This window comes from Bombina bombina, chromosome 5, assembly GCF_027579735.1.
Source record: "Bombina bombina isolate aBomBom1 chromosome 5, aBomBom1.pri, whole genome shotgun sequence".
Lineage (NCBI taxonomy): Eukaryota > Metazoa > Chordata > Amphibia > Anura > Bombinatoridae > Bombina > Bombina bombina.
In genome coordinates this window covers 1024740292-1024812380 of record NC_069503.1, presented here as the reverse complement: position 1 = coordinate 1024812380, position 72089 = coordinate 1024740292, and positions in this window count along the sequence as shown.

The following is a 72089-nucleotide window of genomic DNA, read 5'->3' as shown; positions in this document are numbered from 1 at the left end:
ATATCTATATTTGTGATTTACTGCCGCACCTTCAGCTTTTGTAGCGCTTCTCCATATATTTTGTTCTCTGACACTATCTTTTTTTCCCTATATGTTAGGGATTGTAGGGTTGGAGTAGTTTGGTGCTCTCTGGCACACACTTTTTTAATTAACATGTTTATATTAGGGTGTTAGGTTTAAACTTGGGGTTGCGTTACAGAGATTTTTCATTTCGCACTTCAGGTGTTAGGTTTTTTTTCTAACACTCTCTCCCCATTGATGTCTATGGGGGAAAGCATGCACGAGCACGTCAAATCAGCCCTCGGCTTTTGTGCAGTATGGAGCTTAACGCACCATATCGCACAGCACAAGGAGGCTTTTCAGTAACTCATAATGGCAGCGCTATGGAGAGTGAAATAAAGCAACTTTTGTGGCGTTATTTTCGCACCCTGTTTAGCGCAAAACTCTTAATCTAGGCGATAGTCTCCACATTTATTTAAAATGTACATTTATTGAGGCCATATTTCTTTAATTTGTTACATTTAAAAGAGGGCATTTTATAATTTTTTGTTTGGCAATGGGAGTTCTGCATATTAGACAATCAGCTGTACTTCCTGCTAGATTCAAATTTAAATAAATAGCTCTATGTAAAATCATAAAAGTCAAAATGAATCTTGCTTCCATTGTCAAATTTAATTCTAGTTCTCATAGTATCCTTTGTTGAAGAGAAAAAGTTCACAGCTTATATTTGTATATGAGGTTGTCATGTGATTCAGGGGATAGGGAAATTATAGTATATTTTTAAATTTTACAGACATTAAATGTTATTGCATTCTCTTTTCATTGTGCATTTGTTGAAGTACATTTGTTATGAAGTTCCACTGAATTTATGATCCTTAAACTTCTTCCCAAAGCAAAATTATTTTAACATGCTTAAAGGGATATGAAACCCAAACATTTTTATTTCATGATTCAGATAAAGCATGAGATTTCAAGCCACTTTCTAATTTACTTCTATTATTATTCATTCTCTTGGTATCTTTTGTTCAAAAGCAAGGACATATGGTTAAGAGCCAGCCCCTTTCTGGGGCGCTATATGGCAGCAGTTTTGCAAGAATCTTATCCATTTGCAAGAGCACTAGATGGCAGCATTCCCTGCCAAGTAGGGCTCCAGATGCCTACCTGATCATAGAAGTAAATTTGAAACTTTTTTTTAAAATAATGTGCGCTGTCTGAATCACAAAATATTTTTTTTTAAGTTTCATATCCCTTTAAATAGAACTGCTTCATCTGCATGACAGAAATGTTTATGTCCCTTTAATGGAAAAACATAATAACACAGTGTATGACCTGTTTAATCATTCTTTAGAACTTTTCAGTGACAGATGCCAATGCTAATCCAGGAGAATAAATCCCCCTCTTAACTTCCCATGTGAGTTCAAAACAAGCCTACAAAGAGCAGATAACCTGTTTAAGGACCCTAAAGTCTGGAAATATCTAAACTGATTGTAGCCATATACCATTTGCTAACCCTGAGTGTGTAAAGAATATTTATCTAGCAATCCCTGGTATAAAGCTACTGTCACATTGAAAGTGCATTTGATTATTTAAGCTACTGCTACCAGATTTTTAAAATATTTTAAATACATTTATGATACTATACCTTTATGTAACCTTATTAAGTTTTAAATATGTCCTAAATTAAGTAACTCTTCAAACAAACTCTAGGATAAATTATGAATGGTTATCTTTAGTAACTCAGGATCTCAAAAAGCTACCAAAAAAATATATAACACAAACCCATATAAAACACAGATACCTTCTCCTATAGAAAAACTGTTCTCAAAAATATAACCAACTTCCTGCTCATACATTCACAATATACATTACTTTACAGAGACTAAACTTTACACTTATTAGTTCAAACTAATGTAAAGAAAAATCGCCTGCATATTATTCTCATTATATCTATAATTTATTTAGTACTTAAAGTTATTGTAAACTTTAAGTATTTGCTGGCTAGTATATAAAACTACTATAAAAAACAGGTGCATTTTTATTGATTAATATTTTAAGATGCTTAATTTCTAAAATATTTACCATTTAAAGATGGTAAACATTGCACCGTTCCTCCACCCGCATCTCCAACTTTACTTAGTTGAGTGATGACTATTCCTGCTTCATCTAATCTAATAAACCTGGATTCCTCATTGCTCAGCTAATACCATCGCCTCCGCTCCCTAGTTCTGCTACCTCCACTCCTCTGGCCGTTGCCATGGCTGCGTAAGGTTGTTATGCGATGGTGATGTCATCACCGCACATCGCCAATGTCACTCTGGTTCTCTCTGTCTTCACCTGTGCGCCCTCCTTGGTGCGAGCCTGTGCCTGTTTGAGGCACCTCCTACTATTCTTAGTTGCCCTTCTGGGTTCCAATACACAGACCTATTTGAGTGAAAAGAACTATGGATGTTATCCATGTCTGGGATGCTCAAGTTGTAATAGCATGATTAAAGGTAAATATTTTTTCACCCCAGGACGGGAAAGAGGTTTAACATAAGAGTTTTTTTTTACCTGTAACACTAATTATGCTATTTACATGATTAAATGCCTATGTGGGCAGAGTTACATCGGAGAGACCACAAGGATGGTCTGTGATAGGATGACTGAACATAGGTCTGATATTCGAACCAAGATCTGTACCTTATTTGTATTTGTATTTTAACTATAATGTAATTTAATTAAATATAATTTTCATATATAGATATATAAACATAAATGGAAATAGAAATGATTTCACCCACTGATTATGTGTACTGACATGACTAAAGACTAGAGGTCCGAAACGTTGTCTATTTTGTTTACCTTGGTGTCTCAATAAATCTATGAACATTGGAGTGTTAAGTGCTGCTGTCTTTATGGACCTTGTGTGGAGTCTCTGACAGATTTGCACACTTATATCTGTTGTGCTATTCCTTTTCTGCTTTGTGCTCTATTACTGTTGTTTGGACTAACTACCTGCTGTTGAACCCTGCCTGGTCTAAGTGACTACTCTATTGCTTAACCCTTTTGGCACTCTGAAAGAATGGACTAACTACCTGCTGCTGAACCCTGCTGTGCCTAAGTGACTATCCTTTGCTTAACCCTTTGGCATGCTGAAAGATTAAATTGTCCCCTGTTGCTGAATCCTGCTCTGCCTGGTACCTATTACCCTAACCTTTCTCCAGAGCTCAGTTCATGTACAAGCCTTTATTGATTCAGGAGGTGCTGGAAATTTCCTTGATCATCGCTTCATGATCCACTCTGGCTTTCTGCTTCTACACAAGAAACAATGGCTTAAGATTACTACTCTGGATGGTACACCACTTAAATCTGGTTTGATTCAGTTTGAGTCCACACCCCTCACTATGACTGTGAGAGTCTTGCATTCTGAACAACTGAAATTCTGATGTCATTAACTTTCCTACTACAGAGACATAATCCTCAATTTGACTGGACTGAGGGCCATTTAGCCTTGTGGGGTAAATCATGTTTATGTTCTCAAAGTTGAATCAACCAGACACATCCTAGGGTTTTCTCAAAGAAAATATATCAATTAAGAGAAATTTGATGTCATCTTTGACTATGACTCTTGATTACGGAACTTTTGGGTTTTTTTACAACGCAATAGAGAGGCATTTTCTTTGTTTTGTTTTTTTAACATATCACGTCATGTTCTGTTTTATAATAATTACATAAAATACATTTTGAAAAAACAAAACAGTATTAAACGTTTACTGTAAGCATTTTTTCCAATGGAAGTATATTACAAAAATCATTCTATTTAAAACTGAAATGCATTCATGCACATTTAAATTTTAACCTTTCTATGCCTTTAAATGACCCAATTCATGATATTTCGCACAGCAACAAGTACTGCTAGCAATATATAGAAACAATAATTACAACTGCAAAATTTCAGGAAAAACTGTAGTAAAACAGGTTCTGTAAATGCGTGAATTTGTTAAATATTTGCATGTCTGTTTTGTTATATCAAAGTAATTTTGCTACATTGAAAAAAACAAAAAAACAAACAAACATTTTTGCAATTCTGGTATCCTTGACAGTGGAAGTAGTTCTATGCATTGGGAAGTTAACGGTTACAAGACATAATTGGCTCCATTGTTTTCAATTAAGTGGATCACTAGCTAATCTGATGAGGGTTGGGTAGAAATCTTTACAAATTCCACAATTTTTGTGTTGCAAAGGAGGCAAGTTTCTCAGTGAGATATTAGTTTCTTTAACAATTTCTACTTAGACTAGGGGCCAGATTACAAGCTCCACTGTGTAATATCAGCACACGCTAATTTGCGCTGGTATTACAAGTTGTCAGCAATGCAATGGGAAGTGTTGCACTCATGAGAGCGCGCTTCCATTGGGTCCTATGGGAGCCTCATTCTGATGTCGTCAGACATGGCATCAGAAACTAAGCACATCAAAGGGGGTAAGTAGAGCAGAAATGGCAGAAAATATAAATATATATGATTATATACATATATATTAATGTGTTAATATGTTTACATACACATATTAGCACATAAATATATATGTATATTTGCATATACATATATATTTACTGGAAACACACAGTTCCCATAGACTAAAATGTAAAAGCACGTCTCAGTGTCGTTTTCGTTTTCTAACAACCCACTCCAGCCAACTTTACCCCTAAAATACTGCCTAGTGCAGTTATTTTATTAAAAAATAATATATGTTTTTAACTTCCAATTCCCTGATCCCACGGATCATAGATCCTAAGATAGGAGAGGTGATGGTGTCTGATCATGCCCCCGTGGAGCTCTTTCTTGATGTTTTGGATCCACCAAGAGATCGGCGAACTCTCAGGTTCCCGCAATATTTAATCACATCTCAGGAGTTCCAGCAGTATATGGTCAAAAGTTGGGATGATTTCCACTCTACCAATGCACAACACCTTGCAACACCTGAACTCTTCTGGCAAACTGCAAAGGTAGTGCTTGCAGGGAACATTTTAGCCTTTCTCTCCCGTAAAAAGAAACTTCATGCGGAGAGGCTGTAGAAGCTCAGAGAAGATCTGGCTGCCTCCTATTTAGCGTATCGTAATGGGCCCACAAAGTTGCATCACCAAAAATACATTTCTGTCAAAAAGGAATATGACGCACTTCTGGCCTATCAGACGTCTCAGACTCTCTTAAGGAACAGAGGTAAATACTATAGATATGGAGATAAGTCAGATAGGTTGTTGGCCTCCTTGGTCAATCTTAAAACCTCAAAGCGCTTTATACCTGCCCTCAGAGACGGGGACAGGGGGGTCAAAGAACCCAAGAGAATAGCAGAAGCATTTGCCTCATACTACTCTCGACTTTACACCAGTGATCAAAATTGTTCTGACGAGGTCCTAAAAGACTTTTGGGGCTCTATCAACCTACCTCAGATCTCAGAAGACCAGTTGGACAAATTGAACGCCCCTATCTCTAGAGAGGAAGTGGGTAAAACGATTTTGTCATTGGCCCTGGGCAAAGCAGCTGGCCCTGATGGGTTGCCCACTGAGTTTTATAGAATGTTAAAACCGCAAGTTGTCCCAGTGTTAACAGACCTGTTCGTGAAATACTTTTCAACGGCAGACATACCATCCAGTTCGTTTTCAGCGGCATATATTACTCTTATCCCTAAAGCGGGAAAGGATACTCTTCTCCCTGAGTCTTATAGACCGATATCGCTGCTTAATGCGGACTATAAGATTCTTACGAAGCTACTGGCAGAGCGCCTTAAATTCATCTTACCAGAGTTAATCCACAAAGACCAAACTGGCTTCATGTATGTGAGGTCTTCTGTGGTTAATATCCACCGAGTATTGCAGCTGACTCAGCACTTTTGGAGTGGGAGTTGAGGTGGATCGGACAAACCACTTCTGGAGACCTTTCTGCTGTCCTTGGACGCAGAAAAGGCCTTCAATAGGGTAGAGTGGAGTCACTTGTTTCACACTATGACCAAGTTCAACATCTCAGGTCCCTTTATATCTTTCCTTAAAAATGTATACTCCTCCCCCATTGCTAACATATGCGTAAACAACACATTCTCTACCAGTGTGACTCTTGGGCGAGGCACTAGACAAGGCTGCCCTTTATCGCCGCTACTATTCAATATGGCACTGGAACTGCTGGCGGCAAAGCTGTGCCAGGTTTTCCCAGGTATCAACATGGCGGGAGACACCCAACAGCTGGCACTCTATGCAGACGACATGATGTTGTTTGTACAAGATCCGAAACTACATATCCCACCGATTTTACGAACGCTTCAAGACTTTGGCTCCTTCTCTGGGTACAAGGTCAATATGCAAAAATCGGAGATCTTGTGGTTGAATAAGAAAAAAGGAAGTACTCATAACTATCCGGTTGCAACAACCTCCCAGAGTCTAACTTACCTTGGAATCCACATTCCTATCAACCCCAATAAGTTATACTCTATGAATTTAACTACCCTATGCATCGAGCTATGTAGCCTGATGAGGAGCTGGAAGTCTCTTCCCTTGTTGCTGGCGGGTAGGGTTAGCTTAGTGAAGATGGTGATTCTTCCTCGCCTCCTATACCCACTACTCATGCTACCATTGTTGCTGACTAAATCAGATGTGAAGCTACTAAATGCGGCCACTAGATTTTTTGTCTGGAGGGGGGTAAACCCTGAATATCTGCGGATAAATTATCCATGCCTTACCTGAAACGGGGTCTCTCCTTGCCAGACTTCAAGCTCTACAACTGGGCGGCACTGGTCCGATTAGTTTTGGACTGGCAAGTAGGTACTCAACATTTTTATAAACCCAGCTTAGAACTTGCTGCTTTGGGTGGAATCTCCCTAGCATATTTGCCACATATGGCGAGGGCTGGAGCGGCTTAATTAGTGGGCATGAACTTGCTATCCTTTAAGGGCTTGGCACCAAGCACATACATTTTTGAAAAAGAGCTGTCACAGCTCTATCTTTCTTCCCTTTCATAATAACCCAGATTTCCCGACGGGAGTAGATACGAAGCCCTTTGTCCATTGGGACAAAATGGGTCTGCAATCGGTGGGATCTTTATTGGAACCTCTGACTCGATCAGTAAAATCCTTTTCTATGCTGCAAAGGGAGTTTAATCTTCCGAACACCCATTTCTATGCCTATCTACAGGCTCATCACTATGTGAACGCACTGATTAGAGATAACCCGGATTTCTGGGATGGCTCCCCTTTTCGACTTACACAGTCTCTCTTCAAGATGGGCAAATTTTCTTTATCAGAAATATATCAAACTTTCGTACAGGACAGACTGTTGAAAATACAGTTGTCTGCTCTGATGGGATGGGAGAGGGAGGGGGTCCCGTAGATTACAGTGGGTGAGGCCCGGGGAGCACTGGAAAAAGTTAGAAAGGCTACTCTTTCTGCGAGTCTCAGGGAAGCCCAAACTAAATTTCTACATAGAGCATACCTAACTCCTAACAGGATGGTTAAGTGGATGCCTGACTGCCCTAACAGATGTTCTAAATGTTCTGCGGAGGCCCCTGGTCTGTTGCACTGTATATGGGAATGCCCAGTGATAAGGCAATTTTGGCATCAATTACAATACTGGATTAACAATTTCTCTCAAGCCCACGGATGTCCTGTTTCTGAACTGGGGTGCTCAATATAAACATTGTGACTTGGAACTGACTCTGACTATCCTACTCGCACGAAAGAGTATTCTAAACCACTGGACCAAGACGACCAGACCTAGTATAGCATACTTTCGTAACATCTTGAAAACACAACTATTTATAGAACAGGTAGACACCAGGGTAGATGTCGGTAACAGGCTTAATCTGTTCCTAAGGAAATGGCGCAGACTGATCTTGACCTTTGAATTGCAGATTCAGAGACAGATCTTACTGCCGTTTCAGCATACTGAGATATTTCTGGAGAATTCTTTGAGAGGCGAGTGGGCACACATACTTTATCCACGTGATAACTAAAGATTAAAATAGGAGAGAGAGAGAGAGGAGAAAATAACCCTCCCTTCCACTTTTTTTTTTTTTTTCTTACCCACTTCACGCTGGTCACTAGGAGGAGACTTAGAGGATTATTCCAAAGCGAGTTAGGTTTGGGGATGATAGGGGGGGGAGGGAGTTTTGATAATTTAGTTAGAGTTCTCAGGGTTGTGAGGGTGGGAATGGGGAGGTTTCATTAAATACAAAATTATGAGAGATAAGCACTTGTGAGAAATATTTGTGTCATATGTATTTGAAAAAACATCGGAATTACTGTTGTGATGAGAGATTAATATATGGCAATGTTCCCAACTGTGTTTGGGCTTGACTTTTTGATATAGGATGTAAATGCTGCTTTTCACTTGTGTTACTCTCAATAAAAAGAATTCTAAAAAAAAAAAAAAATAATGATGCTGCTTTCTTTATTTTTAAATAAAATATACTACACTGTATTTTGGGGATATTTGGGGCTACATTTATAAAATTAACAAGAGATCTGATATCTGGTTAATTTTATAAGCGCTAATTGCTACCGCGAGCTCGCAAGCGGGCACGCGATGATGTAGCGCTCCACTTGTAATGTAGCACTAGGAAAGGAATATCTCCTCTCAGTATGGAATCATACACCTAGATTACAAGTTTTGCGTTAGAGGCTATGCGGTGCTACCAATCAAATAATGAAGCAGCAGGCACCAGCTTGAACAATTATACGATCCTTTATTGGGCAATAAAATTACATGAAAATAAGCGGGTTAACAACTTCAAACCCTTCAGGCAACAACAAAGTGGATGGTGGTACTACATGTACCCTAACGCTGACGCGTTTCGGCTATTGCCGTAATCGTAGCTGAAGGGTATCTCTACTAAACTTGTATTTAAACCATATAACATTAAATCATTGGTTAAAAATTGTACCATGTGACAGACACACCTCCACTTTCCAAATCATGTGATCGCTCCTGTATCTTGCCTGTTCTGCTTGGTTGCCAAATCACTACAGCACTATAAGTTTAATTATAAGTGTAACACTTTGCGGTCCTAGTGCTCATCTCCTATATTGACAGCCTGGTTATCTGACATGTGGATGTGGGTATATGTATACTATATGATATGTATGGCCTTATATCATATCTTGATATTAAGCTCACTTTACTTTCAGGATGTTAGCTAGAAATACCTACTATATATTTATCTCCCTAGTAGTTTGCTATCCATTATGACCCATACACTCACATATATATAAAGAATCAAAAACCAAGCTGGAGATATTTTAAAACACTAAATTCTTAGATGTCAGAGGAAGGTTAGACCTATTTACATTACTTATCATATATTCATATAATAAGCAGATTGGATGAACAGCATATTTTCTTTGGACACACAGGTCAACACCAGTAATTTATTAAATCAAATTCAGAATTGAACCCATTAGGAACTCTGGTGTTTAACCTGTGTATCCAGAAAATTTCCCTCTTGGAAAGGAGAGCATCCCTATCCCCTCCTCTATTGTCAGTGTGTACCACTTCTGCAATAGTCCATGAAAGGGATAAGGGATCTTGATTATGTTTGTCTTTGAAATGACTAACTAATGCTGTTGTTAGTTTTCCTTGTTTGATGTCGCTTATATGTTCCCTAATCCTGGTCCTAACTTGGCGGGTCGTTAGGCCTGTTTAGTAGAGATACCCTTCAGCTACGATTACGGCAATAGCCGAAACGCGTCAGCGTTAGGGTACATGTAGTACCACCATCCACTTTGTTGTTGCCTGAAGGCTTTGAAGTTGTTAACCCGCTTATTTCCATGTAATTTTATTGCCCAATAAAGGATCGTATAATTGTTCAAGCTGGTGCCTGCTGCTTCATTATTTGATTGGTTACGCTGAGGACATGAGCAAGGCACAGATGAACTTCCTTTGATATCCAGCGGTATATCGTGTCTCCTGAGAAGAACGGCATCTGGGGACGCAAACGGAGTATTCCCCCAGCTCACCTGCACTCCTCCCCTCCCCCTGGACATACGTCAGACGCCAACTTAGCCAGAACCCGGAAGAAGGTAGAAGCCTTTCTCACACACACACGCGCTACAGTGCCGTAGGGATTACCGCTACGGAGACCGGTCAAGGGTTGGCCGGTAAACAGACGAGTGTGGACATATATCCCCAGGACTGGCAGTATGCATCATTTGGAGAAAGTAAGTACAATGATCTTACTACATGTGTGACTGTTTGTTCTGGCTAACAGAAGTATCATTGAGGAGGGGAGTGTCGTGCTTAAGCCGTAACAGGGGTAAGACATGAAGGCAATATTCATATGATATATATATATATATACGTGTGTATCACGGACACAGCAGGTGCTACGAATCTCAGTTGGTATATTTGGCTATGCGGTGCTAACGAGCAGTTTTCCCTCACCACTCACTTACATGCAGCGCTGATATTACGAGTTTTCAGAAACCCGTCGTTAAAAGACAAGAAGTGAGTGTTAAGCAAAATTTTGCTCATTACCGCACTCCAATACCAGCGCTGCTTAAGTCAGCGGTGAGCTGGTGTAACGTGTTCGTGCACGATTTCCCCATAGGAATCAACGAGGAGAGCCGGCTGAAAAAAAGTCTCACACCTGCCAAAAAGCAGCATAAAACTCCTTAACGCAGCCCCATTGATTCCTATGGGGAAATAAAATTTATGTCTACACCTAACACCCTAACATGAACCCCGAGTCTAAACACCCCTAATCTTACATTTAATAATCCCTAATCTGCCGCCCCCGACATCGCTGACACCTATATTATACTTATTAATCCCTAATCTGCTGCCCCCAACATCGCTGCCACCTACATTATATTTATTAACCCCTAATCTGCCGCCCCCAATATCACCGCCACTTACCTACACTTATTAACCCCTAATCTGCCGCCCCCAACGTCGCCGCCACTATATTAAAGTTATTAACCCCTAAACCTAAGTCTAACCCTAAACCTAACACCCACTAACTTAAATATAATTTAAATAAATCTAAATAAATATTCCTATCATTAACTAAATTATTCCTATTTAAAACTAAATACTTACCTGTAAAATAAACCCTAAGCTAGCTACAATATAACTAATAGTTACATTGTATCTAGATTAGGATATATTTTTTTTACAGGCAAGTTTGTATTTATTTTAACTAGGTAGAATAGTTATTAAATAGTAATTAACTATTTAATAACTACTTAGCTAAAATAAATATAAATTTACCTGTAAAATAAAACCTAACACCAAACACTACACTATAATTAAATAAATTAACTAAATTAAATATAATTACCTAAATTAAATTAAATTAAATTAAATTAGCTAAAGTACAAAAAAACACACTAAATTACTGAAAATAATAAACAAATTACAGAAATTTAAACTAATTACACCTAATCTAATAGCCCTATTAAAATGAAAAAAAGCCTCCCCAAAATAAAAAAAAGCCTAAACTAAACTACCAATAGCCCAAAAGGTACCGTCATTCTGTTTTAGTCGTCGCCAGAAGAGGATGCTCTGATTCGGATTTCTTGAAGATTGACCCGCTCCGATGGATGAAATTAGAAGATGCCGTCTGGATGAAGACTTCTGCCCATCTGGAGGACCACTTCTGCCTGGCTTTGATGAAGACTTCTGCCCGTCTGGAGGACCACTTTGCCTGGCTTGGATGAAGACTTCTGTCCGTCTGGAGGACCACTTCGCCCAGCTTGGATGAAGATGTCTCCTGCTAAGTCGATCTTCAGGGGGTTAGTGCTAGGTTTTTTTAAGGGTGTATTGGGTGGGTTTCATTTTTTAGATTAGGGTTTGTGCAGCAAAAGAGCTAACTGCCCTTTTAAGGGCAATGCCCATCCAAATGCCCTTTTCAGGGAAATGGGGAGCTTAGGTTTTTTTATATAGTATTTTATTTGGGGGGTTGGTTGTGTGGGTGGTGGGTTTTACTGTTGGGGGGGTTGTTTGTATTTGTTTTTACAGGTAAAGGAGCTGATTACTTTGGAGCAATGCCCCGCAAAAGGTCCTTTTAAGGGCTATTGGTAGTTTAGTTTAAACTAGGGTTTTTTTTATTATGGGGGGGGTATTTTAATAGGGCTATTAGATTAGGTGTAATTAGTTAAAATTTCTATAATTTGTTTATTATTTTCAGTAATTTAGTGTTTTTTTTGTACTTTAACTAATTTAATTTAATTTAGGTAATTGTATTTAATTTAGTTAATTTATTTAATTATAGTATAGTGTTAGGTGTTAGTGTAACTTAGGTTAGGTTTTATTTTACAGGTAAATATGTATTTATTTTAGCTAGGTAGTTATTAAATAGTTAATAGATATTTAATAACTATTCTACCTAGTTAAAATAAATACAAACTTGCCTGTAAAATAAAAATAAACCCTAAGCTAGCTATAATGCAACTATTAGTTATATTGTAGCTAGCTTATGGTTTATTTTATAGGTAAGTATTTAGTTTTAAATTGGAATAATTTAGTTAATGATAGGAATATTTATTTAGATTTATTTAAATTATATTTAAGTTAGTGGGTGTTAGGTTTAGGGTTAGACTTAGGTTTAGGGGTTAATAACTTTAATATAGTGGCGGCGATGTTGGGGGTGGCAGATTAGGGGTTAATAAATGTAGGTAGGTGCCGCGATGTTAGGGACGGCATATTAGGGGTTGTTTCCGAGGCTGGAGTTCGGCGGTTTAGGGGTTAATATGTTTATTATAGTGGCGGCGACGTTGGGGGCAGCAGATTAGGGGTTAATAAGTGTAGGTAGGTGGCGGCGACATTCGGGGCAGCAAATTAGGGGTTAATAAATATAATGTAGGTGTCGACGATGTTGGAGGCGGCAGATTAGGATTTAATAAATATAATGTAGGTGGCAGCGGTGTCCGGAGCGGCAGATTAGGGGTTAAAATTTTTATTTTAGTATTTGCGATGCGGGAGGGCCTCGGTTTAGGGGTTAATAGGTAGTTTATGGGTGTTCGTGTACTTTTTAGCACTTTAGTTATGAGTTTTATGCTAAGGCGTTGTACTATAAAACTCTTAACTACTGACTTTTAAATGCGTTAGGACTCTTGACGGGTAGGGTGTACCTCTCACTTTTTGGCCTCCCAGGACAGACTCGTAATATGGAAGTCCCGTAGAAAAAAAAAGACATTACGAAGTTTGCGTAAGTCGTTTTGCGGTAAGTCCAAAAACGTGTGCGGTGCCCCTAATCCTTCAAGACTCGTAATACCAGCGGGCGTAAAGCATTAGGACCTCTTAACGCTGCTTTTTAACAACTTGCTTAGACCTAATTTATTTGGATACACAGTTCTGCTCTCTGAGACAGAAGTGAAGTTTTTTTGGTAATTTAAAATATAGCACATTTTGTGGGGCACCTTCTACAAGGTAAAAACGGAAAATGTCCTAATATTTAATACCATTTTGGGAAGGGGATGCTGTGTTTGGAAGAAAAATGTGGGGCACTGTGTTTTTGTATAACAGTAAAAAAAAGTTAAAAAAAACTTTAATTGCAGAGGTAGGGAAAGAAACACATTTTTTACAATATGGAAAAAATACACTTTAAGTTTTGTATTAGAATTATAAGTTTCACAGTATTTTTTTGCATGCACAGTGCAGTTTTATTATTTCTACTGTGTATTTTTTTTCATGAATTTTAACTTTTCATAAAATATGATTTTTTCAGAACTATTTTTATATGACTTTAAACAAGATTTAGCAATGCATTTTTTAATGTATGTTTTTATTTCAGTATTTAATTTATTCATTTTATACAGCCCTTTTGTAAAGTATGCTTTTCTTTCACATACTTAAAGAACATGAAATCCCAATTTTTTTCATGATTCAGATGTAGCATACAATTTTGAAACAACTTTTTAATTAACTTATATTATCTAACTTGCTTTATACTCTTTGTTAAAAGCATACCTAGGTAGGCTCGGGAGCTATATGCTGATTGGTGGATGCACATATATGCCTATTGTCATTGGTTTACCAATGTGTTCAGCTAGCTCTTAGTAGTGCATTGTTGCTTCTTCAACAAGATACCAAGGGAATAAAAGCTGAATTGATAGTATAAGTACATTTTAAAGTTGTTTCTGAATCATGAAAGAAAAAAATTGTGTTTCATGTCCCTTTAAGTACAGGACACACCTCTTGTTAGACATACTGTTCTCAAGATAAAAACACCAACAGCATCATCTTCCAAGTACTGGTGAAAGGTCGATAAGAGCGTGTAGCTCAAATAATCTGTACTGTGCATGGACCCTTTAAAATTAATTTTAAATTTATTTTTTTTAGATTGTTCAACAATACTTTTTAGTGTTGAAAACGTTTGGAGCTATATCAGTGAATCTCCTAGTTTATGCTATGTGTTTTGCTCTAATTTTATTTTACCGTTTGCTTTACGTAGGATTTAAATAAAAGGAGTCTCATGAATAATGAAGTGCAAATACTGTCTACTTATTAAGCTTTTATATAAATTCTAGTCCTAAAGCCTGTGTACACGGGCCAATTTTTTAAGTACCGCGGTTCGAACACTTGCACCCTCTCTCTCCCCCCTCTCGTTTGCGCTCTCTCCCCCTCTCTTTTGAGCTCTCTCTCCCTTCCCTATTTTGTGCTCTCTCTCCCCTTTTGCTTGCTTTTTCTCTCTCTTCCCCCCTCTTCTGCTCTCTCCCCCCTCTTTTGCTCTGTATGTATTGGTTACTTGTAAAGCGTGGCTAATCACCTGTAAGGGTCTCAAGGTGCTGCTCATTTTATCGATCTCGGAAGGATGAAAGGCTAAATGGACCTCGTTGGGGATCAAACCTGCAACCCTTGGGTTACTACAGAGCTCAGCCACAGTGCCTTAGCATGCTGAGCTATCTGTCCGAGCTCTCTCTCTCTCTCACCCTCTTTTGATTTCTCCCCCTCTTTTGCTCTCTCGCTCCCCTATTTTGCTCTCTCTCTCCCCTATTTTGCTCTCTCTCCCCTCTTTTGCTCTCTCTCCCCCTCTTTTGCTCTCTCTCCCCTATTTTGCTCTCTCTCCCCCTCTTTTGCTCTCTCTCTCCCCCTCTTTTGCGCTCGCGCTCTCTCCTGCCTCTTTTGCTCTCTCTCCCCCTGTCTTTTGCGCTCTCTCTCCCCCTCTCTTTTGCTCTCTCTCCCTCCCTCTTTTGCGCTCTCTCTCTCCCTTCTCTTTTGCGCTCTCTCCCCCTCTCTTTTGAGCTCTCTCCCCCCTCTTTTGAGCTCTCTCCCTCTCTTTTGCCTTCTCTCTCCCTCTCTTTTGTGCTCTCTCTCTCCCCCTCTCTTTTGAGCTCTCTATCCCCCTTTTTTGTGCTCTCTCTCCCCATCTTTTGCGCTCTCTCTCCCCCTCTTTTGTGCTCTCACTCCCCCTCTTTTGCTCTCTTTCTCCTCCTCTTTTGCTCTCTCTCCCCTCTCTTTTGCTCTCTCTCTCTCTTCCCCCCTCTTTTCCTCGCTTTCTATATTTCCCTCCTCTCTTTTGGTCTCTCCCATCTCTTTTGGTCTCTCCCACCTCTCTCCCGTTGGCCACGCCCCTTTACATACGCTCCGAAGAGGTCACGCCCCATGTCATGCACATGATGCCATGCCCCTTGTCACGCCCATGAGGCGACGCCCCCTTGTCATGCCCATGAGGACACGCCCCTTGTCACGTCCGCCGGTCACGCCCCCATCATTGCACACCCGGCCACATCGCCACCAGGCAGCTTCCGCAGTGCACACTCCTCTGCTGATCAAGGCCATGTATGTTTGTCCTCTGCAGTCTCTACTGCGCATGACTGCATCTGACAAACATACCTGACCTTTTATTATATAGGATGTGGCCAGTGCAAATGTAATTCGGCAGCGTTATATACATTTAGTTGGACTATTTTCAGATTATTTTAAATGATTGTATGTTAAACTTCCCTTTAACTATTTCCACTTAGTATTAGGCACATTCCACTTTTCTTGGATAAAGACAAATTGTACATGTAATATCCGTAAAGTTTGCACAAATCTTAAAAATCTTAAAGCAAAATGGTGTTCAAGGTAAGAATGCAGATGAATGATAGTTGTACTAGTATTGTGACAAACGTTTGACAAATGATACAATCACTCTAATTACATCTGGAAAGGATTTTATTTTTAATATTCCATCCTATATTGAGTTGTTGAATCCCACTGGAATATCTAGAGCAGTGCTTTCCAAACTGTGTGTCGGGACACACTAGTGTGTCGGCAGCAGTGTGTAGGTGTGTCCCTGCTTCAGCACAATTTTTTTTAAATTTTTTTTTTTGGGTTTCTGACTTTCCACCTGCCTGCTATGCATATCACATGGATGACACGTGATTGATACCTAGGGGGTCACAGATCATCTTAACCTATTGGCATAGCTCAGTGGGAAATGAAACTATTCCCATTGGTGGCTTTGGCGGCACATTGGCTCCTGACTGCACGTGTAGTCTCCTTAATTGGCTTGTGACTGCAAGTGTAGTCAGTGAGTGGGACAGCAGTGTGTTTGCAGCGCGGGCAGTAGTCAATCGGACTCACCAAGCTCTGAGGGCGGCAGCTTAAATGCTGAGCTGAAATCAGAAGTCAGTGGGGGTTTTTTGCAACTAGCTCCCAGTAGTGCATTGCTGTTCCTGCTCTTGATATATGGATAGGAAGGGGAAGCTTAAAAATGCGAGTGTCTAATATTCCACCAAATATTCATAAACTGTGTTCATCCCATCAACCTCATATATCCCATTAAAATAGTCAGTAGCTATTGGTGGTGTTAAACTTTTTTTTAATTATTGCACATACATACTGTTACTTGTAAATACATTTTGTTATTATATAATTTTATGTATGTGTCCATATCTCTTAAAACAAGTTAGTTTAACCTCCTGTTTGCCAGTATAACTGAATTACTGTGTCGCGAAATGATGTAGGTCTAAAAAGTGTGTCACTGACATGAAAAGTTTGGAAAGCTCTGATCTAGAGGTAGCATAAATAGATGACAGTCCATGGGGAAATGCAAAGAAGACTATAACAAGCAAGGAATTATAGTGTATCACATTTGTTTTTTTAGACATACTTGTATCAAAGGGACAGTAAAGTCAAAATTAAACTTTCATGATTCATGTAGGGCATTTAATTTGAAACAACTTTCCAATATACTTCTATTATCAAATGTGCTTTGTTCTCTTGGTGTCCTTTGTTAATGAGTAGGCTTGGGAACAATAATGCACTACTAAAGACTAGCTAACACATCTGGTGAGCCAATCACAAAAGGCATATGGGTGTAGCTACCAATCATCAGCTAGTTCCCGCCAGTGCATTGCTGCTCCTGAACATATAACTCAACAAAGGATACAGGGAGAAGAAGGCAAATTTTATAAGTAAATTGGGAAGTTGTTTAAAATTGCATTTTTTGTCTGAATCATAATTGTTTTATTTTGACTTTGCTGTCCCTTTAAAAATATACTATATTATTGAGCATTTTAATTGTGCCCATCATTTATTAAAGCAATGCTTCCAAGGTTACATAGAGGTTTTTCCTGTTTTATTTGGCAAGAATTAAAATACACAATGTTCCTGGAAAGATTCCAACAACAAGGAGATACTAAAGGCAATTTGACGTTTATAATCATATATATCTTTATTGGCCTACCTATGTGATGTGTGTCCTGTTACAAAATGCTCTAATTTAATGCCACTTTGTTGAGAACTATCACAAAATTAATAAGTCTTATATGTTTTGGTAAATTGCCCTTAATGAAATCACATGATCCCATTAATACCAACTCAACATATTACACTTTTGGAATGCAGCAAAAAATGATTTGTGAGTTCATCTTTCCCACATCCTTATCATCTATGCAGATAGGAAAACCATTATTTTTAAGCCACCATCTATTCTACGCAGATGATAGAAGAAGAAAAAAGCCTTTTATCTATGACAGTTTTTGTTGGCAATAATGTTGTGGGCCCTTCTGAAAGTCTCCGGAAAATAAAAATAAATATTCATATTTTTTTTAAACACAATGTTAAAACATTCACCGATAACCAAACATCTGTGTTAACTGTAATAACACTCATTATACCTGTAACAAAATCTCTGTGTTCTATTTAAAAGACCTATACATTTCAACATTTATAGTAGCAAATCTATAGTACATAGCTACTTTACTATAATGTCTACAATACATAGGTACCAGTTTTATAGACCATAAACTGTAACTGTGACTTTTTTTCAAATTGTAATTATCCATAACCATGATTCTTTTACTCAGCAACTAACCCTAACTGCCACTGGATAGTCCCCACATTAATATTAACCCACAACATGCCCTGCCATAATCAGGTCTAACTTTAATCCTCACACTGCAATACTCCAATCCAACACAGAAAGAAGCCAAACTTAATTGTTACCAATGCCAACACTCCATATATTATAATGTCCCTATGCAACCCCCTGCAAACACCCTTTAACTTTAACCTACCATCACATCTCCCAATTGCTAATACTACTCAGTGAAATCAAAATCACACTATCTTCCCTCTCAAAACCTTACGCCCAAAGAGAAATATGGGTGGGTTCAGCTTTCACAGAGAGGTAGCCATACTTAATGCTGATTGATTAATCTAATTGACCAATCAGAATAAACAAAACTGATCTTCTACAGGAGATACAATGGAGGAAATTCATGATGAAAGACTTACACCTAGATTTAGAGTTTTGCGGCCAAAGGGGTGCGTTAGCTACGCGTCTTTTTTTTCTAGCGCTGCTTCTAAACAACGCTGGTATTGAGAGTTCTCAGAAGGGCTGCTTTAGACTCCAAAAAGGGAGCGTAGAGCATAATTTACCACCACTTCAACTCTCAATACCAGTGTTGCTTACGGTAGCGGCTAGCTGGAAAAACGTGCTCGTGCACGATTCCCCCATAGGAAACAATGGGCAGTTTGGGATGAAAAAAACCCTAACACCTGCAAAAAAGCAGCGTTAAGCTCCTAACGCAGCCCCATTGTTTCCTATGGGGAAACAGTTTCTAAGTCTGCACCTAACACCCTAACATGAACCCCGAGTCTAAACACCCCTAACCTAACACTTATTAACCCCTAATCTGCCGCCCCCGCTATCGCTGACCCCTGCATTACACTATTAACCCCTAATCTGCTGCCCCCAACATCGCCGACACCTACATTATATTTATTAACCCCTAATCTGCCCCCCCCATCGCCCCTACCTTACCTACACTTATTAACCCCTAATCTGCCGACCGGACCTTGCTGCCACTCTAATAAAGTTATTAACCCCTAAACCGCCGCACTCCCGCCTCGCAAACCCTATAATAAATAGTATTAACCCCTAATCTGCACTCCCTAACATTGCCGCCACCTAACTTCAAGTATTAACCCCTAATCTGCCGGCCAGACCTCGCCGCTACTATAATAAATGTATTAACCCCTAAAGCTAAGTCTAACCCTAACCCTAACACCCCCCTAAATTAAATATAATTTTAATCTAACGAAATAAATTAACTCTTAATAAATAAAGTATTCCTATTTAAAACTAAATACTTACCTGTAAAATAAACCCTAATATAGCTACAATATAACAAATAATTATATTGTAGCTATTTCAGGATTTATATTTATTTTACAGGCAACTTTGTATTTATTTTTACTAGGTACAATAGCTATTAAATAGTTATTTACTATTTAATAGCTACCTAGTTAAAATAATTACAAAATTAACTGTAAAATAAATCCTAACCTAAGTCACATTTAAACCTAACACTACACTATAATTAAATAAATTAAATAAATTACCTACAATTACCTACAATTAAATAAACTAAACTAAATTACAAAAAAAAAATACTAAATTACAAAAAATAAAAAAAAGATTACAAGAATTTTAAGCTAATTACACCTACTCTAAGCCCCCTAATAAAATAACAAAGCCCCCCAAAATAAAAAAAATTCCCTACCCTAATCTAAATTAAAAAAAGTTAACAGCTCTATTACCTTACCAGCCCTTAAAAGGGCTTTTTGTGGGGCATGCCCCAAAGAAATCAGTTCTTTTGCCTGTAAAAAAAAAACACAATACCACCCCCCAACATTACAACCTACCACCCATATACCCCTACTCTAACCCAAACCCCCCTTAAATAAACCTAACACTACCCCCCTGAAGATCTCCCTACCTTGAGTCGTCTTCACCCAACCGGGCACCGATGGACCAAAAGAAGACATCCGGAGCAGCAGAAGTCTTCATCCTATCCAGGCAGAAGAGGACATGCGGACCGGCAGACATCCAAGCGGCATCTTCTATCTTCATCCATCCGACGAGGAGCGGCTCCATATTCAAGACCTCCGGCGCGGAACATCCTCCTTCCCTGACGACTACCCGACGAATGAAGGTTCCTTTAAGTGACGTCATCCAAGTAATTTAGTTTAGTTTATTTAATTGCATTAGAGTAGGGGTATGTGGGTGGTAGGTTGTAATGTTGGGGGGTGGTATTGTGTTTTTTTTGACAGGCAAAAGAGCTGATTTCTTTGGGGCATGCCCCACAAAAAGCCCTTTTAAGGGCTGGTAAGGTAATAGAGCTGTTAACTTTTTTAATTTAGATTAGGGTAGGGAAATTTTTTTATTTTGGGGGGCTTTGTTATTTTATTAGGGGGCTTAGAGTAGGTGTAATTAGCTTGAAATTCTTGTAATCTTTTTTTTTATTTTTTGTAATTTAGTTTAGTTTATTTAATTGTAGGTAATTGTAGGTAATTTATTTAATTTATTTAATTATAGTGTAGTGTTAGGTTTAATTGTGACTTAGGTTAGGATTTATTTTACAGGTAATTTTGTAATTATTTTAACTAGGTAGCTATTAAATAGTAAATAACTATTTAATAGCTATTGTACATAGTTAAAATAAATACAAAGTTGCCTGTAAAATAAATATAAATCCTAAAATAGCTACAATATAATTATTCGTTATATTGTAGCTATATTAGGGTTTATTTTACAGGTAAGTCTTTATTTTTAAATAGGAATACTTTAGTTAATAATATTTAATTTATTTCTTTAGATTAAAATTATATTTAATTTAGGGGGTGTTAGGGTTAGACTTAGCTTTAGGGGTTAATACATTTATTATAGTAGCGGCGAGGTCCGGTCGGCAGATTAGGGGTTAATACTTGAAGTTAGGTTGCGGCGATGTTAGGGAGGGCAAATTAGGGGTTAATACTATTTATTATAGGGTTTGCGAGGCGGGAGTGCGGCGGTTTAGGGGTCAATACATTTATTAGAGTAGCGGCGAGGTCCGGTCGGCAGATTAGGGGTTAATAAGTGTAGGTAGGTAGCGGCAACGTTGGGGGGGGCAGATTAGGGGTTAATAAATATTATGTAGGTGTCGGCAATGTTAGGGGCAGCATATTAGGGGTTCATAGGGATAATGTAGGTGGCGGTGATGTGCGGTCGGCAGATTAGGGGTTAAAAAAATGTATTATAGTGGCGGCGATGTGGGGGGGCCTCGGTTTAGGGGTACATAGGTAGTTTATGGGTGTTAGTGTACTTTATAGCACAGTAGTTAAGAGCTTTATAAACCGGCGTTAGCCCAGAAAGCTCTTAACTACTGACTTTTTTCTGCGGCTGGAGTCTTGTCGGTAGAGGGTCTAATGCTCCCTTCAGCCAAGACTCTAAATACCGGCATTAGGAAGATCCCATTGAAAAGATAGGATATGCAATTGGCGTAAGGGGATCTGTGGTATGGAAAAGTCGCGGCTGGAAAGTGAGCGTTAGACCCTTTCCTGGCTGACTCTAAATACCAGCTGACCCCTTAATGCTGCTTTTGATGGCTACCGCAGAACTCTAAATCTAGGCGTAAGGAAGGAGAAGTTATAGTGCTGAAGGGCATACATAGGAAAAACAAACAAAATTGTAGTGGGGTGGTCACATAAGGGGATATCTTGATGCATGGGGTGGATGTGGTGGGGGATTCATGGAGGAGATCCCACGGATTTGTGCTGACAAAATTGGGGTTAGAGTTAATTGCAGTAAGGACCAGGTAGAGCATAAGGTTAATAACAGAGTAAGTGGGGATTATGGCTAATAAATTTGAGGTGTTAACACAATACTCATTTGTTTTGATATTCTGCATTCTGTTTGATTGCCTAAAATCTGTTGCACATCAGCTAAAAAGAAAATCATCCAATGTAACAATCTTATCAAATGAACCAGACAACCTCCAGGGTGCTTATGATCGATTTAGTACTATAGTAAATTAGCAGCACTTACTAGACTACATTTCATTGCTGTACATGCCAGAAAGCTAGCCAGTGCAGGCAGCAGGTCTCCAGAATACAGAGCCCACTGGTGGCACAGGTATAGAGTAAAAGGCTGATAACTGGAATCCCAGGTTCAACCCTGGGCACAGCTGTGATAGCACCCCTCCATAGGACACCCTCTGGGCGGCCTTACGGCTAGATTTGGAGTTTTGTCGGTAACGACCCGAAAAACTAACGCCGGCTTTTTTCTGGCCGCACCATAAAAATAACTCTGGTATTGAGAGTCCACATAAAGGCTGCGTTAGGCTACAAAAAAGGAGCGTAGAGCATTTTTAACGCAGCTTCAACTCTCAATACCAGAGTTGCTTACGCAAGCGGCCAGCCTCAAAAACGTGCTCGTGCACGATTCCCCCATAGGAAACAATGGGGCTGTTTGAGCTGAAAAAAAACCTAACACCTGCAAAAAAGCCGCGTTCAGCTCTTAACGCAGCCCCATTGTTTGCTATGGGGAAACACTTCCTACGTCTGCACCTAACACCCTAACATGTACCCCAAGTCTAAACACCCCTAACCTTACACTTATTAACCCCTAATCTGCCGCCCCCGCTATCGCTGACACCTGCATTTTATTTTTAACCCCTAATCTGCCGCTCCGTAAACCGCCGCTACTTACATTATCCCTATGTACCCCTAATCTGCTGCCCCTAACACCGCCGACCCCTATATTATATTTATTAACCCCTAATCTGCCCCCCTCAACGTCGCCTCCATCTGACTACACTTATTAACCCCTAATCTGCCGAGCGGACCTGAGCGCTACTATAATAAAGTTATTAACCCCTAATCCGCCTCACTAACCCTATAATAAATAGTATTAACCCCTAATCTGCCCTCCCTAACATCGACGACACCTAACTTCAATTATTAACCCCTAATCTGCCGACTGGAGCTCACCGCTACTCTAATAAATGTATTAACCCCTAAAGCTAAGTCTAACCCCCCCCTAAGTTAAATATAATTTAAATCTAACGAAATTAATTAACTCTTATTAAATAAATTATTCCTATTTAAAGCTAAATACTTACCTGTAAAATAAATCCTAATATAGCTACAATATAAATTATAATTATATTATAGCTATTTTAGGATTAATATTTATTTTACAGGTAACTTTGTATTTATTTTAACCAGGTACAATAGCTATTAAATAGTTAAGAACTATTTAATAGCTAAAATAGTTAAAATAATTACAAATTTACCTGTAAAAGAAATCCTAACCTAAGTTACAATTAAACCTAACACTAGACTATCAATAAATTAATTAAATAAACTACCTACAATTACCTACAATTAACCTAACACTACACTATCAATAAATTAATTAAATACAATTGCTACAAATAAATACAATTAAATAAACTAGCTAAAGTACAAAAAATAAAAAAGAACTAAGTTACAAAAAATAAAAAAATATTTACAAACATAAGAAAAATATTACAACAATTTTAAACTAATTACACCTACTCTAAGCCCCCTAATAAAATAACTAAGCCCCCCAAAATAAAAAAATGCCCTACCCTATTCTAAATTACTAAAGTTCAAAGCTCTTTTACCTTACCAGCCCTGAACAGGGCTCTTTGCGGGGCATGCCCCAAGAAGTTCAGCTCTTTTGCCTGTAAAAAAAAACATACAATAGCCAAGCCCCCCAACATTACAACCCACCACCCACATACCCCTAATCTAACCCAAACCCCCCTTAAATAAACCTAACACTAAGCCCCTGAAGATCATCCTACCTTGTCTTCACCTCACCGGGTATCGGAATCAGCCAATCAGAATCAAGTTCAATCCGATTGGCTGATCCAATCAGCTGTGAGCTGTTCCGATCAGCCAATAGAATGCAAGCTCAATCTGATTGGCTGATCGGATCAGCCAATCGGATTGAACTTGATTCTGATTGGCTGATTCCATCAGCCAATCAGAATATTCCTACCTTAATTCCGATTGGCTGATAGAATCCTATCAGCCAATCGGAATTCGAGGGACGCCATCTTGGATGATGTCATTTAAAGGAACCGTCATTCGTCGTTCAGTCGTCGGCCAGGATGGATGTTCCGCGGTGGAGGTCTTCAGGATGCTGCCGCTTCGCTCCGGATGGATGCCGCTTGGATGAAGACTTCAATCGGATGGAAGACCTCTTCTGCCCCGCTTGGATGAAGACTTCAGCCGGATCATGGACCTCTTCAGCCCCCCGCTTGGGATTGGATCAGGACATCGGAGGAGCTCTTCTGGACGGATCGGTGTGATACCCGGTGAGGTGAAGACAAGGTAGGATGATCTTCAGGGGCTTAGTGTTAGGTTTATTTAAGGGGGGTTTGGGTTAGATTAGGGGTATGTGGGTGGTGGGTTGTAATGTTGGGGAGCTTGGGTATTGTATGTTTTTTTTTACAGGCAAAAGAGCTGAATTTCTTGGGGCATGCCCCGCAAAGGGCCCTGTTCAGGGCTGGTAAGGTAAAAGAGCTTTGAACTTTAGTAATTTAGAATAGGGTAGGGCATTTTTTTATTTTGGGGGGCTTTGTTATTTTATTAAGGGGCTTAGAGTAGGTGTAATTAGTTTAAAATTCTTGTAATATTTTTCTTATGTTTGTAAATATTTTTTTATTTTTTGTAACTTAGTTCTTTTTTATTTTTTGTACTTTAGCTAGTTTATTTAATTGTATTTATTTGTAGCAATTGTATTTAATTAATTTATTGATAGTGTAGTGTTAGGTTAATTGTAGGTAATTGTAGGTAGTTTATTTAATTAATTTATTGATAGTCTAGTGTTAGGTTTAATTGTAACTTAGGTTAGGATTTCTTTTACAGGTAAATTTGTAATTATTTTAACTATTTTAGCTATTAAATAGTTCTTAACTATTTAATAGCTATTGTACCTGGTTAAAATAAATACAAAGTTACCTGTAAAATAAATATAAATCCTAAAATAGCTATAATATAATTATAATTTATATTGTAGCTATATTAGGATTTATTTTACAGGTAAGTATTTAGCTTTAAATAGGAATAATTTATTTAATAAGAGTTAATTAATTTCGTTAGATTTAAATTATATTTAACTTAGGGGGGTGTTAGTGTTAGGGTTAGACTTAGCTTTAGGGGTTAATACATTTATTAGAATAGCGGTGAGCTCCGGTCAGCAGATTAGGGGTTAATAATTGAAGTTAGGTGTCGGCGATGTTAGGGAGGGCAGATTAGGGGTTAATACTATTTATTATAGGGGTAGTGAGGCGGATTAGGGGTTAATAACTTTATTATAGTAGCGCTCAGGTCCGCTCGGCAGATTAGGGGTTAATAAGTGTAGGCAGGTGGAGGCGACGGTGAGGGGGGCAGATTAGGGGTTAATAAATATAATATAGGGGTCGGCGATGTTAGGGGCAGCAGATTAGGGGTACATAAGGATAAGGTAGGTGGCGGCGCTTTGCGGTCGGCAGATTAGGGGTTAATAAGTGTAGGTAGGTGGAGGCGACGTTGTGGGGGGCAGGTTAGGGGTTAATAAATATAATACAGGGGTTGGCGGTGTTAGGGGCAGCAGATTAGGGGTACATAAGGATAACGTAGGTGGCGGTCGGCAGATTAGGGGTTAAAAAAATGTATTCGAGTGTCGGCGATGTGGGGGGACCTCGGTTTAGGGGTACATAGGTATTTTATGGGTGTTAGTGTACTTTAGAGTACAGTAGTTAAGAGTTTTATGAACCGGCGTTAGCCCAGAAAGCTCTTAACTACTGACTTTTTTCCTGCGGCTGGAGTTTTGTCGTTAGATGTCTAACGCTCACTTCAGAAACGACTCTAAATACCGGAGTTAGAAAGATCCCATTGAAAAGATAGGATACGCAATTTACGTAAGGGGATCTGCGGTATGGAAAAGTCGCGGCTGAAAAGTGAGCGTTAGACCGTATTTTGAGTGACTCCAAATACCGGCGGTAGACTAAAACCAGCGTTAGGAGCCTCTAACGCTGGATTTCACGGCTAACGCCAAACTCCAAATCTAGGTGTTAGTGTCTTCATAGGTATGTAGATCCACCTTCCGCATCAGTGTATTGTTCGAAGCATAAACAATTCCTGGGGGAAAAGGCTCAAAAATAGACATCTTGGATGGATTTTTTACTTAGGGCAGCAATAGTACAATCTTGTGATTTTGCCTTAGACCTAGGCTCTAAGGAGGTAGCATACATTCTTAGAAACTGAAGGACCCCTTTTGCAGACTGTGACTCTACCTCATCTAAGTGTGAGCCCTCATAGTGGTGAACCCATCCATATCCACTTCTTCAGTGCAAGAGGATTCTGTAGGAAGTGAAGATTTCTATGGAACTGGCAGGTGAGCTTTTACAGGTTCCTTAGCAGAATCAACATTATCAACATGATCTGGTGAGACAGTCACAGGCATAGATTTACTGGAAACCTTATGGAGACTAGGTTAACTGATTTCTGGAATATAAGGTGAGTCTAAGGGCTTAGAGGATGCAGTCCCAGTCTTATCCTGTAGATGGAGTAGACATTACTCAAACGGACTTCAGCCTTAAGTGAATTTGAAGCATTGTTTAACTTAGGTCGCTTCTCTGTAGCCACCACAGCAGACAAACCAGGGTCACAAACAGGAGCTTGGGACTTATGGAGGGAATTCAAAGCCAAACTCTTTGGGCAGGATGATATGACATGACCAGTGCCCCCACAGTAAAAGCAAAGTCCATTAATTCTCCTTCTAATCTTCTCTGTAGCAGAAAGAGACACTTTGGTTGTTTTTATTTTTCCCTCTGCAAATTATTTTGAACTACTTTTATTACATAAAGCAGATGTAGCAGGGTGAGTATGCCACAAAGAGGGAGACTTCTCAAGATTAAGCTTGCAAATTTTTTTGCAGAAAGTCTCTTTGATTATCCATAAGTGCCTTAAAACCAGTTAACAAAGGCTGTGCTACAGATGATATTGTCAAAGCAGATTCTGAAACATTTTTTGAAAAAAAAAATGTTGAAATTGTTGTGCTAACATAGTAACTTGCTCCAAAAAGGGATTTAACCACCTCATTAACCTCCGTTGTTTGGCCCTGACATTCTGTCACACTTGGCAGAGCCGGTTTGTTTGGAGATCACATGTAGAGGTGTCAGACTTAGTCCCATTTTAAACACTTAATGGGCCTAGTGGAATTGGCTTCTTTGAGGAATTACCCCTTTTTGGTATTGTAGCAAAGAGACAAAAAAGGTAGGTTTATTGTAAAGGAAAAAGTGTCAGATTTTGTAAACAGGCTGCATAAATGCATACACCGAAACCAAAGTCAGAAGTAGTGATGGAAATCGGATTGCCCACTTGAGAACAGTACAGTAGTGCCCACTCTAGGGCCGAGACTGGAGTGCCCACTTGAGGGCCAAAGACAGGAGATCCCACTCAAAAGTGGAGACTGGACTGCCCACTTGGGGGCCAAGGACTTGAACTGGGTTGCCCACACAAGTGTCAAGGACTGGAAGGCCCACTTTGAGGGCTGAGGCCTGAGGCCTGAAGCAGGATACTGGTGCTTGTCAGATGCCTTCTGCAGGATTTGGGTACTGAAGTACGATAACAGTGATTTGCAGGCACCCTTTTCAGGGTTTGGATACTGGAGCTGGATACCAGTGCTTGGTAGATGCCCTTTGCAGGGCTTGGGAACTGTAGAAGTATACTGGTGCTTGGCAAATGCCGTCTGCATGGCTTGGGTACCGAAGCAGGATATGGGTGCTTGGCAGATGCCCTCTGCATAGCTTGGGTACTAGAGCAGGGCACCGCTGAGAAAAGTAGTGTTACTGAATACACTGGTAGCTCTAGTAGACTGATAACAAGAATAAATGTGGATTTGTCTGATTCCAAAAATATGCTGTGCTTTGTCTTGACTTTATAGAAGTAAAGCAAATGTTGGCATATAAAAAACAGTAATTCAAGCCACAGATTTTGTATTTCCTATAACATATATTTTTCAGAGTTTAAAGAACTGTGACTTATATGGAAGTGAATAGGTTACCTTAATATTTTTTAAAGTTTATTTATTATAATGACTACCATATTTACACAATATCCTACATTTTAATGTACAGTAGTGTATTTATAATGGTGCAGACCTATTGTAATCTATGATTTGCCACGTATAACATATATGATATTTTGCTTTTATTGTTTTAAAAGATTGATAATCCCTTTTTTACCTATTCCCTAGTTTTGCATAACCAACACAGTTATATAAATACACTTTTTACCCCTGCAATTACTTTGTATCTAAGTCTCTGCAAACTGCCCCCTTATTTCAGTTCTTTTGACAGATTTGCATTTTAGCCAATCAGTGCTGGCTCCTAGGAACTCCACGTGCATGAGCACAGTGTTATCTATATGAAACACATGAACTAACACCCTCTAGTGGTTAAAAACTGTCAAAATGCCCTGAGCTAAGAGGCGGCCTTCAAGGGCTTAGAAATTAGCATATGAACCTCCTAGATTTAGCTTTCAACTAAGGATACCAAGAGAACAAAGCAAAATTGGTGATATAAGTAAATTGGAAAATTGTTAAAAATTACATTCTCTATCTGAATCATGAAAGTTTTTTTGGACTAGACTGTCCCTTTGAATTGAAAACAAAACAAGAGTAAAAAGACAATTCAAAATCATATGCAACAAAACTAAAAGTTACAATATTAACTTTTAAAATATCCAGATAGAAACAACATTGTATGAATTTAAGAGAAAGAAGGTAACACCCAAAGAGTTGAACTATATTTTTTTTATTAATTTATCCTATGCATTTTATATCTGATAGTGCAAGTATGTCATTTCTATAAAAAAGACCACACTAAAATTCATGTTGGGTAATGCTTCAGTCCTAAATTGATAGACAGGAATAATTCCGCTCAAGTAGTGGAGTTTTTCTTTAAATTCTTTGCTGTTTCATATTTGTTTATGAATGCACAATATGAAGCAAGTAAATGTAATATTAATTGTTTTTCACAAATACTAAAAGAGAAAGTAGTATTTGCGGACTGCATGCAAGTGCAACACTTAAAACCAAGACTTATAATATGTGCCCAAAAAGCACACAACTACGGCTTCCCATAGAAAGTATAGTGCTAGCTATATAAGCATCTAGTGCATTGCAATGTTTTGGTTAATCATTTAACTAAAAAGTTTTAAAACCCAATTGTTTGTTATTGATTTACACAAGGCCAAGTGCAAAACAAAACACAAGTCATTATTAATTGAGCTAAGCTGTTGTTTAAAAGGAAATTATTAAACTAATTCAATGTTTTATTATTAACCCCTTAGTGACCAGAGCACTTTTCCATTTTCTGTCCGTTTGGGACCAAGGCTATTTTTACATTTCTGCAGTGTTTGTGTTTAGCTGTAATTTTCCTCTTACTCATTTACTGTACCCACACATATTATATGCCGTTTTTCTCGCCATTAAATGGACTTTCTAAAGATACCATTATTTTCATCATATCTTATAATTTACTATAAAAAAAATATAAAATATGAGGAAAAAATGGAAAAAAACTTTTTCTAACTTTGACCCCCAAAATCTGTTACACATCTGCAACCACCAAAAAACACTCATGCTAAATAGTTTCCAAATTTTGTCCTGAGTTTAGAAATACCCAATGTTTACATGTTCTTTGCTTTTTTTTGCAAGTTATAGGGCAATAAATACAAGAAGCACTTTGCTATTTCCAAACCACTTTTTTTCAAACTTAGCGCTAGTTACATTGGAACACTGATATCTTCCAGGAATCCCTAAATATCCCTTGACATGTATATATTTTTTTTTAGAAGACATCCCAAAGTATTGATCTAGGCCCATTTTGGTATATTTCATGCCACCATTTCACCGCCAAATGCGATCAAATAAAAAAAATTGTTCACTTTTTCACACATTTTGTTACAAACTTTAGGTTTCTCACTGAATTTATTTACAAACAGCTCGTGCAATTATGGCACAAATGGTTGTAAATGCTTCTCTGCAATCCCCTTTTTTCATAAATAGCAGACATATATGGATTTGGTGTTGCTTTTTGGTAATTAGAAGGCCGCTAAATGCCACTGCGCACCACACGTGTATTATGCCCAGCAATGAAGGGGTTAATTAGGGAGCATGTAGGGAGCTTGTAGGGTTAATTTTAGCTTTATTGTAGTGTAGTAGACAACCCTAAGTATTGATCTAGGCCCATTTTGGTATATTTCATGTCACCATTTCAACGCCAAATGCGATTAAATAAAAAAAAAAGTAAAATTTTTCACAATTTTAGGTTTCTCACTGAAATCATTTACAAACAGCTTGTGCAATTATGGCACAAATGGTTGTAAATGCTTCTCTGGGATCCCCTTTGTTGAGAAATAGCAGACATATATGGCTTTGGCGTTGCTTTTTGGTAATTAGAAGGCCGCTAAATGCCGCTGCGCATCACACGTGTATTATGGCTAGCAGTGAAGGGGTTAATTAGGTAGCATGTAGGGAGCTTGCAGGGTTAATTTTAACTTTAGTGTAGAGATCAGCCTCCCACCTGACACATTACACCCCCTGATCCCTCCCAAACAGCTCTCTTCCCTCCCCCACCCCACAATTGTCCCCGCCATGTTAAGTACTGGCAGAAAGTCTGCCAGTACTAAAAAAAAAAGCTATCCTTGATAAAACATAAATAAAAAAAAATGCATATTTACATATGCTGCTCTGGAGGATCCCCCCTTAGCCCCCAACCTCCCTGATACCCCCCAAACAGCTCTTTACCCATCCCCCTCTAACTTATTAGTAGCCATCTTTGGTACTGGCAGCTGTCTGCCAGTACCCAGTTTATAGTAAAACCTTGTTTTATTATTATTTTAAAATAGTTTTCTGTAGTGTAGCTTGCCCCCCCCCAAAAGACCAACCCACCACCCCTCCCAGATCTCTTAGATCGATATAAATATATATATTTTTGGCAATCACTGCCACTTTTCCCCCATACATGTTCTGTAGTGTAGCGGTTCCCACCCGCTTCCTACCCCCCCCCCCCCCGCGCGCGCGCGCGCACCCTCGTGCACGCGGCCCCGGGCGCGCACCCGGCGTTCCCGCCCACGATCCCGCCCCCCGCCACATCATACGGCCCATCGATGGCCGCCCACCCGCCTCCCAGACTGGCTCCCACCCACCAACGAAACCGGCCATCGATGTCCGGTACAGAGAGGGCCACAGAGTGGCTCTCTCTGCATCGGATGGCCAAGGGGGGTTATTGCAGGATGCCTCGATGTTGAGGCATCACTGCAATAACCGGAAAGCAGCTGGAAGCGAGCAGGATCGCTTCCAGCTGCTTTCCAGACCAAGGACGTACGCCACACGTCCTCGGTCATTAAGTGTATTTTTTTAGAGGACGTGTGGCGTACGTCCTTGGTCGTTAAGGGGTTAAAGGGACACTGAACCCAAATTTTTTTCTTTTGTGATTCAGATAGAGCATGCAAATTTAAGCAACTTTCTAATTTACTCCTATTATTAATTTTTCTTCATTCTCTTGCTTTCTTTATTTGAAAAAACAAAATTTATGCTTACCTGATAAATTTCTTTCTCTTGTGGTGTATCCAGTCCACGGGTTCATCCATTACTTGTGGGATATTCTCCTTCCCAACAGGAAGTTGCAAGAGGACACACACAGCAGAGCTGTCTATATAGCTCCTCCCCTAACTGCTACCTCCAGTCATTCAACCAAAGACAAGTAAGAAAAAGGAGAAACTATAGGGTGCAGTGGTGACTGTAGTTTAAAAAATAAAAACACCTGACTTAAAGTGACAGGGCGGGCCGTGGACTGGATACACCACAAGAGAAAGAAATTTATCAGGTAAGCATAAATTTTGTTTTCTCTTGTAAGGTGTATCCAGTCCACGGGTTCATCCATTACTTGTGGGAAACCAATACCAAAGCTTTAGGACACGGATGAAGGAAGGGACAAGGCATGTACTTAAACAGAAGGCACCACTGCCTGTAAGACCTTTCTCCCAAAAATAGCATCTGAGGAAGCAAAAGTATCAAATTTGTAGAATTTAGAAAAAGTATGAAGCGAAGACCAAGTCGCCGCCTTACAAATCTGTTCAACAGAGGCCTCATGTTTAAAAGCCCATGTGGAAGCTACCGCTCTAGTAGAATGAGCTGTAATTCTTTCAGGAGGCTGCTGGCCAGCAGTCTCATAAGCTAAACGGATTATGCTTCTTGCAAATAAAACTTTAAAGCACGAACCACGTCAAGATTATGTAACAGATGTTCCTTCTTTGAAGAAAGATTAGGACACAGTGACGGAACAACAATTTCCTGATTGATATTCCTATTAGATACTACCTTAGGAAGAAACCCAGGTTTGGTACGCAAAACTACCTTATCTGCATGGAAGATCAGATAAGGAGAATCACACTGCAAGGCAGATAACTCTGAAACTCTTCGAGTCGAAGAGATAGCTACTATAAACAGAACTTTCCAAGATAAAAACTTGATATCTATGGAATGCAAGGGTTCAAACGGAACCCCTTGAAGAACTTTAAGAACTAAATTTAAACTCCATGGCGGAGCAACAGGTTTAAACACAGGCCTGATTCTAACCAAAGCCTGACAAAAAGCCTGAACGTCTGGAACATCAGCCAGGCGCTTGTGCAAAAGAATAGACAGAGCAGAAATCTGTCCCTTTAAGGAACTAGCCGATAATCCCTTTTCCAATCCTTCTTGGATAAAAGATAGTATCCTAGGATTCCTGACCTTACTCCATGAGTAACCCTTGGATTCACACCAATGAAGATATTTACACCATATCTTATGATAGATTTTCCTAGTGACAGGCTTTCGAGCCTGAATCAAGGTATCAATGACCGACTCGGAGAAACCACATTTTGATAAAATCAAGCGTTCAATCTCCAAGTAGTCAGGCGCAGAGAAATTAGATTTGGATGTTTGAACAGACCTTGGAGTAGAAGGTCCTGCCTCAGCGGTAGAGTCCATGGTGGAAAGGATGACATGTCCACCAGATCCGCATACCAAGTCCTGTGTGGCCATGTAGGCGCTATCAAAATCACCAAAGCTCTCTCCTGCTTGATCTTGGCAATCAGACGAGGGAGGAGAGGAAACGGTGGAAACACATAGGCCAGGCTGAAGGACCAGGGCACTGCTAGAGCATCTATCAGCGCTGCCTGGGGATCCCTTGACCTGGACCCGTAACAAGGAAGCTTGGCGTTCTGACGAGACGCCATCAGATCCAGTTCTGGTTTGCCCCATAGTTGAATCAGTTGGGCAAATACCTCCGGATGGAGCTCCCACTCCCCCGGATGAAAAGTCAGCCGACTTAGAAAATCCGCCTCCCAGTTCTCTACTCCTGGGATATGGATAGCTGAGAGATGGCGAGAGTGAACCTCTGCCCATGGAATTATCTTGGAAACCTCCATCATTGCCAGGGGACTCCTTGTTCCCCCCTGATGGTTGATATAGGCTACAGTCGTGATATTGTCCGACTGAAATCTGATGAACTTGGCCACAGCTAGTTGAGGCCAAGCCTGAAGAACATTGAATATCGCTCTTAGTTCCAGAATGTTTATCGGAAGGAGGGCTTCCTCCTGAGTCCACGAACCCTGAGCCTTCAGGGAGTTCCAGACTGCGCCCCAGCCCAGAAGGCTGACATCTGTCGTCACTATAGTCCACTCTGGCCTGCGGAAACTCATTCCCCTGGACAGATGGACCTGAGATAACCACCAGAGAAGAGAATCTCTGGTCTCTTGATCCAGTTTTAACAGAGGAGATAAATCTGTGTAGTCCCCATTCCACTGGTTGAGCATGCAAGTTTTAGTGGTCTGAGATGTAGGCGGGCAAACGGAGCTATGTCTATTGCCGCTACCATTAGGCTGATCATTTCCATACACTGAGCTACTGACGGCCGAGAAGTGGAATGAAGAGCACGGCAGGAAGTTAGAAGCTTTGATATCCTGACTTCTGTCAGAAAAATTTTCATTTTTACTGAATCTATCAGAGTTCCTAAGAAGGAAACTTTTGTGAGAGGAGAGAGAGAACTCTTTTCTATGTTCACTTTCCACCCGTGAGACCTCAGAAAGGTCAGAACAATGTCCGTATGGGACTTTGTGATTTGAAAATCGACGCCTGAATCAGAATGTCTTCTATGTAAGGGGCTACCGCTATGCCCCGCGGCCTTAGAACCGTCAGAAGGGACCCTAGAACCTTCGTAAAGATTCTTGGTGCCGTGGCTAACCCGAAGGGAAGAGCCACAAACTGTTAATGCCTGTCTAGGAAGGCGAACCTGAGGAACTGATGATGATCTCTGTGAATCGGAATGTGGAGATAAGCATTCTTTAAGTCCACTGTATTTTGCAAATTGATGATTAACCCCTTAGCCCCCAAATCGGATTCAAAAACGTCAACCACTGGTAAAAAAACAGTTGAGCAACTGCCACAGCTCTGCTGAGGCTCCTACCTGACCTCAAATACAATTCGGTGAAGGAATAAACCCCTTATAATGGTCCTCAGATGCCAAAGGACTCCTCTAGGGAAGCTGGATGTCTCAGTCTGAATTAAAACTGCGCAGCAATAGCGCAAAATAGGCCCCTTCCACCATGTACTGGATGTCAGAGGGGCCTTAAGAAAATACTCCTAGGAGTATCTGACTAGCCATTTGGAAAACTAGGCCCCAAATAAACATTTATCTCCCTCAGAGAAAAAAACGTTCTATTTATGAAAACATGTAAACGTTTTGACACTGAATAATATTAACATGAGTTTTACCCTGTTTTGTAAGCATGATCCCAGTCGCTGTCAAATCACTGCATCAGGCTTACCTCAAATACACAAGGCTCTGTCAGCATTTTCTAGAACTTATTTCATCTCTCTAGAAATAAAAATACTGAATATACCTCAAAGCAGGTAATCTACAGACCGTTCCCCCAACTGAAGCTTTCTTCCATACTCTTCAGTTATGTGTGAGAACAGCAATGGACCTTAGTTACAAACCGCTAAGATCATCAACCTCCAGGCAGAATTCTTCATCTAATTTCTGCCTGAGAGTAAAAACAGTACAACGCCGGTACCGTTTAAAAATAACAAACTTTTGATTGAAGATAACACTACACTGTCACCACTTATCTCTTGATACTTCCCTTGTTGAGAGTTGCAAGAGAATGACTGGAGGTGGCAGTTAGGGGAGGAGCTATATAGACAGCTCTGCTGTGGGTGTCCTCTTGCAACTTCCTGTTGGGAAGGAGAATATCCCACAAGTAATGGATGAACCCGTGGACTGGATACACCTTACAAGAGAAAGAAGGCATTTAAGCTATTTTTTTTGGTTCAGGACCATGGAAAGCACTTGTTTATTGGTGGGTGAATTTATCCACCAATCAGCAAGAACAACACAGTGTGTTCACCAAAAATGGACCGGCATCTAAACTTACATTCTTGCATTTAAAATAAAGATACCAAGAGAATGAAGAGAATTTGATAATAGGAGGGAATTAGCAAGTTGCTTAAAAATGCATGTTCTATCTGAATCACAAAAGAAAAAATTTGGGTTCAGTGTCCCTTTAACCCCTTAATGACAACTGACGTACCAGGTACGTCATGCATTAACAAGCAGTTAATGACAATAGACGTACCTGGTACGTCAGTTGTCTAACAGAGTGCTGGAAGCAATTGAGATCACTTCCAGCAGCTCTGAGGGTATTGCAGTGATGCCTCGATATGGAGGTATCCTGCAATACACCTTTACAAGCCTCCGATGCAGAGAGAGTCACTCTGTGGCCCTCTCTACACCGGAGCGTCGTTGGTGGGTGGGAGCAAGGCAGGGAGGTGGGTGGGCGGCCTGCCAAGGGCCTGTGATGTGGAGGGGGCAGGATCGGAGGCCGGATCGGAGGCGGCAGTGTCCGGGGGCGGCGGGCGGGCGGGCGCGTGCACGGGGCGGGAGCGGGTGGGAACTGCTACACTACAGAAAAATTTTAATTTTTAATTTTTGGGAGAAAAGGGGGGATTTAAATTTAAAAAACAATCGAAGGGTTCTGGGAGGGAGGGGGGGAGCTACACTACAGAAAAGCTAAACTACAGCAAAAAAATAATAAAAGCATGGTTTTTTACTAAACTGGGTACTGGCAGACAGCTGCCAGTACCCAAGATGGCGCCCATTAAGCTAGAGGGGGAGGGTTAGAGAACTGTTTGATGGGGGATCCGTGAGGTTGGGGGCTAAGGGGGATTGTATACAGCAGCATATGTAAATATGCTATAAAAAATATATACCTTTTATTTTAGTACTGGCAGACTTTCTGCCAGTACTTAAGATGGCGGGAACAATTGTGGGGTGGGGGGGGGCTGTTTTGGAGGGATCAGGGGGTCTGATGTTTCAGGTGGGAAGCTGATCTCTACACTAAAGCTAAAATTAACCCTGCAAGCTCCCTACAAGCTACCTAATTAACCCCTTTACTGCTAGCCATAATACACGTGTTATGCGCAGCGGAATTTAGCGGCCTTCTAATTACCAAAAAGCAACGCCAAAGCCATATATGTCTGCTATTTCTGAACAAAGGGGATCCCAGAGAAGCATTTACAACCATTTGTGCCATAATTGCACAAGCTGTTTGTAAATAATTTCAGTAAGAAACCAAAAATTGTGAAAAATTTAAAGTTTTTTTTTATTTGAACGTATTTGGCGGTGAAATGGTGGCATGAAATATACCAAAATGTGCCTAGATCAATACTTTGGGTTGTTTACTACACTACACTAAAGCTAAAATTACCCCAAAAAGCTCCCTGCATGCTCCCTAATTAACCCCTTCACTGCTGGCCATAATACACGTGTGATGCGCAGCGGAATTTAGCGGCCTTCTAATTACCAAAAAGCAATGCCAAAGCCATATATGTCTGCTATTTCTGAACAAAGGGGATGCCAGAGAAGCATTTACAACCATTTATGCCATAATTGCACAAGCTGTTTGTAAACAATTTCAGTGAGAAACCGAAAGTTTGTGAAAACATTTGTGAAAAAGTGAACAATTTTTTTATTTGATTGCATTTGGCGGTGAAATGGTGGCATGAAATATACCAAAATAGGCCTAGATCAATACTTTGGGATGTCTACTAAAAAAATATATATACATGTCAATTGATATTCAGGGATTCCTGAAAGATATCAGTGTTCCAATGTAACTAGCGCTAATTCTGAAAAAAAGTGGTTTGGAAATAGCGAAGTGCTACATGTATTTATTGCCCTATAACTTGCAAAAAAAGCAAAGAACATGTAAACATTGGGTATTTCTAAACTCAGGACACAATTTAGAAACTATTTAGCATGGGTGTTTTTTGGTGGTTGTAGATGTGCAACAGATTTTGGGGCTAAAATTTAGAAAAAGTGTTTTTTTTTAATTTTTTCCTCATATTTTATATTTTTTTTTTATAGTAAATTATAATATAAGATGAAAATAATGGTATTTTTAGAAAGTCCATTTAATGGTGAGAAAAATGGTATATAATATGTGTGGGTACAGTAAATGAGTAAGAGGAAAATTACAGCTAAACACAAACACCGCAGAAATGCAAAAATAGCCTTGGTCACAAATGGACAGAAAATGGAAAAGTGCTGTTGTCATTAAGGGGTTAAAGAACATTAATCATTTGCAGTAATTAATAGTTTATCATCCATTATGTAGCTTCTCTATCAAAATATACCACATTCTCCAAGAACTTTGGAGACTATCATGTGACCAAAAGTCTTTTTATTTTACTTTATTTTAAAAAAATAATCTGAGCTTATAAAAAAAAAATATATACTAATTGCTTTGAAAATATCCTATACAGGCAGCATCTGTATCACATCAAATTAAGGTGAGCCTAAAAGGCTTCTTCTGCATTGTGTCATAGATATTACATCTTAATACAGCAATTTAGCTTTGGTTTACTTTTACATTGTGAGGAGCATCTGAGGTACTCATCATTGGGAATGTGCTGTAGAATAAGCAATGCTTCCCATAAGATACTTATAATATTTGCCAATTAAACCATCTGTTTGAATGTAAACTTGCCATGACATCGATAAATTGCTATATTCAGATGGATGCATGGTGCTTTAATGTGTTAGAAACTCATTGCTTGATAAATAATAACTAGATTATTACTGTGATTGCTTGCTACTCTTAACTAATCCTTCTCTGTTTAACTACTGTGAATTAACATTACCTTGTTTCTTTCTGCAACAGCTAATAATCATCCACTCTTTCATATACTGTTATAGAGTAATCAAATCCAGAAATAGGGCTCCTTTTATCAACAGTCAATCCATGGTCTGTTTATGCTGAATTTGACACATGAACCAGACTTAAAAGTTACAACATTTTTATTACTATAGAAATATTAATACATTTCTCTGTCCGGATGTCAGCATGAACCTCATTCATGGATGATCGATGTATCCCTGATATCAGAGGATTATAGCTCTGTCCTTGTGTAAAAAACATACCATAGTTTTAACTACAGTTCACATATGTTAAGCAGAATCTCAAATAGCTATTTTAAAAACACATCTGGAAAAGTGCAACATAATCTATAAAGCCTTTTAAACAGTTTAAATTGTTTACTAATTATTTTATTGAAGAATGACACGCTCTGAATTTTTTTTTTTCAGATTGCCTGGATGCCAGACACTTTTTTTTGCGACACAGTTAAACAGAACTCTGAGGTCACGCTAACCCTATACGAGTTAACTCCAATTGTGTTCAAGCGATCACGTTTGCTTTCATCTTGCAATAGAGCAGGAAACCTGATGCGCGAAAACAGCCACGGTAAACCCCTTATCACTTGCGAGTAACTTTTTAACGCGCCACTCGTAATCTGGCCTTTAAAGGGACATTGTAGTGCAAATATGACGTTCTAATTAATAAGAACTGCTACTGCTGATTGGCTCAGCATCCATGTCTGCTCAAGACTAGCAGCTCTCTGTCGCTCTGAAGCAGTATTTTAACTTTGTATTTAACCCCTTTTATGGGGTTAACAGATAGGGCACAATTCTCTAAAGCTCTCTGGTCTGGCAAGATTATATAAGAGACCTTGTTAGTATTACAAGTTCCCTCAGGGATTGTCTTAAAGGCAATTTTCCCCTTGGGAACTGTGCATATAATTAAAGGGATATTCCAGCCAAAATTGGAATCAGGAATGCATTTTAGTTTTGAATAAAAGCATTTTTGTAATATACACGTATTAGCTAAAATGCTTCTAATAAAAGCTATAGCTGCTTCAAAAGTGTATTTAAGTATGCACTATGCACCAGCATTTTAATCACAGCACTTGCTCAGAGAGCCTAAGGTGCTTGTAGCATCTGGTAATGACTCAACTTGTTAACTGCTGACGTGATTCAAGCCCCACTGGCACTCTGAGCAGCTACAGTATTTAAAATGCTGGTACACTGAGAATATCTAGTTATGCTTCACATGCACCTGCAGAGAAAAATATTAACACTAAAAAAAGTGATAACTTTTAGAAGAAGCATTTTTGCCAATTCATGTACAGTATATAGTAAATATGTTTCTATTCAAAGATGTAATTCATCTATGTACATTTAAATTTTGAACGGAATGTCCCTTTAAGGGGATCTCACTAATATGTTTTATGTTTTAAGGGTAGATACTTTACAATGTAGTGCTCATCTGCAAAGGGCACTTACAGCAATTATTATTATCATTTATTTGTATAATGCCGCAAAATTCTGTAGCGTTGGGTTGAAAGATAGGGGTATACAATGACATGGAGATTTGATAAGACACAAAAACACAACAGACTAAACAATCTAGTACAGGAGGAAGAGCACCCTGTGCTGGAGAGCTTACAGTATACATCTGGTCTTGTGGATTGTAGTTGCAGCAGTGAGCAAATAGTTCAAGAATTATTTTGGGTAGGATGAAAAACAGAGGAGAGATGGTAAGCTTCTCTGAATAGGTGTGGTTTCAATGAGCATCTGATGATGCTGGGTAGAGCATTCCAGAGAACAGGAGCAGCACAAATGAAGTCTTGGAAGCGGGAGAGGGACGTAGAGATAATAGGAGTAGACAGACTTAGGTCAGAGGTTGATCAAAGAGGACGGGTTCTGGAGTATTTGGGGATGAGAAAAGAAACATAGTTCGGAGTGAGGCTGTTGAGTGCTTTATACGTTAGGGTTAATACTTTGAATTGCATTCTGGAGTATTTGGGGAGCCAGTGTAGAGACTGGCAGAGCAGAGAAGCTGGTGTAGATGGACGGCTTAGCTGAAGCATTCATTATAGTTTGGAAAGGCCATTTAGAAGTAGATTGCTGTAGTCAATGAGGGACAAAATGAGGGAATGATTTAGTATTTTTGTAGTTTCTTCAGTAAGGAAAAGATGAATTCTGGAAATGTTACATAGGTGTCCATGGCTGGATTTGCGAGCACTTGTATATATTTGGAGTGAATGTGAGTTCATAATCAAGTGTGACCCTAACACAGCGAACCTGGGGTGAAGTGTTGAAAATAAAGTCTCCAACTGTAAGAAAAATGTCAGGTGTTGGATGTCTCACAGAGGGGGGAATAAGAAGCCCCTCAGTTTTAGACGAATTGAGTTGGAGGGACATCCAAAAGGAAATTGCAGAAAGACAGTTGGTAATCTGGTTGAGTAAAGAGGAAGAGATATCAGGAGAGGAAAGATATGTTTATGTATCATCAGCATATAAGTGGTACTGGAACCCAAAGGAGGAAATAAGTTTTCCTAGGGAGGATGTATATAGAGAGAGAAAAGCACGGGACCCAAGACCGAGCAGTGCCCCAACTGAAAGAGTCAAAGGATTAGAGGATATGTTGAGCAATAACCCTTTTATTGAAGGCTTATTATGCTGAAATATTTCTGTTTTATTTAAAAGCTAATATTTCAGTGCTTTCGTTTATGAACAGTGGATGTTCATATGCTAAACAGACCAATGTGTTTCTGGGAGCAATAGATATGTAGTTATCAATCATTTGTACACAAGCATGTGCTTCCTGTTAGTTGTACAAATTTCAATGAACCATTTTTATTAAAAAAAATGTCTGCAGCTCTTCCAGGAAAATTTTGAGTTGATGTTCCTTGCTGTTTCTTAATACAGTAACCTCCATAAAAATGGGAAATGTGTTATTTTTTTTCCTCTAAGCATTTAAATTAGCCATGACTGTAATGAGTAGATTATTAAGCAGATGTGAAATTATCTTATAAGTAAATTATCATTGTTTTATCACCCACATTGCTATTTTATTTATCTTATTTAACTGTATTATTTTACAATTGGTAATATACTACTTTGATTATGTTTTCCAAAGAGAGCAACCCCATGATGCACAGGAATAAAAAAACATTCAAAATGTTTTGCTTCATTTAAAGTCAATCCCACAATTCCTGTGAGAATCTTGATAGACAAAATTATAGTTTAAACAAAAATGTTGATATTTTACTTTTGTTTCTCTTTCAAAGGCCCAATGAAGAAATAATATAAGATTTGCACTATTATAAAAGAAAGCTTTCATTGCAAGACATCTTGTGTTTGCTTTCTAGAGATTCTTTATAGAACATTGTTAAATCTTCCCACCATAAACAAACATCATTTTTAAACGCTTCATTGCTTTTTAAAACAACCTTTCCCATCAATAGACATTTAATTGATATTATCACAGAGTTGCGGAGATAATATTTTAAAAGATTATCTGCTTACATAATTTAACTCCTATGTTAAACATTACTTTTAAGATTTGGCTAGGTATACGAATGATCTTTAAAGGGACACTGAACTCAATTTTTTTCTTTCGTGATTCAGATAGAGCAGGAAATTTTAAAGGGACATTAAACCCAGATTTTTTTTCTTTCATGATTTAGAAAGAGAATGCAATTTTAAACATATTTCTAATTCACTTCTATTATCTAATTTGTTTTATTCTCTTGATATTCTTTGCTGGAAAGCATATCTAGATATGCTCAGTAGCTGCTGATTGGTTGCTGCACATAGAAGCCTCATGTGATTGGCTCACCCATGTGCATTGCTTTTTCTTCAACTAAGGATAACTAAAAAAATAAGCAAAATAAATAATAGATGTAAATTGTAATGTTGTTTAAATTTGTATTCTCTATCTGAATCATGAAAGAAAGATTTTGGGTTTAGTGGTCCTTTAAGCAAATTTCTAATGTACTCCTATTATCAAATTTTCTTCATTCTCTTGGTATCTTTATTTGAAATGCAAGAATGTAAGTTTAGATGCCGGCCCATTTTTGGTTTAAAGGGACACTGAACCCAAATTTTTTATTTTGTGATTCAGATAGAGCATGCAATTTTAAGCAACTTTCTAATTTACTCCTATTATCAAATGTTCTTTCTTCTCTTGGTATCTTTATTTGAAATGCAAGAATGTAAGTACCTGGGTTGTTCTTGCTGATTGGTGGATAAATCCATCCACCAATGAATAAGTGTTTTCCAGGGTCCTGAACCAAACAAATAGCTTAGATGCCTTCTTTTTCAAATAAACATAGAAAGAGAACAAAGAAAAATTGATAATAGGAGTAAATTAGAAAGTTGCTTAAAATTGCATGCTCTATCTGAATCATGAAATAAAAAAATTGGGTTCAGTGTCCCTTTAAGTATAGTGTGAGTAGACAAAGTAAAAAAATGCATGTGGTCTAACCTACTGAAATCTCCATGTTGTAGATACTTGTACCTTTATCACAACATTTAATATAATTTAAAAGGGCATTAATTTCAATGTGTAATTTGCATGTATAATGCTTTATTATGGAAGATAGAATAACATTGCAATGAATATTTGTTGTTTATTTTGCCTATTTTACCCAAATGTTGAAACACTTGAAAGTGATGCAGCATAGCTGTAAAAAGCTGACTAGAAAATATCACCTGAACATCTCTATGTAAAAAAGGATATTTCACCTCAAAATGTCTCAAAAAAGTATTCACACCCCATTGTAAAGGACTTTAAGCAGTAAATCAGTATGCCTGTCCCGGAACCTGCAAGGGAGCGTGCCTTTAATGCACACTCATATTATTTCCCTATTCAGTTTACTATGAAATCTCATGAGAGTTAAGTGAAATCTCATAAGGTCACAGTAAAAGAGTTCATGACCTCAGCACTGCTGATGCTGATTGGCTGCTGTTAATTTTTTCCTTTTTTTTTTACTTGCTGCTGGGCAGTAACTGAAAGATAACTTTTTACACAGCACTTACTCTGGTGAGCTGAGGAAATTGTGAGGTAAAATAGCTTCACATTTTTTTTTTTTTTTTTTTTTAAGTTTTCAAAAAAGCTTTATTTAAAACTTTCAAAGATACAGAAACAAAACTCAAAAGTATAAAGCAATTTGCGAGTTGTTAACAAAATATTTTCTGTTACGCTCAACATAGAGCGAGTGTCCATACATGTGCTGATGACATATGATTAAAGTCAATTTACTCCTAGTAAGCAAGTGCAGTCTTCACATGATAATAGTTCTGGTAAAGTCCAGCATTGTAGCTAGGCAAGCTCTCTGTTGTCTGTGGTTTATTTTGGTATAGTGTCTATCTGGGTCACTTGCCGATTGTTGAGTGGATAGTCAAATTGCGGGGTAAGCAAACATAACAACATCACTTAACAGGTTACGATAGACAGTACAGTGGCAACCTCAACCGGGCTTCTCCCCGGCCAAGCTTGTGGGAGTTATTGTAGGTAATGGGGGTAAGTTGTCAAAGAACAGTGGTACAGGAGTGATGTCAGTCGAAGTCACAAGTCATTCAGGTCTATCAAGAGGGTTCCGTTTATGTGTCAGTGGGTGTATCAGGCGTGTATTGCTTCCACATATTTAACATTAGCTCATGTGTTTCTATGGTACCTGATCTAAGGTGATGGTATCTCTCTAAGTGGAGCAAGTTTTCTACCTGCTCTCTCCATTCTATTACTGTGGGAACTACAACGGATTTCCAGTGTTTTGGAATTAGCATTTTAGCACTGTTAATTAATAGGATAAGTAGGGTGCTTGCTATGGTATTAGACAGTTTTGGAACTCCCACAAATAGTAGGATTTGGGGGTCATTAGGAATTCTATGGTCTATAATGTCTGAAATTTGTTTGAGTACCTCTACCCAGAATGAGTCCAGCCTGTCACATTTCCACCATATGTGTGTTGGGTCTCCCACCTCCCCACATCCCCTCCAGCACTTATTGGAGGCCGTTTTGTAGATCTTATGTAGTCTGCTTGGGGTAAGATACCACCTAGTTAGGAATTTGTAGTTCATCTCCAACACCCTAGTGGAGATGGTGGATTTTTTGGTGGTCTGGAAAGCTTTATACCAGTTCTTATGGTTTAAGCTGATCCCCATCTCCCTCTCCCATGCCCTGGTGTAGGATGGCAGTTGTGTCTCATCCTTAGTTGTTAATTGTTTATATAGAATGGATATAGCGTGTCTAGGTGTATCTTCCAGTAGGCATAGGCCTTCGAATAATGTTATTTTTCTGGAGAAGTGCTGTTTATGCTGGTGTGTTGCGATAAAATGACGCATTTGTGTGTATGAGTACCAGTTCAAATGGATGTCTGGGTGGTATTCTTCAATGTCGTCTAACGTCCTAAGTTTGCCCTCCTGGAAAAAAATTGCTATTGTACTATTTTTAATGTGTCTGCCTTTCTCTAGGTGTTTGTCTTTAATAGTCCATGGGAGTGCAGGATTGTGACATAGTGAAAGCATTGGGGAGTATGTGTGCAAGATCTCTGTGGAGGTGGCTATCAGTCTGTCCCAGGTTGTGAAGAATTCAGTCAGTATTGGGTATTGGTGTATCCTATCGGGTCAGTGCTTGCCTTGGATCCAAGCTGTTGTTCCTGCATTGCATACACCCAGGATGTGTCTGTCAATTTGAACCCATTGCTTGTGTTCGCTGTTTGTGCACCAGTCTAACAGTCTGTGTAGAGCAGTGGCATTTTTGTATGAGTGGACATCAGGGACCCCTAAACCGCCCCTTTCTCTGGGCAAGTACAGTGTTTGTTTTGTAATTCTCGGCTTAATCCCTTTCCATATGAATTGTTCAATCAGTGATTGTAAGCGGGTTAGGTATTGTAGTGGCAGGTGTATTGGCGTAGTCTGTATTAAGTACAGGATCCTCGGTAGGACATTCATTTTTATTACATTTATTCTGCCCACCCAAGAGATAGATTTATTACTCCAGCTTGAGAGATCTGTTAGTAGAGATTCCTCTAATTTTTTGAAGTTGGCCAAAAATAGTCTTTATGTCTGGTGCTAAATGTATGCCCAGGTATTTCAATGTCGTGTTTTGTTTTTTTAGGGGACAGTTGGGAATTAATTGGTCTAATGTCTTATCTTCATAGGATATGTTTATCATCTCTGATTTTGTGGTGTTAACTAAAAAGTTAGAAACCTGTCCAAACTCCCTAAACATCTGAATGACTTTTGGTATGGCCAGATCTACCTTCGTGAGGGTAAGGAGAATGTCATCCGCGTATAGAGCCAGCTTGTGCTCGCTGTGTCCTATAGTGACTCCTGTAACCTGTGTGTTGTTTCTTATTTTCTGAGCTAGTGGCTCTATGGAAAGTGCGAAGAGCACCGGGGAGAGCGGGCAACCCTGTCTTGTCCCATTCTTAATATAGAATCTCTCCGAGAGTAGGCCGTTTACCTTTACTTTGGCCGTAGGGTGCGTGTATAGAGAGAAGACCTGAGCTAAAAATTTATTGCCGAATTTCATTTTTTGCATAGTTGCTTTTAGAAATAGCCAATTGACCCTATCAAAGGCTTTTTCCGCGTCAGTGGAAACTAAAACCGCTGGGATTTTGTTAACTTTGGCATAAGATATAATTTGAAGGGCCTTTATCGTGTTGTCCCTTGCCTCTCTCCCCGGCACGAACCCCACTTGATCAGTGTTAATCAGTTTGGGTAGATAGAGGTTTATTCTGGTTGAAAGTATTTTTGCAAAGATTTTTATGTCCGAGTTTAGCAATGAGATTGGGCGAAAATGTTCTGGTCTGTCTGGTGTTTTTCCCGGTTTTTGTAGTACGGTTATGTGTGCTTCTAGCATGTTTTCAGTGAAACCTGTGGTGGGTGTGAAAGAATTGAATAGGTTTGCCAAGTGTATTGCTAAGTGGTCTATGTATTTTTTATAATACTTCATGCCGAAGCCATCAGGGCCTGGGCTTTTCCCACTTGGCATGTCCTGAACTGCCTTTTTAATTTTGTCTATTGTGATGGGAGAATCTAGCTTGTCAGTGTCTTCATTCTCAAGGGTGGGCAGGTCAAGATCTGACAGATATTTTTCTATGTCTTGTGGTGTGGCATGTCCTGGGATATTATATAGTGTGGAGTAGTATTGCCTGAAGACCTCCGCGATACTTTTACTATCTTTTTGTGCTCTACCTTGTTTGTCTTGTATGTCTTGAACGTATGTGTTTAACTGTCGTCTCCTGAGAGCTCTAGCTAAGGAAGTGCCTGCTTTGTCCTGTACGTCAAAATATTTCTGCTTGAGTATAGCGGATTTCACTTGATGTTCTTTATTAAGGTGGTCCCTGAGGGACTGTCTGGCCTTAGTCAGGGATTTAAGTAATGTCTTGGACTGTGGGTCTTGTTTATGTTGTTTTTCCCAGTAGCCAATTTGTGAAAGTGTGGAATTTATAAATTGCCTTTTTTCCCTTTTCTCCCTAGCTTTTAAGGCCATGAGTTCCCCCCTTAATACGCTTTTATGTGCTTCCCATAGTGTGGCTGGTGTTATTTCTTCTGTAGCGTTCTCTCTAAAGTAGTCGGTTAATATTTTCTCTATCTCTATGCTAGTCAGCGCGTGATCTAGCATATAATCATCAAGCCTCCAAATAAATGGTTTTTGCGGCAGTTCTGGCCACTCCACAACACACTGAACAGGTGCATGGTCCGACCATGTGATCTGTAGGATTTTAGAGTCTACTATCAAGGCTAGCCCTGTTTGGTCAGTGAATAAGTAATCAATTCTCGTGTATGAGGCGTGAGGGTGGGAGTAGAAGGTGTAGTCCTTGGTTTTAGGGTTAAATGCCCTCCAAATGTCTTGTAATCTTAGTTGTTGAAGGTGGTTTTTAACTGACCTAATAACATTCTGAGGGGTGCTGGTACTTCCAGTGGATGTGTCTATGGAGGGATCTAGAGGTAGATTAAAATCTCCTCCGATGAATAGGGTTCCTTTAGCATGAACTAAGAGTGACTGGAAAATAGTCCTGAATGTATGTTGTTGCTCTTTATTGGGTAAATAGATGTTTGCAAATGTGACCGGTTTATTAAATAAGAGGCCTACTAAGATTATGTATCTGCCGTCCTTATCTTTCTCAACATAGGTGGCCTGAATGTTTACTGAATTTTTGAAAAGTATTCCCACTCCCCCTGTCTTTGATGAACCTGAGGCCAGAAATGTCGTCTTGTATTTGTGGCTTAATGTCTTTGGCTCTCTCCCCCTTTTGAAGTGCGTTTCTTGGATAAAAAGGATGTCCCCTGTGTTTTTGTACAAGTCCCTAAAGACTATAGATCTCTTTTCGGGGCTGTTTAGTCCTTTTACATTTACTGTCGTTAGTGAGAGCGTGTGGGTGCGTGAAGTCATTATTTGTTGTTAATTAATAGCTTCACATTTTTACATAGAGATGCTCAGGAGATATTTTTACAGTTATGCTGCATCACTTTCAAGTATTTAGCATATGAGTATTATGTCCCTTTAATCATTTGAACCCCACATTTTCTTTCATGATTCAGATAGAGAGTTGAATAAATAAATAAAAATTAGTTTATTTCCATTAGCGAATTTACTTGGTTTTCTTTATATTCTTTGTTGAAAAGCATTCCTTGGTAGGAATAAGAGGGGGCAGTGTCTGGAGCACTTTATGGCATGCACTGAACAATATTATACACTTTTGAGCACTAGATGGCAACAGCGTTTGCACTGATCCAAATGGCTGCCATGTACTTTTCCAGACTTGTGAACACTCTTGAGCCTACTTAAATATGCTCTTCAGCAAAAGATACCAAGGCAACTAAATAATTTGATAGTAGAAGTGAACTGGAAAGATTTTTATAAAAAATTGCATGTGCTATTTGACACATCCAAAAAACAGTTTGGGTTTATAATCCCGTAACGTATGGTGAAATTTATTTGTCCCAATCTAAACAGTGATTGGTTAACTCAGAGCACAAGCTAATTTACACATATTTATAATTGGCTACAGCAAAGTAGACCAGAAGAATGAATTCCACCAGGCTTTTCAAGAAGTTTATCTCTGTACTGCTTTTAGTTTGGTGTTATTAGAGATGTGCAGGCAAGAACATTTTGTTTCAGATGAAATTTTTGTTTAAGATATTCAGGGGAATTCGTTTCCCTGAATATTCTGTTTTCCTTTTATTTAAAACATATTAAAAATCGAATTTTCGTTAAACATTTACAGTCAATTTTGTTAAAAGGAATGTAAATGTTTTAAAGCTACAGGTTAAAAGTTCACCTATAGCTACAATGTTTACCTTAAAAAGCAAATAAAAAAACATGTGATAAGAGGCTGTCTGTAGTAGCTTAGAAAACAGGCAGACATTTAGAGGTTTAAATGTTATAAAGTATATTAATATAACAATGTTGGTTGTGCAAAGCTGGAGAATGGGTAGTAAAGGCGTTATCTATCTTTTTAAACAATAAAAATTTTAGTGTAGACTGTCCCTTTAAGCATTTAAAATAAATAAAGGAAACAAATAAATACTGATATGTTCTCAGTATTTATTCATTTTCTTTTTTTTTTGGTGAATTATTTCAATTTTTTGTTTTGTTTTGGATGTGCATGCATCTGAAAACGAATGCACATCTATTATTATTATATTATTTAAATAATTTATTTTGCTATGACGTGCTGTTTTATGCCTGTCCCTTTAATATGGCTAAAGGGACAGTCTACTCCACAATTTGTATTGTTTAAAAAGATAGATAATCCCTTTATTACCCATTCCCCAGTTTTGCAAAATCTATACGGTTATATTAATATACTTTTTACCTCTGTGATTATCTTGTATCTAAGCCTCTACAGGCTGCCTCCTTATTTCAGTTCTTTTAACACACTTACATTTTAGCGAATCAGCGCCCTCTCATAAATAATTTCACGGGCGTGAGCACAATTTTATCTACATGGCACACATGAACTAATGCCCTCTAGTTATGAAAAAATGACAAATGCATTCAGATAAAAGGCATCTTCAAGGGCTTAGGAATAAGCATATGAGCCTACCTAGGTTTAGCTTTCAACAAAGAATACCAAGAGAACAAAACAACTTTGATTATAAAAGTAAATTGGGAAGTTGCTTAAAATGACTCGCCCTATCTGAATCATGAAAGTTTAATTCTGACTAGACTGTCCCTTTAACATTTGTGCAGACTAGTGTAATTCTATGTGACGGCATACATTACAGTGAAAATATATCTGCTGAATCCCTTTCTACTAATTACATTCCCTAAGACTTTCTGATTATTGCTATGATCTTAACACATATCATCTAATTCTAGAGTAAATGTCCCATGACACAATAATGCATACAGTATTCATTTCAGTTAAATCCTAAACATTACTAGCAAATGCTTTACAAATGAACAATTATTCATCTAAACTAAAGGTCAACTTTAGTTTTTGCCAAAAATATCAACATTTGAGTTTTGATTATTATAGAGTTTGTAATAGCCTATGGTAATTAAAGGAACATGGAACCTATTCTTTTTTTCTGTCATGATTCAGATAGAGCATACCAATTTAGAACTGTTATTAATTAAATGTGCTGCAATCTATTCATATCCTATTTTGAAGGAGGAGCTATGCACTACTCTGAGCTAGCTGGCCATATCGGGTGAGCCAATGACAAGAGCAAAGATGTGTAGCCTTTAATCAGCAGCCAACTCCCAGTAGTGCAATGCTGCTCCAGATGCTTAGCTAGGTATGTACCTAGGATACCAAGTGAACAAAGCAAATATAAGTATCATGGGAAGTTGTTTAAAATGTTATGCTCTATATCAATCATAAAAGTTTAATTTGGTTTTTACTGTCCCTTTTATGTTCAAATGTAATATGTGATAATTGAATGCTATTCAATTAACGTTTTGTTATCGTCTATTGGGTAGAAACATTTGAAGTGCAGAATAAATGTTCAGGGGACATTCATTCTAAATCACTGGTTTTCAAACTTTTACTCAGGCCTCCCTAACAGGCCAGATATTCAGGATTACCTTAGGTGAGAGTAGGTAAAATAACCACGTTTACTAATCATCTGATTATTTCATCTGCGCTCTAGTTCAGATATCATAAAAATCTGGCCTGTTAGAGAGGCCTGAGAATAGGTTTGAAAACCAGTGTTCTAAAGTCTAATGTCAGAATTCCAACAGTTAACCATCACATCTTATTGTGTGCCCCCCAAACCCATATATCATCAGCTCAATTGTTTACATAAGTTTGTGTATGTTTCAATTGTGGCAGTTTAGTGTAGGAGACAGTTATATACTAGACTTGTGCGCGGCAGAAAAATTTGTTTCGGTTCGTTTCGGACTGATTCGGATGTTTTCAAATTTTGTTTTTGGATCGATTCGAATTTGAATACATTTGAATGCATTCATTTCAGATTCATTCGGATTCATTCAGATTCTAATAAATTCGGATGTATTCGGTTCAGATTCGTTTCGTAAATTCGGAAGTTCGGTATGTGTTAGGTGGGATGTGCTGTGTATTAGATTAGTATTATGTACTGTAATATTAGGTGTAAACCACAGCAGAGTGATATAACCTAATACAGTGGTCGCCAACCAGTGGTCCATGGACCACTGGTGGTCCACGAGAAGATGTTGGTGGTCCTTGACACCATCAAGCAGGAATCAATCTCCTCTGATGGTGTCACTACCGTTGCGCCGCAACTCCCTACAGTGCCTGACTGGACATCAGCGTAAACCGACGGAGGAGAAGTTAAATTACAATCTCCCTACGCAAATTGCGTAGCACTGCGCAACTTGCGTAGCTAGAGTGTATTTTTATCTCCTCCCACCCGGCATGCTGCTCAGAGAAAGATGTTTCCATTCTACAGCCAGCAGAGGTTAGTATAGTGTCGGCTTGAAATAGTGGAATTAAAGTATTTAAAAAAGAAAATCTTAAAAAAACAATTTCTCTCTCATAAACACATAGAGGTTTGTACCTTCTTTAAAAAATTCATGTTAGTGGTCCACGGGATTCAAAACTGTGAGTTTAGTGGTCCCCGAGGTCTGAAAGGTTGGCGACCCCTGACCTAATATACTGTACAATACGAGTGTAATTGTGATTAGTCCATGGCCATTCGAATGTAACAAATAAATCTGAACTAATTCAGATTTATTTGTTAGTTTCGTTGCTACAGTAATTCCGAAATTCAAATCGATTCGAAGCTCCGAATTTTACAAATTTGTCCGAATTTCAATTCGGAACTAAATGAAATGCACATGTCTATTATCTACATGAACACTATTAATTACAATTACTTACAAATCACTAGTTTGTGTCTACATGTGCTGTTACAACACTAAGGCTAGATTACGAGTGTAGCAGTAATTATCGCTCCCGGTTGCACGTTAACTCCAGTCTACTTCTGCACATTGGTTAGCATGCGTATTACAAGTTGAAAGTAAATATTTTTCACTGCAGTTACGTGCCGTCATAGGAGTCAGTATGAGAGAAGAGAAAAGTTTTAAGGAGCATTTAAAAAAAATAATAATTAATTGGTCTTTGAAGATTCATGATTGCATAAATGTACCCCCCCCCCCTCTGTCCACCAATGTTGTACAATGAACTACTAATGTCACAGTATATGAGCGAATAACAATCCATTCCTGGCATGTTGCGCAATGAAGTAGAGGCAACATGGTTATGTTGGGTACTTGGCTAATTTATAATGAACCATGAAAACCAGCGCCACCCAGTGGGGCTTCTTTGTGACCCATATGCTCCCAACAGAGGCTGACAGCTCTCCAGCCGCCTCTATATTATGGATCAGCAGAATTGCACTGTGAAATAAGTGACGAGTCACATCACGTGACTGTCTTAGACTGGAGGGAAGAGGGAAGAAGCTGCAGAGAGATACTGAGTCACGTGTGGCGAAGATGGATGCAGCGTGAGAAAGAGGCAGCAAGACTTTTAGAGAGGACTCAGGAGAACTGTCATGGACTAACGCTGGTGCCGATGTGTGTGAGACGAAGCTGCAAAAGCAACTTGAAATTAAGGTCAAACAGGACAGGAGAGCAGTAGTCTACGGTAGAAGCTGTAGTCATGTATGAATGATCACTGATCAGACACACAGGTGGCCCTAGTATTAAGCAGGAGATTAAACTTTTTTTTAACTTTTCTTTGAATGTTCATATCTTGCCTGAAGGGACACAATTTTGCAGCCGACACATGGGCATTTGTTGTGAGAATAGAGGAGGGGTGGAGCAAATTGGGTTTGCATTGCAGCCTTTAGAAGCTGCATTGGCTCCTAGTTCATTCCTTTGCTCAGAAGCTGGGGTGTACTGACTCTGAGCTGTGGGGACAGGGTGGTAACGTATGAGTAACCTGGGTTACTATCAATTGTGGTTATGGACAGCAGTTGCTAAGGGTTGAGTTGCTTTGTGCAAACTCCTCTTCTAAAGCATTAGGATTCACTTGCAGAGAGTTATTAATACATGCCACTACCTGCTGCATTGTCTCTCACAGCCCTGCTAGACTGAGACGTCTATCTCCTGCAATGCTTCTCCCTCCCCCTTCCATCTCTTCCCAGCGCGCGCGGAACTGTGCTGTTGTGACAGCATACAGAGCAGGTGTATGTTATTGGAAGGAGTGATTTAGTTGCCAGCCAATAGATAAGGTAAGGGGCTGTGTCTGCAGGCTGCTGTCAACAGTAGCTCAAATACCTTTTCCCATGCTGACAATTGTGCTTCGTGGCTGATCTAATAATATGTTCCTTTGCCAGCTTCTCCCTGATTATAAACTACATTCTGTAACCGTTACTTCCATGTTTAAGGTGGATAATTGTCCTGGAGCCCTCATCTCTTTACTATCCAGATACCAGAAATACCAGTATTGTTTGATCTTGCATTTAATTTGCAAACTACTTTTTTAAAAACTTTCATAGTTTTGATATGAGTTCCTAGTGCTTAAAGGGACACTAAACACATGCTTAAAATCCTTAAATCTTGCTCCTTCTAATCAATCAAAATCAAGTTAGCATGAATGTCTATGCCAACTTGTCATCTTACCCCAAATTGTTAAAAAAAAGTGTTTTCAATAACAATGGTTTACATGTGCTCTTTGCGTATATGCATGCCGCCATATTGTGACGTGCGTTACACACAGGTACACCAGTCACATGACACGCACGCATATTGTTCTATTATGTATTTGCTGCTTAGAGGAATCACATCTGCAGCACACGCTCACTGTGATGCATGCAGTAGCAGCACATGTGATTCTTGCAGAGCGTGTGCTGCAGTGTTTGTAGAGATATTGTTTCAAATGTGACTAATAGTAATAAGTATTTTCAACAAAGTAATACATAAGTTAGTAAATGAACGGCTTCAGGAACAAGAATTGAAAGTAGCAAGTTCTGGGGAGGAAGGGGGAGATCAGCCCGGAAATAAAGGATAAGCCTTGCATAGGAAAATACAAGCTCCGGTTATATCAAATGGTTGCCAAGCACTCCTGACCCTGCAGTGCATAATACTGCACTGGGAGATCCTTACACTTCCAGCCCAAAAGTTAGAATACTCCTTGGGCTCAAAGCGTGACTCCTACTGCCGGCTAACAAAAGGCAGCCTAGTCTGTCACTGCCAGGGAGCGTTTGCAAACTCCACAACTGCAGCCTGTTACCAGCGTCTGGAAACTCTACATACTGGGGAGCATGTTCAAACTAATGTCAATCACTTAGCTGGCAGTAGGAGTCATGCTTTGAGCCCAAGGAGTAATCTAACTTTCGGGCTGGAAAGGTAAGGATCTCCCAGTGCAGTATTATACACTGCAGGGGCAGGAGTGCTTGGCAACCATTTGAAATAACCAGAGCTTGTATTTTCCTATGCAAGGCTTAGCCTTTATTTCTGGGCTGATCTCCCCCTTCCTCCCCAGAGCTTGCTACTTTCAATTCTTGTTCCTGAAGCCGTGCATTTACTAACTTATGTATTACTATGTTGAAAATACTTATTACTATTAGTCACATTTGAAACAATATCTCTACAAACACTGCAGCACACGCTCTGCAAGAATCACATGTGCTGCTACTGCATGCATCACAGTGAGCGTGTGCTGCAGATGTGATTCCTCTAAGCAGCAAATACTTAATAGATCAATATGCGTGCGTGTCATGTGACTGGTGTACCTGTGTGTAACGCACGTCACAATATGGCGGCATGCATACACACAAAGAGCACAGGTAAACCATTGTTTTAAAACATTTTTTTTGAACAATTTGTGTTAAGATGACAAGTTGGCATAGACATTCATGCTAACTTGATTTTGATTGATTAGAAGGAGCAAGATTTAAGGATTTTAGCAGGCAGGTGTTTAGTGTCCCTTTAAATGTATATTTTATCATTTATAGTGCACATTCACATTTAAAATTGTTCTGATAATCTATAACTGATGACTTATAAAGTAATTACAGTTACATTAATTTTTGCCAAAGTAAAACAATATATATATATATATAAATCTTTGTGGATGTGTTTATCCAAGTGTATGTTGTATGTATGCATGAATGAATGTGTGTAAATATACATGCATGTCTGTGTGTGTGTATGTATGTATGTATGAGTGTATTTTGTGTGTGTGTGAGCATGTATTTATGTATGCCTTGCACGCCAGTCTGTAGCTTGTAAATCTGCCAGATTTTTTATTTTATTTACAAAATAGCCATAGGTGTTTAATTTCAGGTCTTTTGCAGGTATTATACCTGATATGTACTGAGATATTCACACAAACAATTAGGCATTGAACATTCAAACCAGTTCTTTGTAGGATACATTGGAAGCCTAAAATATAATGTGGGTCTGCAACATGTTGAACAGCTGTATGTTTTGGAGGATTTCAGTCTAAGGCAATCCTGGGTTCTTTTACAGTTAGATAAAAAGGTTAATTTATTGTATGTGATTTTAGGTTTTAGAGACTGTAAAATCATGTATAATGAGAAAACTGCAATTAGCTCTTTAGCTGCTAACAATTTTCTTGTTCAGCAAAGATTCTGAGTGTTTTCGCCAGGCAATATCTAGGTTGTAGTATTTGTATTTGATTTTGAATTTTTTTTTTCTTTCATCACTCAGAGCATACAATTTTAAACAACTTTCCAATTTACTGCTATTTGCAAATTTGCTTTATTCTTTTGGCATCTTTTGTTAAAGAAGCATCATTTCACTACTGGGACCTAGATAATCACATTGGCCGAGCTAATGACAAGAGGCATATATGTGCAGCCACCAATCAGCAATTAACTCCCAGTAGGGCATTTTTGCTCCTGTGCCTACCTAGGTATGGTTTTCAACAAAGGATACCAAGAGAACACAGCAAATAAAATAATAGAAGTAAATTGGGAAGTTGTTTAAAATGTCATTTCTAGGTAACTGAAGAGGTAAATAAGTGTGTGTCCCTCTGTGTGTGTGTGTGCCTGTGCATGTGTCCCTCTGTATGTGTGTCCCTCTGTGTGTGTGTGTCCCTCTGTGGGTTTGTGTGCCTGTGTGTGTCCCTCTGTGTGTGTGTCAAATAATAGTGTGTTTGTTATTCTGTGTGTGTGTCTGTGTGTGTGTGTCTGTGTGTGTGTGTCTGTGTGTGTGTGTGTGTGTGTGTGTCTCTGTTTGTGTATGTGTGTCAGGGTGCCAGGAATCAGACTGAGACGAGAAGTGCAAAAATAATCACACCTTTATTAATAGCAAAGAATAATAAAAAGTCCACAAGTCAAATAACAAGTCAGGAGTCAAAACTAGAGCTGGTAGTCAGACAAGCCGAGTCAGGAGCCAAAGCGAGTAGTCAGACGAGCCGGAATCAGGAGAACAGCAGAGTCAGGAACAAGCCAAGGATCAGGAACCAGGAGGAACATCAGACAGCCAGGTAATACACAAGAGCTCTCACAAACAGGTCTGAGACAATGCAAGGGCAAAGCATACTGAACAAAGGCCCTTTAAATAATAAGTGATGACATCACAATTCTGAGACTGCATCCTGTCTCACATGGATGATGTAAACCAGTCTGGCCATAAAAGGAAGTACAGGAAGTGAGCAGCATCTCCCAGAATGCACCAAAGTCAGCAAGAGAGGTGAGTAAAATGGCTGCCAGCAGCACATGGCAAACAAGTCAGGAAAAAACCCTGACAATGTGTCCCTGTGTGTGAGTCCATCTGTGTTTGTTCCTCTGTGTGTGTGCCTGTGTGTGTGTCCCTGTGAGTGTGGGTGTCCCTGTGTGTGTGTGTCCCTTTGTGTTTGTCTTTGTCCCTCTGTTTGTAAATTTTTTTTATTGTATCTAATATATCAGCACTCTGGTTCTGATACTAGCCAGTGCCTCATCAGCCACTGACCTCACCGCACGTCACTGTTTCACTGGAGCACTAACCTGATCCAGGCAAACAACAGAAGTTAGAATATCATGACCGCATTAAGATACTCTTCCATAGACTTCAATAGAGAGAGAACAGTGGGAAAAAAACACCCATACTCGGTCTCTAACCCAAATAACCAAAAGCCCCCTACTATATTAACCTTTAACCTGCCACAAAGCCCCCCACAAAGTCCCCACTACACTGTTAATCCCTAAACCACCACATAGTCCTCTCTACTCTCCTTCAGCTTGAATTGAAACACATTCTTTCCCAAAACTCAGAGAAAATACAGACTTTTCCACTCAGCTGCTTCATCTGCCCTCTAACTTACTACAGCTTGAATTGAAACACATTCTCTCCCAAAAATCAGAGAAAATACACAGACTTTTCCACTCAGCTGCTTCATCTGCCCTCTAACTTACTACAGCTTGAATTGAAACACATTCTCTCCCAAAACTCAGAGAAAATACACAGACTTTTCCACTCAGCTGCTTCATCTGCCCTCTAACTTACTACAGCTTGAATTGAAACACATTCTCTCCCAAAACTCAGAGAAAATACACAGACTTTTCCACTCAGCTGCTTCATCTGCCCTCTAACTTACTACAGCTTGAATTGAAACACATTCTCTCCCAAAACTCAGAAAATACACAGACTTTTCCACTCAGCTGCTTCATCTGCCCTCTAACTTACTACAGGTAGCCTTCTGGAAAACACCTTCCCTCCCACCCCAAGCTCACTTCCTCATTTATAGATAGTCTCCCACACAACTTTCACTCTCCTGAAATGACAGGTGCAAACACTGATCAGCACATCCTTCCATTCCCTTAACCCTATAGAATACACAGTACTTTTGTTTTATTATGTTTCATATACCTTTTGTTCCCTTATGCAATTGTTACAGTAATTCTGTGCCTTATGTTTTTAACTGGTTCCCAATTCTGTAAAAATGCTCAATATATTCATATTCCTTTTTGCTACCCTTTGTCTCTATAACAAACTATACTATTCAATTACTCCTTCTCCCTCTCCACCTGCACTGTTCATTAGCCCATCTCTCTTAAACTCACCTTACTTTTCTACTCACAAACTTTACCTATTCCTAAACACTCTCTCTACCCCCTGCAGCTCATCTCAAAAGCAGTCTCATTACTGCAAATCTGTATGTCATCTCATGTCACTCTCCCTCTTGCTTCTACTTACTGCTGGTGACATCTCCCCTAATCCTGGTCCCCAACCACAGACAAGCCGTGCACATCCATGCATACCATCCCATAGACTCAGAAAACAAAACTTTGCACACCTTACTCACATTCCTCTTGCATCTAAAGCCACTACCCCTTTCACTTGTGCACTCTGGAACTCTCGCTCTGTTTGCAACAAACTCACTTCTATACATGACCTCTTCATCTCCTGCTCCCTCAACCTTCTGGCCCTAACAGAAATCTGGCTCTCTCCCCTAGACACAGCATCCACTGCTGTTCTGTCACATGGGGGTCTCCACTTCAGCCACACTCCTAGGTCTGGTAACAGACAAGGAGGTGGTGTAGGTATTTTACTTTCCTCTCGTTGCACCTTTCAACAAATACATCCTATCTCTTCCCTCACTTTTCCCTTATTCGAAACCCACATGATTCGCTTATTCTCCCCTCTCTCTGTACGTGTTGCAGTCATATACCGACCCCCTGGCTCCTCAACTCAATTTCTAGATCACTTGGCTGCCTTGCTACCCTATTTCCTTTCCTCAGGCACCCCTGCCCTCATTCTTGGCGACTTCAACATCCCCCTTAACAATCCCACTGCCTCATCTGCTAAACAACTTCTGCAACTCACTTCCTCTTTCGGTCTGTCACAATGGACTGATTCTCCCACTCACAAATATGGTCACTCTCTTGACCTGATCTTTAGCTATCGATGCACTCTCTCAAACTTCTCAAACTCCCCTTTTCCTCTTTCTGACCACCATCTCCTAACTTGCAACATATCATCCCTTCCTACAACTCTCCCTCCTTCTACTCCTCACACCAAACTTCACAGAAGCATTATGTCTTTAGATCAGCAACAACTTGCTAGTTCCCATAAACCACTCCTCTCATCCTTCTCCTCCTTTTCCTGCCCTGAACAATCTATCTGCCACTATAATTCCACCCTTATCTGTCCTTGACAATCTCGCCCCTCTTACCATTGCTCGGAAATCACACACTCATCCCTAGCCCTGGCTTACTCCTCTGACACGGTACCTACGCAGATGTTCCTGTACTGCTGAACAGCATTGGAGAAAATCACGGAGTTCAGCTGATTTTCTTCATTACAAATTCATCTTGAACTCCTACTATTCTGCCCTTAATCTCCACAAGCAACACTACTTCTCTACTCTTATCTTTCTTCTAACCCAAAACGTCTATTCTTCACTTTAAATACTCTCCTCCGCCCTCCCCCACTTCCTAATACCACTTCTCTGTCAGCTCAAGACTTTGCCAGTCACTTCATTAACAAAATTGACTCCATCAGACATGAAATCAGCTCTCAACATAATTCCTTTCTCCCCCCCCCCCCCCAAACACTCTCACTCAACCACAACCCTCATAACCTGAAACTTAGTTCATTCTCCCCTGTTACTGAAGAAGAAGTTTCGGCACTTATACTGAGCTCTCACCTCACTACCTGTCCCCTTGACCCTATCCCCTCACAGCTACTCCCCTCCCTCTCTGCTACCCTTACCCCTATACTAACATACATTTTCAACCTCTCCCTCAGCACTGATACATTTCCCTCATCGATGAAACATGCAGTGGTCACACCTATCCTCAAAAAACCTTCCCTTGATCCTACCTCCCCATCCAACTACTGCCCTATTTCCCTCCTCCCTCTTGCTTCAAAGCTTCTCGAAAAACTAGTATATGCACGCCTATCCCATTTCCTTACGTTAAACTCCCTTCTTTTTTTTTTTTTTTCAATTTTTCTTCGTTCTCTTGCTATCTTTATTTATTTATTTTTTTTATAATTAAAGTTTTTATTGAGGTCGTGCGAAAACAATACAACATATATGAAACATCATATCCTTGCAACAGACATAGATGGTACATTTCAGTTTGATAGCTTTTGCGCAGATACAAATAACATAATTTATGTAAGAACTTACAAGATAAATTAATTTCTTTCATATTAGCAAGAGTCCATGAGCTAGTGACGTATGGGATATACATTCCTACCAGGAGGGTCAAAGTTTCCCAAACCTCAAAATGCCTACAAATACACCCCTCACCACACCCACAAATCAGTTTAACGAATAGCCAAGAAGTGGGGTGATAAGAAAAAAGTGCGAAAGCATATAAAATAAGGAATTGGAATAATTGTGCTTTATACAAAAAAATCATAACCACCACAAAAAAAGGGCGGGCCTAATGGACTCTTGCTAATATGAAAGAAATGAATTTATCAGGTAAGTTCTTACATAAATTATGTTTTCTTTCATGTAATTAGCAAGAGTCCATGAGCTAGTGACGTATGGGATAATGACTACCCAAGATGTGGATCTTTCCACGCAAGAGTCACTAGAGAGGGAGGGATAAAATAAAGACAGCCAATTCCTGCTGAAAATAATCCACACCCAAAATAAAGTTTAATGAAAAACATAAACAGAAGATTCAAAATGAAACCGCTGCCTGAAGTACTTTTCTACCAAAAACTGCTTCAGAAGAAGAAAATACATCAAAATGGTAGAATTTAGTAAAAGTATGCAAAGAGGACCAAGTTGCTGCTTTGCAAATCTGATCAACCGAAGCTTCATTCTTAAACGCCCAGGAAGTAGAAACTGACCTAGTAGAATGAGTTGTAATCCTTTGAGGCGGAGTTTTACCCGACTCAACATAGGCATGATGAATTAAAGATTTCAACCAAGATGCCAAAGAAACGGCAGAAGCTTTCTGGCCTTTTCTAGAACCGGAAAAGATAACAAATAGACTAGAAGTCTTTCGGAAAGACTTAGTAGCTTCAACATAATATTTCAAAGCTCTAACAACATCCAAAGAATGCAACGATTTCTCCTTAGAATTCTTAGGATTAGGACATAATGAGGGAACCACAATTTCTCTACTAATGTTGTTGGAATTCACAACCTTAGGTAAAAATTCAAAAGAAGTTCGCAACACCGCCTTATCCTGATGAAAAATCAGAAAAGGAGACTCACAAGAAAGAGCAGATAATTCAGAGACTCTATACAAAAAGTGTGATAAATCAGCAGCGCCTAAAAACAACAAAAATCAAATATCAGAGACTCTTCTGGCAGAAGAGATCGCCAAAAGGAACAAAACTTTCCAAGAAAGTAATTTAACGTCCAATGAATGCATGGGTTCAAAAGGAGGAGCTTGAAGAGCCCCCAGAACCAAATTCAAACTCCAAGGAGGAGAAATTGACTTAATGACAGGTTTTATACGAACCAAAGCTTGTACAAAACAATGAATATCAGGAAGATTAGCAATCTTTCTGTGAAAAAGAACAGAAAGAGCAGAGATTTGTCCTTTCAAAGAACTTGCGGATAAACCTTTATCTAAACCATCCTGAAGAAACTGTAAAATTCTCGGAATTCTAAAAGAATGCCAAGAAAAATGATGAGAAAGACACCAAGAAATATAAGTCTTCCAGACTCTATAATATATCTCTCTAGATACAGATTTACGAGCCTGTAACATAGTATTAATCACAGAGTCAGAGAAACCTCTTTGACCAAGAATCAAGCGTTCAATCTCCATACCTTTAAATTTAAGGATTTGAGATCCTGATGGAAAAAAGGACCTTGCGACAGAAAGTCTGGTCTTAGCGGAAGAGTCCACGGATGGCAAGAGGCCATCCGGACAAGATCCGCATACCAAAACCTGTGAGGCCATGCCGGAGCTACCAGCAAAACAAACGAGCATTCTTTCAGAATCTTGGAGATTACTCTTGGAAGAAAAACTAGAGGCGGAAAGATATAGGCAGGATGATACTTCCAAGGAAGTGATAATGCATCCACTGCTTCTGCCTGAGGATCCCAGGATCTGGACAGATACCTGGGAAGTTTCTTGTTTAGATGAGACGCCATCAGATCTATTTCTGGAAGCTCCCACATTTGAACAATCTGAAGAAATACCTCTGGGTGAAGAGACCATTTGCCCGGATGCAACGTTTGGCGACTGAGATAATCCGCTTCCCAATTGTCTATACCTGGGATATGAACCGCAGAGATTAGACAGGAGCTGGATTCCGCCCAAACCAGAATTCGAGATACTTCTTTCATAGCCAGAGGACTGTGAGTCCCTCCTTGATGATTGATGTATGCCACAGTTGTGACATTGTCTGTCTGAAAACAAATGAACGATTCTCTCTTCAGAAGAGGCCAAGACTGAAGAGCTCTGAAAATTGCACGGAGTTCCAAAATATTGATCGGTAATCTCACCTCCTGAGATTCCCAAACTCCTTGTGCCGTCAGAGATCCCCACACAGCTCCCCAACCTGTAAGACTTGCATCTGTTGAAATTACAGTCCAGGTCGGAAGAACAAAAGAAGCCCCCTGAATTAAACGATGGTGATCTGTCCACCACAGAGAGTGTCGTACAATCGGTTTTAAAGATATTAATTGAGATATCTTTGTGTAATCCCTGCACCATTGATTCAGCATACAGAGCTGAAGAGGTCGCATGTGAAAACGAGCAAAGGGGATCGCGTCCGATGCAGCAGTCATAAGACCTAGAATTTCCATGCATAAGGCTACCGAAGGGAATGATTGTGACTGAAGGTTTCGACAAGCTGAAATCAATTTTAGACGTCTCTTGTCTGTCAAAGACAGAGTCATGGACACTGAATCTATCTGGAAACCCAAAAAGGTTTCCCTTGTCTGAGGAGTCAATGAACTTTTTAGTGAATTGATCCTCCAACCATGATCTTGAAGAAACAACACAAGTCGATTCGTATGAGATTCTGCTAAATGTAAAGACTGAGCAAGTACCAAGATATCGTCCAAATAAGGAAATACCACAATACCCTGTTCTCTGATTACAGACGGAAGGGCACCGAGAACCTTTGTAAAAATTCTTGGAGCTGTAGCTAGGCCAAACGGCAGAGCCACAAACTGGTAATGCTTGTCCAGAAAAGAGAATCTCAGGAACTGATAATGATCTGGATGAATCGGAATATGCAGATATGCATCCTGTAAATCTATTGTGGACATATAATGCCCTTGTTGAACAAAAGGCAAGATAGTCCTTACAGTTACCATTTTGAACGTTGGTATCCTTACATAACGATTCAATATTTTTAGATCCAGAACTGGTCTGAAGGAATTCTCCTTCTTTGGTACAATGAAGAGATTCGAATAAAACCCCAGCCCCTGTTCCAGAACTGGAACTGGCATAATTACTCCAGCCAACTCTAGATCTGAAACACATTTCAGAAATGCTTGAGCTTTCACTGGATTTACTGTGACATGGGAAAGAAAAAATCTCTTTGCAGGAGGTCTTATCTTGAAACCAATTCTGTACCCTTCTGAAACAATGTTCTGAATCCAAAGATTGTGAACAGAATTGATCCAAATTTCTTTGAAAAAACGTAACCTGCCCCCTACCAGCTGAGCTGGAATGAGGGCCGCACCTTCATGTGGACTTAGAAGCTGGCTTTGCTTTTCTAGAAGGCTTGGATTTATTCCAGACTGGAGATGGTTTCCAAACTGAAACTGCTCCTGAGGATGAAGGATCAGGCTTTTGTTCTTTGTTGAAACGAAAGGAACGAAAACGATTATTAGCCCTGTTTTTACCCTTAGATTTTTTATCCTGTGGTAAAAAAGTTCCTTTCCCACCAGTAACAGTTGAGATAATAGAATTCAACTGAGAACCAAATAATTTGTTATCTTGGAAAGAAATGGAAAGTAGAGTCGATTTAGAAGACATATCAGCATTCCAAGTTTTAAGCCATAAAGCTCTTCTAGCTAAAATAGCTAGAGACATAAACCTGACATCAACTCTGATAATATAAAAAATGGCATCACAGATAAAATTATTAGCATGTTGAAGAAGAATAATAATATTATGAGAATCATGATCTGTTACTTGTTGCGCTAAAGTTTCCAACCAAAAAGTTGAAGCTGCAGCAACATCAGCCAATGATATAGCAGGTCTACGAAGATTACCTGAACACAGATAAGCTTTTCTTAGAAAGGATTCAATTTTCCTATCTAAAGGATCCTTAAAGGAAGTACCATCTGACGTAGGAATAGTAGTACGTTTAGCAAGGGTAGAAATAGCCCCATCAACTTTAGGGATTTTGTCCCAAAATTCTAATCTGTCAGACGGCACAGGATATAATTGCTTAAAACGTTTAGAAGGAGTAAATGAATTACCCAAATTATTCCATTCTCTGGAAATTACTTCAGAAATAGCACCAGGAACAGGAAAAACTTCTGGAATAACCACAGGAGATTTAAAGACCTTATCTAAACGTTTAGATTTAGTATCAAGAGGACCAGAATCCTCAATTTCTAAAGCAATTAGTACTTCTTTAAGTAAAGAACGAATAAATTCCATTTTAAATAAATATGAAGATTTATCAGCATCAACCTCTGAGACAGAATCCTCTGAACCAGAAGAGTCATTAGAATCAGAATGATGATGTTCATTTAAAAATTCATCTGTATAAAGAGAAGTTTTAAAAGATTTTTTATGTTTACTAGAAGGAGGAATAACAGACATAGCCTTCTTGATGGATTCTGAAACAAAATCTCTTATGCTATCAGGAACATTCTGAACATTAGATATTGATGGAACTGCAACAGGTAATGGTTCATTACTAAAGGAAATATTATCTGCATTAACAAGTTTGTCATGACAATTAATACAAACAACAGCTGGAGGAACAGCTACCAAAAGTTTACAGCAGATACACTTAGCTTTGGTAGTTCCAGCACCAGACAGCGATTTTCCTGAAGTATCTTCTGACTCAGATGCAACGTGAGACATCTTGCAATATGTAAGAGAAAAAACATATAAAGCAAAATTGATCAAATTCCTTAAATGACAGTTTCAGGAATGGGAAAAAATGCCAAGGAACAAGCTTCTAGCAACCAGAAGCAAAGAAAAATGAGACTTAAATAATGTGGAGACAAAAGCGACGCCCATATTTTTTTAGCGCCAAATAAGACGCCCACATTATTTGGCGCCTAAATGCTTTTGGCGCCAAAAATTACGCCACTTCCGGAACGCCGACATTTTTTGGCGCAAAAGAACGTCAAAAATGATGCAACTTCCGGCGACACGTATGACGCCGGAAACAGAAAAGATTTTTTTGCGCCAAAAAAGTCTGCGCCAAGAATGACGCAATAAAATGAAGCATTTTCAGCCCCCGCGAGCCTAACAGCCCACAGGGAAAAAAGTCAAATTTTTAAGGTAAGAAAAATAATTGATTCAAGTGCATTATCCCAAATATGAAACTGACTGTCTGAAAATAAGGAATGTTGAACATCCTGAGTCAAGGCAAATAAATGTTTGAATACATATATTTAGAACTTTATTAAAAAAAGTGCCCAACCATAGCTTAGAGTGTCACAGAAAATAAGACTTACTTACCCCAGGACACTCATCTACATGTTTGTAGAAAGCCAAAACAGTACTGAAACGAAAATCAGCAGAGGTAATGGTATATATATATAAGAGTATATCGTCGATCTGAAAAGGGAGGTAAGAGATGAATCTCTACGACCGATAACAGAGAACCTATGAAATAGACCCCGTAGAAGGAGATCACTGCATTCAAAATAGGCAATACTCTCCTCACTTCCCTCTGACATTCACTGCACGCTGAGAGGAAAACCGGGCTCCAACCTGCTGCGGAGCGCATATCAACGTAGAATCTAGCACAAACTTACTTCACCACCTCCATAGGAGGCAAAGTTTGTAAAACTGATTTGTGGGTGTGGTGAGGGGTGTATTTGTAGGCATTTTGAGGTTTGGGAAACTTTGCCCCTCCTGGTAGGAATGTATATCCCATACGTCACTAGCTCATGGACTCTTGCTAATTACATGAAAGAAATAAAATTCTCCAAGTAAATAATTTTGTAGAAAAGAACAAACAAACATTGGAACCTCTTTTCCTTTTCATAAACTAAAATTAGCAATTTGAGCGGTCACATTAGGACCTATAGACTTAGAGTAGTTTAGTAGTTTAGTTTAGTGGTTTTTAAATGGTAGCAATAGTGAAAATATAATTTTGCGATGTAGCTAGCATTGAAAAATATAGAAGTCTATTGAGCTAGATACCCAAGCAGTCTAGTTGCGCTAGGCATAGAGGACAAGGTCAACTTTATATTATGCTGCAAGGGTTATTAGTAAACAAAATTAAAAAAAAAGCTATAGTTAGGGTGCGGCACAGGAAAGATAGGCAGCATAGTTAGCCTTCCTACAAAAGGAGGTGTATTATGGAGGGAAGGGGGGGGGGAGGTGATAAAGTGAATATAATAAGTAAAGTATACAGCTTAGGAACTAAGAAGCTCATTGTGGGTTAGGAGAGGGCAATTAAATAAATGTGATAGATAGCAAATATTAAGTAGGCAGGCTTTAGTGTTACAGGACAACATATTCATACATAAAATCTCAGGAACATAGTGGTTAACAGGGGAAAAATAAGAGCGGACTGGTAACATTTTAAATTAGTGGTGTATCTGGCATAATAAAGCCTAGTTCTAAACTTTACAGAGCTAATATGAAACAGAGACAGAGCATACAGTAACCATCATATAGAACAGCTTTAACATGTGGATAATAAAATATTAATACGGCATGAAACCGAGGTGTAACATTTTTAAAGTGAATAAACTACGTACAGTATCATATTCCATATCACTGCATCCTTATCTAGTGATCACAGTCTACTATATTGAGAGATTGTAGGTGTATCTGAAACTTAGTGAACCACCTTACCAGAAAAACTGTAAAACATAAATCAAATGGTGGCTTAAGGTGGCCCACGAGGCTGATTGAAAGTTAGGCAGAGTTAGATAACTGCTATTTTCCAAAACGTTGCCTAGTAAGTACATACTGCAGCCAGGGTCCTAATAATTGGTAATGCAAAAACGTGTGCTCCCAGACAAAGACAATATGCTCCATACTGTAAAAAAAAGTCTCTTAATACTCTATTACCACAAGTGTCTCCTTTATTGAGGGCCCCGTAGTACCCTCAGTGTCTCTCATTTAACCTATCCCAACCGGCCAGAGTAATGGAGCTCCTGCATATGGAAGATAGCAGGTTCCAGGATTGATCTCCAGTAAAGTGCAGCTACTGACCTCTAAAGGGGTAACAACCAGTACAGCTTTCTGCTTAGATCTCCTCTGTGCCTGACTGAGATGAGTGACCAGGACAGCAAAATGGTAAGCGGGAGATGGGGTAAGTGAAATCCGTACACTGCGCTGGATCATCTCAGGTGTACTCTTGGGCATCATTTCTTTTGTCTCCCGTATTGCAAGGCAAGCCGGAGTTGCGCGCTGGGGCTCCCAAGCGATACTTCCAGGACAGGCTGCGGCAAGGTCGACATTGCAAGGAGCAGGCACTGTAGATTCCGTCCTCCCGAATTTGAAAGCCTCCTCTAGCGCTAGTGTAAAAGCCTCGTGGTAGTCATCCAAGAGGCTGGAGAGCTCTCTGAGGATAAGGGCTGCAAATGTCATTGTGCTCTTAAGAGATCCGAGGCCAATTTAAGTTAGGCAGACAGTTTAATCACTCACGTTAGGCTCCACGTGGTTAGGGAAATGGCCGCTCCTGGGAACTCTGAGAGTCAATATCATCCTGTCTGGGGAATTTTCCAACATAGAGTATTATTGTTTTTTTAGATTTAGCTCCAGTACATCTCCTAAGCCACTAATCTCCCCAAAAGCATTACAAAATGAAGTCCTTAGTAGTTGATAAGCTGAATTTTAATGAGAAATACAGCAGGAGCTCCTGAGGTGTGCCTTAAACTCCCTTCTTGACCCGCTGCAATCTGGATCCCTATCACTCCACAGAGACAGCTATTGTTAAGGTCACCAACGACCTACTTACAGCAAAATCAAAAGGCCACTTCTCTCTGCTTATCCTCCTTGATCTGTCTGCAGCCTTTGACACTGTCGACCACCCTCTTTTGCCCCAAACCCTCCAATCCTTCGGCATCTGTAACAGATCCCTTTTGTGTCTCTCTTCCTATGTATCAAACCGTACCTTCAGTGTAGCCTTCTCTGGGGCCTCCTCTGCCCTGTCACCACTTTCTGTCGGAGTACCGCAAGGCTCTGTCCTCGGTCCCCTTCTCTTCTCAATCTATACGTCATCACTAGGCTCCCTAATTAAGTCCCAAGGTTTCCAATATCATTTGTATGTCGACGACACCCAAATCTACTTCTCTGCACCAGACCTATCTCCTTCCTTGCTAATCCGTGTCACTAACTGTCTTTCTCACATCTCTTCCTGGATGTCCTCCCACTACCTCAAGCTAAATCTCTCCAAAACTGAGCTCCTCATTTTCCCCCCTTCTTCCAATATTTCCACCCCCAATATCTCTATAACTGTCGACAACTCCATCATTACCCCTACCCCGCATGCCCGATGTCTCAGGGTCACATTTGACTCAGATCTTTCCTTCACTCCTCACATTCAGTCCTTGGCTAAAGCCTGCCGCTTCCACCTTAAAAACATCTCCAAAATTAGACACTTCCTTATACAAGATACAACTAAGATTTTAATCCACTCTCTCATTCTTTCCCACCTTGATTACTGCAACTCTGTCCTCTCTGGTCTCCCCACCTGCCACCTAGCTCCCTTACAATCCATAATGAATGCCTCTGCCAGACTCATCTTCCTTACACGTCGCTCTTCATCTGCTGCTCCTCTCTGCCAATCCCTTCACTGGCTTCCTCTTGCCTCTAGGATCAAACACAAAATTCTCACTCTGACATACAAAACCCTCAACTGCACTGCTCCCCCCTATATCTCAGACCTTGTCTCCAGATACTCTCCCTCCCGTCCCCTTCGCTCTGCTCATGACCTCCTACTCTCCTCCTCTCTGGTTACCTCATCGCACTTCCATTTACAGGACTTCTCCAGACTGGCTTCCATCTTGTGGAACTCTCTGCCTCGCCCCACAAGACTCTCCCCTAGTTTTGAAAGCTTCAAGCGCTCCCTAAAGACTCTACTGTTCAAGGATGAATACAACCTATGCTAATCTTACTTTATACCAGTTCCACTCCTCCATTGCTATCCCCTGAACCCCCTTAGCATGTAAGCCTAAGAGTCCAGCTGTTTGTAGATCACCTTCTTAAGAGTGGATTACAACAGTGCAACTCTTGGCAGGGCCCTCTACCCATCTGATCCCTTTAATTGTTTTGTTGTACTCCCCTTTGTTTATAGCGCTGCAGAATCTGTTGGCGCTCTACAAATAACCGATAATAAATACTCTATTAACACCTAACCTAGAGCATAGCCCACCACAAAGTCCCATCTACTCTATTAATCCCTAACCCACCGCATAGCCCACTGCAAAATCCCCTGTTGTCTTTTAACCCCTAATCCATCGCATAGTGCACAGCAAAATACCCCACTACTCTATTAACGCCTAAACCACAACAACCTCTACCGCAAAATACCCACAAACAATTAAACCCCCTAACTACTTAACACTCCCTAAGTTACCCCTAAAAAAAACTTACAAAAAAAAACACTTACCTTAAAAAAACAAAACAAATAACCCTACCTTAAAATAAATCCTAACCTTGCCTTAAAAAAAACAAAAACTAACCTTAGCTGAAAAAAAAACTACCATTACTGAAAATACAAAAACCTACCATTACAAAAAAAACAACAAATGACCAGAAATGAAAAAACAGGTATGCCTATTCTAAACCACCCCCTCAAACTCTACTCCAGTTTCTAATTTTTATATCACTGCTAGCAGCACCACTATCTCCCCATCACAGCAAGTCCGCTGCCTTGGAGTCACACTTGATTCAAATCATTCCCTACATCCAATTGCTCTCTTGATCTTGCCGCAACCACCTACGCAATATCTCCAAAATTCATCTGTTTCTAAGCGCTGAAACTACTAAACAGCTAATCCACTTCCTGGTAATTTCCCAACTTGACTACTGTAATAACCTATTAACTGGCCTCCCTCTCTCCTGCCTCTCTCCCCTTCAATACATCCTAAATGCATCTGCTAGGCTAATCCACCTTTCCCGACGCTCTGTTTCTGCGGCACCACTCTGTGAGTCCATTCACTGGCTCCCCATTCACAGCAGAGTTAAATTCAAAATTCTCACCCTGACCTACAAAGCCCTCAGCAATGCTGCCCCACCCTACCTGTCCTCACTCATCAACAAATATACTCCAGCTCGCCCCCTAAGATCCAACAATGACCTGCTTCTTGTAGTCTCCTCCCATGCTAGACTACAGGACTTCTCTCATGCGGCACCAACCCTCTGGAACACACTTCCTCAAGCTGTCAGTTTCCCCTAACCTGTCCTCCTTTAAACGCTCTCTAAAGACCTTTTTGTTTAGAGAAGCTTATCACCCGACTCAGTAACAAATGAATTTCCCTTATCTAACAGTTGCCCTCATCTATCTCCTCACTAATATCATTCTCACCTTTGCAGTCCCCACCTCCTGTTTCCCATCTTCCTACTCATCAAGGTTGTAAGTTCCCACGGGAATAGGGCCCTCAAGTCCCCATGTTTTGTCTGTAAAATGTTGTCTTTTGTTGTATTGTTTCTCTGTTGTACTTTTTATCTTTGTAGCCATGAGCAGTGCTACGGAATTTGTTGGCGCTTTATAAATAAAGAATAATAATAATAACCCCACTTAAAAAAAAAACAACCCTAATCTAAATTATAAAAAAATACTAACTCTACACCCCATCTTTATCCCAGCGGAGCTCCATCTTAATCCTGGTGGTGGTCTATCTTCATCCCAGTGGCAGTCTTCTATCTTCATCTCGGTGTCGGTAACATATTTTGTACTTTTGTACTCTAATAGACATTTTGCTCAAATATCTTTTTTTTTTTATATTTTCTTACATCTTCATTTATATCTCTATATTCACTCCATTACAAGGACACCACTGCATTTATTCCCATCAATAGTACACCTTTATTACTAATACTATATCCTGCTATGTACGTGTTATGTATTATAACAATTCAGAGTCACACAATTTGTTTGAATAAGAACACCAGTAGACAATGCCAATTACCTCACAAACTATGCACCATTTTAATTGTTTCCTCATACTTGCCACCATGAAAATTATGATGTTCCTTGCTGGGTTTATTTAGCTTTCAGTTTACACAGTTGTCCTAGCAACCAGCTTGCACATATGCACACAGATCAAGGTGTGCATGTGCAGTTTCAAATTGAGATTTCATGACAGTGTTTATTCACAAAGGAAATTTGTTTTTACTTTTTATTTTTAAACCCTGCACCATTTCCTCAATATGGGGCATTTCTACATTTTAAAAAGCTAAGTGAAAAAACACCTAGGAAGGTGGCACACTAAATATAAATAGTGTGTGGTGGCATCAAGTTAAATAAATTTAAGTCAATATTGGTCAAAACCTATAAATATTGTGGGAGTGTATAGAATGGTGCGTGGACTCTCAAAACATCAATTTGAGTTCTAACGATATTGAAAAATAATTTGACATTTAATGTAATATCGCTAAAAAATAGTGTCTGTGTATTTGGAATCAAAAGTTCAATTGGTGAGGTTGAAATCCAACTCGAAGGAAACAGCCAGCTCCACTTGTGGAGAATGATCTCTGTTCATGGTGTGCATGTGCAGTTTCAAATTGAGATTTCATGACAGTGTTTATTCACAAAGGAAATTTGTTTTTACTTTTTATTTTTAAAGGGAGAATGATCTCTGTTCACCTTGATCTAGATCAGAAAGAAAAGGGGCGCCTCATAGTGAAATCCTTATAAAATGTGATATGGGAAAAGAAGGAATAAAACTCACAATTTGAGATGGCACTTATTCAGTGCAGACAGACAGGCTGACACTTGCAGTTGTCAGCTAACTGGATACTAGCCCGTATCAGGGTGGATCCTATGTTCCGGTCTCAGGTCTGTTAACGTCCAAAAAACAAACACTGTGCTGCAAAACTGTGTGTGTAATACAGATCGCTCTGGGGTTTAAAGTGCAATTTCTCTTCCATTAAGATAAAGAATTTCTTCTGTACAAGTTAAAAACAGGTTTAATATT